Source organism: Miscanthus floridulus, chromosome 6 (genome assembly GCF_019320115.1).
Source record: "Miscanthus floridulus cultivar M001 chromosome 6, ASM1932011v1, whole genome shotgun sequence".
NCBI classification, from domain to species: Eukaryota; Viridiplantae; Streptophyta; class Magnoliopsida; order Poales; family Poaceae; genus Miscanthus; species Miscanthus floridulus.
The window spans coordinates 138,232,526-138,304,092 of NC_089585.1; the positions used below are offsets into that span (position 1 = coordinate 138,232,526).

Below are 71,567 nucleotides of genomic sequence, written 5' to 3' on the forward strand. Positions count from 1 at the left end.
CAGTGTAATGGTAATCGAGCACGCATCAATCTCATGATCTCTAATTCAAAATGAAGGCACATTAAAATTGCATGGCATACGACTATCTACTCATTGAATCCAGACCTACATTGCAATGGAAAACAATCTTCTACACCTATGCTCATACATACAACATACAAACGAATCAACGCCTAACGCTCTCTGCGGTAGTGGTAAGGAACGAAACTGGATGCTGTCTTTACAAAGAAAGAAAGAAAGAAAGAAGAAGAAAGAAAGAAAGAAACTAACTTGAGACTGAAACGCCGCTGCATCAGCCTGAAGATCTGATGAGCAGATGAGACACAGAAAACTAGCAAGGGCTAGCCGTGTCTGGAGCATACATCCAAGCAAGATATGGCAGGAAACGGGAGCGTTGGCACGTGCTCCCGGCCCCCGACGTGCCAGAAACAGCCGGCGCAGCTGTGACCTCATGTGCCGCGGCGCGCGCGCGGACAAGGCGCCTCCCCGTATATTAATGCCGCGCGGCAGGCGCGCCATGTTGCCATGTCGTCACGGATCGAGATCGTGATCCAGGGACAGGGAGCGAGCAAGCACTTCACTTCCATTAGCCGTTAGTCTCGGGTCGCGCTGAGAAGCAAAAGAAAAAATATCACCCATCGTGAGCGGGAGGAGATCGAGCGCGCACCGGCACCGCCGCGCCGGGGCAACTAGCAAACGGATGGCGCACGTCGACCGGCCAATGAGCCGCGCCGTGCTCGCGGTCGCCGTCGCCACCGTGGCGCTCCTCCTTGTCGCCGCGGGCGCCCCGCGGGTGGCCGGCCAGACGACGACGACGACGGTGGTGGATCCGGACAGCTGGGCCGATCACGGCGCGGCGTGCGCGGGCACGGTGGAGGAGTGCGTCGACGGCGGTGGCGGTGGCATGGCCAGGAGGGAGCTGGGTTACGGTGGGTACATCAGCTACGACGCCATGAGCCGCGGGCGCGTGCCGTGCTCGTACCGCGGCGCGTCCTACTACAACTGCCGGCCGGGCGCGCCGGCTAACCCTTACTCCCGGGGCTGCTCCGCCATCACCCGCTGCAGAGGCTAGGGCAGCGAGCGATGACACGGCCGGCCATGCATATGCATTGGTCTCGTCCGTCGTTTCAGTTCCTGCTGTGGCGCAGCTTGTAAGGCGAATCCTGTTTTGTTTTCTTCTCCTTTTGATTGATTCTTTCTTCAATCTTTTTGGTGTTTTTGTGTTCTGTAGCTGGTTAGCTATTAGCTGGGCTTTGAGAGATTGATTATTGATCTGTTGGCATAGAGCAAGCTGCTTCTTGCTCCATGATTTTGTAATTGGCGATAGAAAAAGGCGGCATGTATTGATCAAGAACTCCTCCTGGTTCATTATATTCGTGTGCATGCATACAACGTTTGTTCATGCTAATTGGGGTTGCGAACGAAATTGTGAAATCATCTGTACATAAGGAAAATAAGTGAAAAAAATGTTGTAACTTGTAGGGGACAAGTAAGAAGAGTGGTTTGGTTCATTCAGATGGAACCTGATGAATAAGTGAGTGGTCCTGATCTTGTCCTGTTTTATTTTGCCGGAATCCAATCAGTTTGCGCCTTTTCCCAGTTCAGATCAGACATCAGAGAGTGGAGACCGGAGACAGATTGAAATAGTTGCCGAGGCGGCAGCAGCAGCATCGCATTGCACTGCAGAGTAAATAAACTTGGAGAAGCAGCGATAGCTGTGTTGACGGGCTCCAGAAAAATCAAATTTTGGTGAAACAGATGAAAATTCACGGTTTAAAGTCAGAAACTCAGAATGCGATCGGTTATGTATGGGCCTTGAAGCGCCGATTGATCGAGCACCTCTGCAGGCCCACATGGAGCGTACTGGGCCTAGTCAGGTGAGGTCTTTGTTGAGTATTGGGCTGAAGGGGGGGCCAAACCAAGCCGTTTCTTACCTGTATGACCCTGGAAAAAATGGCTCTTCCTTGTATGGTCTTTTTTTTAACTTATTTGTATGGCCCTGAAACGAACTTTTATTCCTTCTATGGCCTTCTGTCAAGTCTGTTAGCGAACTCTGTTAGTTTGTCCACTGGTGGATACGTGAAAAGACGAAATTGCCCTTCTGTATTTCTGAAGGGGCCGCACGGAGCCGAGCGAGTTAGACCGACGTCGCGTATCGAAAAAAAAAGAAGATCGAGTGTCCGCCCGGTACTGCGACTCGCGAGGGAGATGGGGGAGTGTGCGCCGCCGGCCGTCTAGGTGCCTCGGCCGGGATCTCCGGCCCCGGATCCAGCTCCGCCCGACCCCGCTCCCGTCCTTCCTCGCCGTGGGGGAGGCACCGTCGCCCGCCTCGTGCACCGCGTGTGGCCGGGGCTGGTCCAGCGCGGCTAGCCCGACGGCTCCTCGTCGAGCGGACAGCCCGGTGGCCCCTCCAACAGCGGCCAGGCCAGACGGCTCCTCGTCGAGCGGCCAGCCCGGCGGCCCCTCCTCCAACGGCCATCCCGACAGCCAGCCTAGCGGCCCATCGTCCAGCGAGCAGCCCGACGCGGCCTCTCCAGCGAGCAGCAGCCCCGCGCGGCCGGCCCATCCTATAGCAAGCGCGCAGAAACGGTGGATGGCGTCAACTCTGATCAAGAAGATTGGCTACAAGGGTGAGTCCACAATTTTTCTGCTCCTAGAAGAAGTTACAGATGTACCGAAACCCTAAACCCTATTTTGATTTTGAATAACAACATGGATCCAAATTCCAGTTTCAAGCTGAAAGTTAAATTGTTGGGCAACCATAAAAAGTGTAGACAAGATATGAAATGTTTTTGCTTTGACATATGGTTGTTGATTCAAACAAAATAAATTATGAGGACCTTGTTGAATCAGTGGTAGAGAAGTACCCGCCTGGTTATTTTGAAGTAGCTCATATTCAGTATTACGATGAAGGTCTAAAATCTTTCCCAAAAGTAAAAACCGACCAAGAGTTGATGTCTATGTTTGATAAACATTTAAAGAGAAAGGTTGTCATCATGTTTGTTGTATATCGAGGTCATTCTGATCCATATGAGCCTGTCATAGAGTGGGATTTTGGTGTGGATACCCAACCTAGGACAACATAGACAATGACAACATAGACAATGATGATGCAGATGAGGATGATTACCTTAGGAATCCTGAACCACAGAATGAACATATAGGTGTTGATGAGGAAACTATGTACTATGATATTGTTGCACCCAATGCTCTACAGGTGGTTCATAGCCCTATTCAAAAAGACCCATCCTATGTTGTTGATGATAACGAGGATGATAGTGAAGGTGGAGATGAGTCACAGGATGAGGAAGATATACCATGCAATGAGCAAAACTATGCTCCAAATGTAGGAATATGATCTAGAAGATCCACCAATGGTAAGTAGGCTCCACTTATGCTAATATGTATACATTCAAATTGGTAATTTCTCAGCATGCAATCAAAAATCAGTTTGAGTTCAATACTTCAAAGAGTGCACCAAATAGGTTCAGGGCATATTGTTCAAGGAGAGACAAAGACAACTGTCCATGGTGGATATTTGCTTCTACCACTAAGGATAACTGCATTGTTATGGTAAGGCTTGTCTTTGTCCTTACGTTAATTGAGATTGCATATTATTTAGATCTTTATTATTTTTCTTTCTAACTAATTGTTTCTCATCTTATAGGTGAAAAGGAACCCTTGTGCTCATGCTTGCTCCAGTACAAGGAGGAAAAAGAGGGTCAAGAATGCAACCAAGTTTTGGATATGTGAAAAGGTGAAGGACTTTCTCATAGTGGATGCAACTTTGGGTGCAGCGGCATTGGTGAACAAATTGAAAGAACACCATAAAGTAAATATCAACTACAAGAGAGTGTATGATGGTAAGGAGATAGCATTGAAACATTTTTATGGTGACTTGGATTCCAGCTTTGATAACCTGTTCAAGTTTAAAGCATAAGTTGAGAGTTGTTGCCCTGGTAGCTTAGTCATTATTGACCATCACATAGTAGATGACAAGATCAGATTTAGAAGATTCTTTTTTGCATTAAAACCATGCATAGATGGGTTCCTTGCTGGTTGTCGACCATACCTTGCAATAGAAAGCACATTCTCGACAGGCAAGTACAAAGGGCAATTGGCCAGTGCATGTGCTATTGATGGGCATAAGTGGTTGTATCATGTTTGCTTTGGAGTTTTTGATTTAGAAACTACTGAGAACTGGATTTGGTTCATGAGTCACCTTAGAGAGGCTATAGGATCACTAAGGGGCTTAACCATATGTGCTGATGCAAGACAGGCTGTGATGGCAGGGGTGGGTGCATGTTTCATTTAGTGACCAACTTCAAGAAAAGGTATCATGGTAAGGTGTTTGATGACCACCTATGGGTAGCAGCTTACTCATGGAACCCATATTTGTTTGAAAAATATTGGCTTGCTATGGAGAATTCAAAGCCAGTTGCAACAAATTGGCTAAGGAAAACCCACAAAAAGTTATGGACAACGAGCCAATTCAAAACCATTTGCAAGGTAGACTATGTGACTAACAACCTTGCAGAAAGCTTCAACAACTGGATTAAGCCTCACAAGTCTATGAACTTGGATGATTTCATGGACAAGCTCAGGCAAATGCTCATGTCCAAGTGGAACAAAAGAAGAACCAAAGAAGAGGGCAAGGAACACCAAATCAGCCCAAAGTTCCATTGTGCCTTTAGAGGAAGATGCACCAGCGGCATCCATGTATTTTCCTCCAAGGTTTGGTATTTCTTCCTTGCTCACATGGTTATTTCGCACTTCTGATGGATTCTAAGTACGAACTAATTTATCACCGTAGTCAAAACTTGGAAACATCTTCTAAAAAGAGAAAAAAGTGATGATTGTACACCTAAAGCCTCTAAAAGGTAATTTATATATTGCTGAAATCTCTCTATATCATCACATCTTGCTTTGAAAACTTCATTATTTGACTACCATAACAGCCATAGCTTGGAGGTTTCAAGTAAAAAAAGGGAAACCGCACTAACTCCAACTCTGGACGTTCAAAATTGTACGTTTTTTTAATTCTGAATTTTAGTTACATGAATCCAATTCTTTTTCTCTTATCTAAACCATTGTCAATGTATAACATTTGTAGGTCAAGAAGTGGGTCAAATCAGCCCAAAACACTTTCTATTGCTTCACGCGAAGATCGACCTGCTCAAGTTAAAAGAAAGCGAACACCCATCAAGAAGAAGCTAGGCCTTCCAAAGAAAAATGTCGTAGATATTCCAAAGGTGCCACTTGATAGCCCATCGATGGGTACAAGAAGCAAGGCAGTACTTCCTAGCAGCCCTGCCATGAGCACGCGAAGCAAAAGAAGGCTCAGTCTTTGATTTGTGATATGCCTATTGAATTTGCTAGTTGTATATGAGACCAATGTATGTTTGAATTCGCACTCTTGTGTGACCTTATTTATGTGAGACCTTATTTACGTGTGACTGAAACTATGGTGAGACCTTATTTATGTGAGACTTGGTTACTTGCAATGCATGTGTGAAATTTTTTAGAGCACATAATGTACTGTTATGTGCCCTATTTGCTTAATATTACTCCAAATATGTACTGTTATGTGTATTACATACTCCAAATATGCCCTATTGTAACGTGTGAATTTATTTGCTTAATATTACTCAAAATATACAACAAACAAACAAAACTCTGCAATTTATTTTTTTACGCCAGGGGCAAAACAATCTTTTTACCCTTGACTTAACACCGTCAAGTGACAAAAACGGACACAAGGCCATAGAAGGAATGAAAGTTCATTTTAGGGCCATACAAGTAAGTTTAAAAAAAAGTCATATAAGGAAGAGCCATTTTTTTCAAGGCATACAGGTAAAAAGCTCTTTTTCATTCCCTTTGTACTTAGAACCAGCCCAACCCACGTCTAGTTAAAGTAGCATTTTCAACCCGAACCATGTCTTCCACAAAATGGGCTGAAATCATAGTCGTGGACGTGGGTTGGGCTGGTGGCAATGCCACGTTGTTGCTGTTGTTGTTTTGAATTTGAAAGGGATGCCACGTTGTTAAGTACCGAGGGTTCCGCTAAAGGCGGCAGCTAAGCACGACCGAGTCAACCAAACAAGCCAGGTTCTTCACTCGAGATTCCAGCCAAGCAAAATAAGTCAATGTACATTGTACAGCGCAACGAGGCAGATCCAAAACTGCAAGGGTCGGGTTTTTTTAAAAGAATTACACGGTACAACGAAGGCACACACAACACGCACGTACACTCATTCCTATAAACACACATACGTAAACCCTACCCCTATGAGCACCTCCGAAGAACTGAACTGGCAGATCTCAAAATTCACGAATTCACCATAGGCGCCTTGCTATCGACGGGGATGACGCCTACCACTAAAAGCATAGCGCCGTTAAATCCTAAAATAAATCCAAAAAAATAGCTTACACGTATACACAATACGTATCTACGATGCATGTTACCCTACTACCGACCTTGCATGAATCTCGTGCGCCATTATTCCTTGTGTAGAGAAAGTGTGATCTACGGCACCATGCAGTAAATAAAGAACAGAAGGCCTAGCGTCCGGACGTTCGAATGGGATGTCGTGTCCGGACTCAGCTCCGCGTCCGCTTAACGCCCTGCATTTCGCACAGCACCCGCGCTCACGTCTGTTCACAAGATCCGCGCACACCCCGCACTCGCATGAGGAAGCCCACGGGGGTTGACCCATGGCTACGCCCAGCAGCTGCGGCGGGCCGCTGTCTCGTGACGGGCGACATGCAACATAGGTCTAAAGACAGGGAGATGCAGATGCAACACCCGATCTATTTTTTAAACCTCCAGATGCAACACTTGCACCATAGGTATGAAGACAAATGAAACATTTGAAATATGCATCTGAAACACTTACGAAAACACCTCAAAACCATTATAAAAACATATGCAACATTCAAATAAAACACTTGCAACAGATGTGTGAAACATGTGCAACATCCAAAAATAAACACAGTTGCAACATATATCGAAAAAAGCATATGAAACATTGGGAACAGAAGGTTGCAACATACGTGTACAACAATTGCAACATATGCAACATCCTGATCTAGTTTTGCAACATGTATATGAAACATTTGCAACATACCTATGAAACATCTAAAACACCTAAAACATAGGATTGCAACATGCATTTTTTGCCTTTCTTTCGACGAGCTCTCGCCAGGCGGGGGCAGGAAGAAGGGTCCGGACATGGGACAAGAAGAAGGGGCTGGCGGTAGGTGCAGCGACTGGTGGCATGGGAAAGCGCCGTGGGGAGAGGGCCGAGCTTGTTGGAGAAGCGTCGCTACCGACGCACTGGGCGAGCTTGTTGGAGAAGCGTCGCTACCGCCGCACTGGCCGAGGCTGCCCCATTGGCATCGTCGCGTTGGCTTGTGCCATAGCCGTGTCCTGGTGGCTGGCGCTGCGCCACCGTCGCTGTCACCTCCTCGCGCACCTCGGACGAGGACGTGACTTGCCACTCATCAACACGCAAAAGGTCGTGCCCCACCTCTGTGGGCGTCTGACGGCAATGAGATGCGTTGCACGTCAGATGGGAGGGAGTCGCTGCTTCTTCGCGCGTCAGAGAGGAGGAAGGGGGTGGCGGCGACGCGAGAGGGGCGTGGAGGAAGCGGAGATCTAGGAGTGCGTTGTGGGAATGGCGAGGGTCGGAGGAAGCGACTCGATGCAGGCCTTCTTTTCTTTGGCATGATCGTTCTATTGGGCCACAGGCCTAGGCGCGCGATGTCTGGACAGGACGGATGCCCACGTCCTATCATTATCGAATAAAGAAACATGGTGCATCATATCGATCGGTCGTGCACCACATCAAAACGAATTGGTGGCTGGGGCCCAAAAGGAAAATTGGCTCTTTAGTACCATGCATTATAAGTCCAAGTTGTTGGAGCCATCTTAGATTCTATTTGGATCTATTAGCTAGTAATGGTTAGCTAACTGATAGTTTATATCAAATATTAGTTGTTATTATTATTAACAAATATTAGCTATTATTAACTAGTTTAGTCCATCAAATATCAGCTGTTATTAATAAATACTAGCTGTTATTAACAAATATTAGCTGTTATTAACTAGTTTAGTCCAACAAATATTAGTTGTTATTAACAAATATTAGCTATTATTAACTAGTTTAGTTCAACTAACAATTAGCTAAACTATTGGCTAGACCTGTTTGGATCCAAAAAGCTAACTATTAGCAAGAGCATCTCCAAGAGTTTCCAAAACTCACTCCCAATCTTAATTTTTTAGCAAAATTGTAACAAAAATTGCTCTTCAACAATTCTCTATCTCTGTCGGGTATCGATTTAAGGATACCCGAAGCAAGGAAGTTAGCGCTCACGCTGACCTCCTCGGATGGCCCGAGACGTATTAAAAGGTCTCGCCCGACCCCAAGGTCGCAGGCTCCGTCTCACCCGACCTCAAGGCCACGGGCTCCATCTCGCTCGATCCCTTGGGTGCGAGCTCCGTCTCGCCCGACCCAAAGGACACGGGTTCCGTCTCGCCCAAGGCCGCAGGCTCCGTCTCGCCCGACCTCGAGGCCGCGGGCTCCGTCTTGCCCGACTTTGAGGCCGCGGGCTCCGCCTCGCCCGACCCCAAGGACGCGGGTTTCATCTCGTCCGACCTTAAGGCCACGGGCTCTGTCTCGCCTGACCCCTTGGCTGCGGGCTTCGTCTTGCCCGACCCCAAGGACGCGGTTTCCATCTCGCCCGACCTCAAGGACGCGGGCTCTGTCTCGCCCGACCCTAAGGACGCGGGTTCCATCTCGCCCGACCCCTTGAGTTCGAGCTCTGTCTCATCCAAGGTCGTGGGCTTCGACTCGCCCGACCTCAAGGACACAGGTTCCATCTCGTCTGACGAGGACCCATACCGTTGCCAACCACTTCAGGTCCAAGCGTATGGGCCTGGGTCAAAACTCTGACGCCAGGGAAGAGGCTGACACTTCTCTATGTAACCCGTGGCCATGACGGGCCATACCTAAGGATTCACATCAAGAACAGTGTCGGACGTGCCGGAACTATTATGCCTAATCCTAGTACGGACGCTGACAGGCACGTCAGTTCACCACGATGTCCGCCGGAACAGAGTGGAACGCCATGACCGACAGATGACGCATGCGCATGGTGTCAGTAATGAACAGGGCCGTGACATGGAGCCGTCCCTATTGACATCTACAGGATCGGCGGGATCCGTATGAAGGAGAAGGACTCGGCAACCCTGGAAGCCTTCTTCTTTCTCGTTCTTCTCATTTTCCTCCTCTGTAACCCGCGCTTTCCCTTCGCCTATAAAAGGAAAAGCAGGACGCCCCTACCGGGGGATCAAAACAAAAGACCACGACACGAGCACACGGCTGAGCGACAAGCGAGCTCTCAGCACTCGTTCACTCCATCCACCAAGGACTTGGGATCCTCTCCCTCTCTCGCCTGTTTGTAACCTCTACTGCAAACCAAATGCCGGTAACATGAGCAACAGCGAACTGGACGTAGGGACGTTCCGCCCGAATCAGTATAAACCCTTGTGTCCTCCGAGCACATCATCCGAGCCAGACGCGCTAATACAAATTTACTCTTCGGTGGTCCGAAAACACCGACAATCTGAACCCTCAATCTTTTCGTACTTAGGAGAATCGACCCAATCGTGCCAATCTGGAGGTGGAAGGACGTGGGGGAAGAATATAAGTAGGACATGATTTTTTTATGCAAATGTACAAGAGAAAAAGAATGTATAAAAATGGTTAGGATGATTTCAAAATAGTACGGGTGTTCCTGATGCAAAATTCTCTTCTATATTTTAGGAGTGGGATTCTGAAAACTATTAGAGTAACCCAACATATATCCTCCCTTAGCCACTTAAAAAACTCATAGATTTACCAATTGTCTTTTTGGAAACTATTAGAGATGCTCTAACTATTAGCTCCATGATCCAAACCAGACCTTATTCACCTTTAAAGCGTCATGCTACGCTATGGGTATTGGTTCAGAGAAACCTAGCTTTTTCACTAAGCACCTCCTTTAAGCATCACATTATCATGCTCACCAGGGGATCTAGAAGGTGTAATGTATATAAAAACTTATAAATGTTTAACATTGATTACGAATTTCCACACGCGTCACCTTATTATTTAAAATCCAATCCTCTCGGGGTTTTTTTAAACTGACTAAACTGTCCTCGAATCTTTAAAGTTGGTAGCTCTGGCACTGGTAACGTGGTACCCCAGGACACAAAACAAGAACAAACACAGGAAGCGCAGGAACACTACTGACTGCAGCCCTGCAGGAGAGCATTCTACCGCGCAGGTCTGCAGCATAAAGCGGCCAGCCGGACGCGCGCCATGCTGCCGCCGCCGCCACGGCGCCGCGCGGCGCTCGCGGCGCTTGTTGTGTCCGCCGTGCTCCTCGCCGTCGCAGGCAACAACGCGCAGCGGAGCGCCGCCGCCGCGTCGGCACCGGTGTACCGCCACGACGATGACTGGGCGGCGGACGCGGACTACGGTTGCGGCGGCGTGGCCTGCGCGGGCACGGCGGTGGGGGCGGAGTGCGCGGTGACGGCCAGGAGGGAGCTGGGCGGCGGCGGCGACATCGGCTACGGCGCGCTGCAGAAGGACCAGACGCCGTGCTCGTACCGCGGCGCGTCCTACTACAACTGCCGCCCCGGCGGCGCCGCCAACCCCTACACCCGGGGCTGCTCCGCCATCACCCAGTGCAGAGGCTAGCCAGTGAGCGAGCTGTGGTCATTGCGGCGGCATGGGGGGCATGGTGGAGCTCCACCACTTGTTCAGTTCTTGCACCTTGCATTGTTTGTAGTAAGAGTAAGACAAAGCCTCCCATTTCATCTTCTTCCATTTTCTTGTTTTCGGTGATTGCGTTCCCCAGTTGCCTCGAGATCCCTGCTCGGTTGAGTTGACACAGAGAAAGATTCCTGTTCCTTGAGCATGTATAATCGGCATTGTTAGGGGAAAACATGTCCTGATTGGTTCCTCGCAGAAAAAACAAAAAAAAATCCTGATTGCCTCGTGCAGTGCTGAGTCAGGGCTCTCATCACATGACTATATATACTCTGAGTCTCTGACTAGAACCTATCATTTTATTTTGAAATGCAGTATAGACGTTCTTTTTGTTTGAATTTCTGATGACGAACTCACAGAGGTGGACGCTCTGCTCTTCGCTATTTAGGCTCTGTTTGATCCTCGTAGATAATAGTTATCTGCTAATAATTATCTATTTTGGATTCAAACATGTATAAATAATAGACTAGCTAATTGTTAACTGGACCTCTAAATAGTAACTATCTCACTAGTTGGACCAAATTAGATAATAACATCTAATAGGTGGAGAAATAACAGAAACTTAGTTCAATTCTACATCCAAAAAACTGGAAAGGCATTCATTCATACTTTGACATACTCTGTTTGCGAACGTTAGAATGCTCATGCATCATGTGCAAATGCAGTTGCATGTTTTGTCACCTTGTGATTACATTACATGAAAAGAGAAGTTGAAGGTAATTAAAGCGCCGCCACCAGGTTAAGCACCGACGTTTCCGCTAAACACAGTAATTAAGCACGATTTCCAGGTAATAGGTCAACTACAATAAGCCTATGAAAACTTCCTCCTGCTTCGACGAGGTTGTAGGCCACAATAGTCAACAAGGGCCATGTGTGGGATTTGCAATTCGGCATGTTACTACCGACACGTTACATGGACCTCGTGAAAAATTTGCTTATGTACAAAAGAAGTGGCCTAATAATCATTTCACGTTCTCATAAAAAAACATTTTTCATGTTAGGGATACATCGGCCAGGAACTTCTTGTTTTGCGAGGGGAGATGAATTATACTAATACGTACTATGATAGGCTGGCATAGTGCATCCCAACAAATACAATATTCTTCCAATTCTTTTCGTAGTCATTCTCCCCAGTGGGCAGTGTCAAGGTAGGTAATGCTTTAGATAAATGAACCTCTTGAACACCAAAACCACAATGCAATCTTCATATCCAATCCCTCGATCAACTCTAGCCTAAAACATTGGACATGCCTCAAGATCTACTAATGCTCTAGAAGACCGAAATGCATATGACGAAGCTGTGAAATAACACTGACGGTTGCATCATCGAGTACATCATAGTGAGGAAATACAATACCTCCAACCCTTGACGTATGATTTTCTATCCTCGGCTTTCGGCGGCTAGGTCGTCCACTCGAAATTACTACCCCTATTGGAGACTGTCGAGGAGCACCCATCCCTTCGCAGATAGAGACCAACAAGTCACCTCCCGCCGATAAAAATGATGCTTACAACTATTACTTTGTTGTGGTGTCTTTGCTGAAGTCATCATGGGTAACAAGCTCTAAACTAAACATCGTTCCAGAAAAGAGTGAAAGACATGACCTTGCGGAGTGCAGACCGTAAAATCTGCACCAACTTTCCGTGATCCGCCTGTTGCCACTGCATGTTGTTTTGGCTCACTCCTTTGAGGATTTTGGATCACAGCACCCAACGTCACTACCTGTCGACGAAATATGGTCGGCAGTCCACCGAGGGGGTGCCCGTGGTGGTAGATTATCGGTAGGATGCGTGTGATCTAGAACCAGATGGTGACACAAGGCGCAGAGACAGCGATTTAGACAGGTTCGGGCCGTCTGATCGACGTAATACCCTACGTCCTGTGTCTTTGGTGTATTGTATTGAGATGTATACTATCTGATCTGTCCCTGAGGGGGACCCCTGCCTCTCCTTATATACTCTGGAGGAGGAGGGTTACAAGTAAAGTATCCTATTTGGTACTATTACAATATCTAGTACAACTTGTAATCTTGCCATGCACGCCTTGATCTCACGGGCCGGGCCACCTCGGATGGTGCGGCCCATGTACCATCTTGTGGTACCCGGGGGTATATCCCCCACAGCTAGTCCCCGAGCGCCATGTATTCTGATGCGACACGCCGTTTCAACCTTCTCCGAACAGTGAGGCTTGAGTTCTTGACATCTCTGACCACCGTTGTCGCCGGAGAAGGAGGTTGTCCGAAGAATGTATGGTGCTCTTAAGAAGAAAGAAAAAGATTTCCGTCCTGAGAAGTGTGCCCACTTGTATTTCTGAAAAGAAATGTAAGTGCGTCCTGAAGCGTAGCGTCCTTGATCATCAGAGGCATAGGGGTCGAAAAACAAACACATTCACCGCAAGGTGAAGTGTGCCCACTTAGTCCCCGAGCCTGGTAGTAGGTGACGTAGGCACGTGGTGCCAGGGTCTAAAAAGAATTCCCAGTTAAGTTGAGAATCCAATCATCGTACAGGCGATACGAGATGCACCGGCAGGTGCATCGTACCGATGTAGTCCCCGAGCTTGCTGGAATGCGAGGTATGAGCCTTGTAGCAAGGTCTAAATGAGAAAGAATATCCCCAACTGTATGCGAGTTGCCTGTCGCATGTAGTCGAGACGCAAAGTCCCCGAGCCGTGGTCGGAGAGTGGTCGAGGCAGTCCCCGAGCATAGGTCGAGGAGCGAGCGACGAAGTCCCCGAGCCGCGGTCGAGGCAGTCCCTGAGCACAGGTCGAGGAGCGAGCGACGAAGTCCCTGAGCACAGGTCGAGGAGCGAGCGACGAAGTCCCTGAGCTGTGGTCGGAGAGTGATCAAGGCAGTCCCCGAGCACAGGTCGAGGAGCGACCGACGAAGTCCCCGAGCCGTGGTCGGAGAGTGATCGAGGCAATCCCCGAGCACGGAGTGCTCTGGCCAGAAGTCCTAGAGCATGGAGTGGTCTGGCGAGTCCCCGAGGATCCCAGAGCACGGAGTGGTCTGGCGAGTCCCCGAGCACAAGGGTGGTCTGGCGAGTCCCCGAGCACAAGCGTGGCCTGGCCAGAGTCCCCGAGCACGAGCGTGGTCTGGCCAGAGTCCTCGAGCACCGTAGTGGTCTTGGCGAACCCTGAAGCATGAGCTCGCTGACCGAACTGTGTTCCTGAAAAATAAACACGGAGAGCGGTAGTACATGATGATGTACGAAATATATTGACCTCTCTATAGGAGGTGAAGTAAACACTTGGTGTTCGGTTGGCGATGAATTATACTTGGTGTAATATTCGAAAAATAACATTAGCTGTTTTTAGCCCTTTTGTTATGTAGAGGCGTAGCGCGATGTATTAACCTGTCCTGAAGAATGCGCCAGCCCTGGGCTGACCAACATCTCGTAGCGCGAGATACGGAACGCTGCCGCGCGTAGAGTGCCAGTGTTACCAGGGAGCGACTGCCGACTACCCGTAGCGCAGAGGGCGGACTCTCATGCACGCGTGGGGTGGAGCCGGAGACAGTGCCGGCTCTGGGATTGTCAAGCAGGAAGGAAAATGTATCGGCGAACCGCTGTAAAAACTTATACATGTTTTGGATTGTATGTATGGAGAAAATTCGACACGGAGCGCACTCTTAGGGTGGTCGGCGGAGGTGTACGATGATCGAAGAAATTTTCAATTAAAAATAATACTTAGCTTTATTGACGACCGGTGGGTGTAGTCGGCGTGTTGCGATGTTCGAGAGATGGCTTGACGTGTCGTTGGCGATGAAGTTGTCCGGTTCTCGAGCTTTTCGACCTGTCGTCATGACTGTGGTCGTGATTGTCGTAGCGCCGTTCTTCGCGACGATCATCATTGCGACGTAGTCTTGTGGTCGAGGTGGTCGAAGCTCGGCGGAGCTGCTCGGGACGTGGTCGACGTGGTCGGAGCTCGGCGGAGCTGCTCGGGACGTGGTCGACGTGGTCCGTGGTCGACGTGGTCGCGGTCGACGTGGTCGCGGTCGACGTGGTTGGAGCTCGGCGTGGCTCGCTCAGCGGCTCGCTCCGCGGCTCAGCGTGGCTCGCTCAGCGGCACGCTCCGCGGCTCGGCGTGGCTTGCTTGATGGCTCGCTGCAGTCGGACGGGTGCATGGAGCCATGGTCGGACGAGCGCACGGATAGGTGCCCGGAGTCGTAGTCGGACGAGGGCGCCGAGTCACAGTTGGACGAGCGCGCGGAGTCCTGGACGGAGTCAATCCGCGTGGGGAGCGAAGCTCTCGGGCGTGTCCGACCAAGACGAGGCGTCGTCCGAGACCTTCCTTGCTTCTAACGGACCGGTACACCAACGTTCCACTCGAACTCGGATTCTTGTGCAGGAGCCGCTTAACGCTGCCGTTGACGTCTGCGTACGTGTATCTTCGAATTGATGTACGTAGTTCCCAATAGCAAGCTTGCTTGTGTCGTGGTGCTTTATTTATTTGCTGATGGAAGCACGTAACCGATTCGTGTGCTGTTTGGTTGACTCCTTGATGCAGTCCGGAATAAGTGAAACTTCCGATCTGGCTCGCATCTATTGGTTTGGACATTCCGATCTCGACACGTGTGGTTGCGGGGGAGACACGGCAAGGTGAATTTGTCCTCCGTCTTCACGAGGGCGCTCCTGGTCTTGCTTTTGATGGAAGTACAGGGAGCCAGAGCTTTGATTCATCGTCGCCGCCAAGGGACGTCTTCCCATCATTTAGGCTGGTGGTAGATGCCATCACGAGGAACCTTAGTTACCACGAACGGCGCTGCCGTGAACACGGCGAATTGTCGAGATGACGTTGAGGGAGGCCATCGCAGCAAGATGGGTTGCCATAAACGACGTTGGTCTTGAGGTATGCCATCTGGTTCGCCATGGGTCAGCGCGCACGACCCCTAAAGGGGTCCCCTACCTGGCGCGCCACTGTCGACGAAATATGGTCGGCAGTCCACCGAGGGGGTGCCCGTGGTGGTAGATTATCGGTAGGATGCGTGTGATCTAGAACCAGATGGTGACACAAGGCGCAGAGACTGCGATTTAGACAGGTTCGGGCCGTCTGATCGACGTAATACCCTACGTCCTGTGTCTTTGGTGTATTGTATTGAGATGTATGCTGTCTGATCTGTCCCTGAGGGGGACCCCTGCCTCTCCTTATATACTCTGGAGGAGGAGGGTTACAAGTAAAGTATCCTATTTGGTACTATTACAATATCTAGTACAACTTGTAATCTTGCCATGTACGCCTTGATCTCACGGGCCGGGCCACCTCGGATGGTGCGGCCCATGTACCATCTTGTGGTACCCGGGGGTATATCCCCCACACTACCCACTCAAGAGCCGGGAACAGATTTGAGAACTGGTCTAAGAAAAGGATGAAAATGAACAGAAATAGGCAGAAAAACCCTTCTCCCGTTTCCGTTTCTATATCTTTTTTGGGTGGAAACATAACCTGGTTCGAAAAAGCTAAGATCGAAAACGGAATCGGGATATGCTGACATATGGAAACAGACAAGTATGGACGGAAAAAGGCGAAAAATTAAGTTAGAAATATGTATGTATAAAGTCACACAATAATATACAGGTATGAACATTAGTATAAAGTCACACAATAATATACACATGAACATCGGAAACTATAGTCCTTTTTGAGTTTTTAAAACTCTATTCATGACCTTTTTTTTTTCTGAGCCATGGTTTTGCGTCTCTTTATTAGCTTACAAAACCACAATTTTGTGACACCATTTGTTTCCAAAAACTACGTCATCGAAAAAAAAATGTCACCCAAATAGGCCCTTAGTTTGGACCTAAAATCTATGGCCAGTAGCAGCCCATAGGCCATTTCAGGCCTTGTTTTTTTTAGACCGGCCGAGCCTAATCGAGCCACCCGCTGTCTAAAATATTTCAGGCACAGGTTTTGCTGTCCACGTCAATAACACACGCGGGCAGCCAAGCCCATCGGCCAGGCCACGCTGACAGGCCAGGCAAGAGTTGTGATTTTCTTTGGGCCAGAAGCCCACAAAGATGCAAGAGTCTTAACCCGGCCCTATAGGCCTATACATTGTTTCCAACAGCAATAAAAGAAATGAAGCTAGCTGTCAACAACTAGGCACATGAAGTCAGAACTGTCGGAACGTCAAAAAATTTCAGAACTGTCGGTGCCCTCGTTGAACAACCAAATAATTATTATCCAACAGAAAATGAAATCAGAACTACTACCTCTAAAATTTCATAGCGCGCAGGAAAGCCCTGATCCCATGTTCCATTTCATATTGCATATGATCTCCAGCCAGGGGGATATCAAGCTGGGCATATTTGCTATAATGGCACAAGTGAGCAAGGCATAAGTTCACAAAACAAGTGTGATGTTACAGTTTTATTCAAGCTGAGCTACGTTATTATGCTCTGAAGACCCAAAACGAGCATCGAACATTGTGTCGAGGGACGGCAGCAACAGAAGAAACCGAGCGCTTGCAAAAGGATGCTCCAGAATGTTTACACAGCCTCCACATTTGGCTCAACATCCCCATTATCCTCAACAGGCTCATCATCCTTCTGTTTCACAAAGCCGAAATATTCCTCCTCCGAATAATGCTCCTCTGCGCTTCTGCCAAAGATGAATGGTCTTCTACCCATTGTTGTAAAAGGCATTAACCCAAACGCAAGCGCGGTTTTTATCTCTCTTGCAATCTTACGCTGAGCTTTTGCACTTATACGGGTCTGTGAAGAAAATGAGTAGGTTAAAAACCATTTCAAACATATGTATTGACTATGATACAGAATTACAAATGCAAAAACGTAAGAAGATCCTGGCATAGCAGTGGCATCGGGATCTCTTTCCAGCTATTCTACCCAGATACGTCAGGGTAGGGACTACGGACGTATCCCGTATCGGATAAATATCCAATACTGCAATACACACACCTACTTCTTGCCAATACGTTGGGGTTGTTGGATACGCAGATCGATACGGCCCAGTCCACCAGTGGATTTGCTTGTAGTAACTCCTGCAGACCTCCATCTGCCGCATCCTTTCTCCCCATACACGGCCGCCACAACTCGCTCTATGCCCGTACGGCGAGATCTCGTACATGGCCACCAAGTGACCGCAGCGGTGAGGTCCTCAGGAATTACTGTGGCAGTGACGCCCCACGGTTGCGAGCTCCTGACTTCCTGATCTCCTCCAGGACGAGCGATGACGTGTTATGCTGCTCCAGAAGATGAGGCAGCAGCTGCACTCGCGCTAGGAGGCGATGGCACAGGGACGGTAGCAGAGCGTGACTGCCCATGGTGTGGTTGCTGCCACACGAGGCGGCCATGGCGATGCCTTTGCGTTTGCCAGCAACAGCCTCTCTGTCCACTTAGCTGTTCTGCTCCAAGAAAAGGGAGGTAAGGGCAAAGGCCCCCAGAATGATGTGTGTTGGTTGCTGATCGGCAGTTACGCTGCCTGAGTTCCACTTTTGCTATTCTCCTCCGACAATTATTTGTTTAATTTCTCTCCGGATATTGATATTTTTTCCCACCAAAAAATGATAAGTTTCTCAGAGGTAAGCTCCTCCCACCTGACATTGAGGTCTAACTTATCACAATAGTTTTTAGTATGGTTCAGGCATGCTCTTTAGGTCTAGCGGCATTAAAGAAATTTGGAATTCGTGGAATGCCTAACAAGATTGTGTCCGCATACCTAGCATAGTACACCTTCAAAGGCTGTTCTCCCTCTTGGGAGAAACCACCTCTTTTAAGATCTTGTCAAGCTGGTGAAGATAACCAGCCTGTTCGCTTGTTGGTTTCAGCCAGCCCAAACCAGCCAGCCAACAGTATTTTCCTCTCACAAAAAACCAGCACCAACCAGCCCAAACCAGCACCAGCCCCAACCAGCGAACAGGCCGAACATTGCATTAGAACTTGTGAGATACATACAGATAGGTTCGCATTTTGATATGCTTGAGTAGTGAGTCCTCCCTCAAGTTTCTACTTCTGCACTAAAGCGTTTATACAAGGATGAGAATAACACCGTAATTGCAAGAATGCATGGTAACTTCTTGGGCAACTTATCAAGTGCAAACCAACATCTCCGTATAAACCGTGCAAACCAACCGCGGGGGAGAGGTGGGAGGGGGATTTTGCAAAAGTGTGATTAGGAGCGGGCGTAATTACACTTTTGCAAATCCCCCCTCCCACCTCTCTCCCGCAGTTGGTTTGCACGGTTTGCACAGAGAGGTTGGTTTGCACTAGATATGTTCCCAACTTCTTGCTAGGCTGCTACTGCTTGTAGAATTTTCATATGCCTAATTGTTTATTTATTTAAAATATCAATGCATATCATTTTTTTCTAAAAATGCCATATCCGTATCCATTGGATATTGATACACGTATCCGTGTCCGTCGGATATTGATACATGTATCCATATCCATGCTGCATAGCTATCCAGGATGGAGTAATGCATTCAGGATTGCTGCTCCCAGTATTGCATGATAAACAACTATCTAACACGACAGGATCTAACAATTTCACTAAAAGGAAGGAATATCTTGCCCCAAAAAGCTCGTCGTCATATATAATGAGTACTTGAGTATCAGTGGTTACCTGGCTTCTCTTGATGATAATTCCAGCTTCTGTAAGAAATTTGGAGAGGAATCTAACGTTCTGCAAGAAACAGTTCCAAATCTGTTAAGGAGTGAAACTAGAATGTACATGTAGACAAACATGAATTCATCAACCAGACCAAAGCAAAAGATATAATCTTTGGAGAAACATTACATGTTTCTTCATTGCAAAGAGGCGCCTAACAGTAATATTTATTGACATAGTTTTCCACAGTGAACTGATTTTCTTTGCAAATTGATCCGATCAGTCAAAATATATGTATTTCATACACGTTGAAACTTGGAACATTAAACACATGGCTCACATTCGAATACTTGCTTCGATGCTTGTCGCAGTCAAATGTTTGCAAACCAAAACCATTCCAATATGTATATAAGCTTCTTTTATGCACTAGTAAATTAAAGCAGGTGGCATAGTGATTAACATGTACTTCATTGCAATGAACTACCTTGAATTTGCTAAATTCAAACAGAACAAGTAGAAAAATCAGAAGAAAATGTCAGAGTAACATAGATTTAGTGTTAACAGTGATTATTAGTTCCACCCCTGGTGTCCACCTCTTGTTCTAAGTATTAGTTCCAGAATAACCCATAGTAGTCCACCTCCTTTCATCTCCACAACTCATAGAAAATCATTAGTTCTAGATTCCTATCACTCCTTGTTCCCTGTGGATTCGATACCATGATCCTCCCAACACTTCTAGAGTCAATCTCCACCCTTGGATCCCGAGGTTCTCTTCTCTTATTGGCTAAAAGGGAGAGCACACGGATTTATGGGCCCACAAGGAAGCATCCAACATGACACAAGTATCCAACCTTCACTATGACACATGGGGACACTGTAACAAAACCGACCAATTATACGAAATTAAGTAAGAAAATCATCCGCCAGAGCAGACGATTTAGCAAACTTAAGCCCGTATAACCCGGTAGTCCGTGAAATCACGAAGGATTTCAAACCAACTTACATACCAGCCAAGATCGTAATAAGTTTAGCGGTCACCATCACATATTACATAAAAGTTTGCATCTCAGATACATCAGAGTTTAAACATAGTTATTACAAAACGAGTTCAAATAGAAGTAACGGAAGCCATTTGTTCAAAACCACACGCACTCACACGGAGTTCAAATACAGTGCCAGCTAATGATCATCTCCAACAAAAGCATCAGACGAGACGTAAGGAATGACCATGCCCATGGTCCTAAGCATCACCCATCGCAGGATAAAGGCAGTTGATACAATAGCCGTAATACATCTGCACATCTGCAACAAGTGGGAATAAAACCCTGAGTACGAGAAGGTACTAAGCTAGACTTATCCGACATAACCGAAAATAAGTGACACCAAGGATTATGAAGGCTTTATAGTAGGGTAGCTGACTCATTTGCAAAAAGAAACATTTTTAGCAATTCAAGAACATTTCCAAAAGCATTATTGTCAAGTTAATTATTATTAACCTGTCGACTAGATTTGCACCTATACTAGAGCAAACATGTGATTAAGCCAATAATGATAACCAATGATCATTAACAACTTCCATATTGTCATATTCATTATAACTGTCCAAGTGTTCCATTAACATTACTACGATGAAGTAACTCAAGTCAAGTGCTCACTATCCAGGAGCGATGACGATTCGAATCGATTCCTAACCAGCTAGTGATTTATTCCTTACACAAACATCACTCACCCGCTAAAGTGAGATATTGATCACCGAGTCAACTATCCAGGAATCTCGAGTTTGCCAGGAACCACATGTACCCGGGGGCCGACCGACTGCACTTTGGTCTTATCATCTCGCCCCCGTGTCCTACCACACCTGCTCCGGCACAGTGCGCTGCGGGCAATCTACTCGGCCCGAATAATCTCCCAGCTTCGCGGTCGGAAGGTACTTTATCCGGCCAGCTAAATGTAAGGCATGCGTTCAACATGACTCGAGGCCCAACAACGGTCGGTCCTTAATCGACACAGACGGAAAGCACTACAGTCCAAAACTCTATAAGTCTCCGTCCGATCTCAACTTCATTTAACACTTAGTTATACCATGACTACATAGTTATCCAAACAGATCCAGGTAACCACCTATAGCTCGCAGGTGATAGGAAATCACCCGACTTCTACCGGTCTAAGCCAGCTAAGCATTGACTCGACTGCGGATACTAGGGTAACAAGGATATAGTATAACAAAGGTAGACAAGGTATAATGCAGCAACGGTTGCAAACAACTCCTGAACGTAATGCATCAATTAAAGTAAAGCATTTAATTAATAATTGCAAACCGGGGAGAAAATGCTCCGGGGCTTGCCTCTCTCGAAGGAGCTCGGGCAGTGATCGGGGCACTCCGGAAGTTCCTCAACGTCCTCCTCGTCGGCTTCGAGCACTTCCTGCGGCTGCACCTCGAGCTGCTCCTCGGGCTCCTCGGGTATGACGACTGGGTTCTCGGTTTGCGATCCTGTATGATGCAATGTGCATAAGTGCTTATGCAATCGGTGCATCGGATGAGATGAATACAATGGATATGCTTGAATGCAAGGTAGTCAACATCATCCCAGAACATATACTACAAGCACATGTCATCTACTGCATTCTCTTCTACTACTAATATGCTAAGTCAACACATCTTATTAAATGCTTCAAAGATACACCAAAGCTTCACTAATTTCTTAATCACACATAAAGCAACACTTAATTAAACCCTAATTAATAATAGGTTTGAATAGCAACATCTATTTTTATTGCTTAGAAAAATCTTAAAAAATTACCATAGCACAGTACTACCCTAAGTAGTCTACCATCAGATTTTCATGGTATTTGAATGAGTGGATTAGCCTACACAAAAATAACAAGCTATGGCATGATTATGAACATGAAAATACTTTGTATTGTGAAAAGTGTCAAACAACAGAGGAAATATTTTTCCTATGTTCTACACAGCAAATAATCATTGCACAAAAATTATCACATGCATGTTTTATACAAATTTTGCTCACTAGCAAAAATAACAAAAATCAGCCATTAAAGGCACTTGAACTACACCTCAAAATTTTTCTACAGCACATGCATGACACATATTTTTCCTAGGAAGTACATTACATAAGAAGATTAACAAACTTGGAATCATATTTTTCTGAAGCCTATAGGTTTTTCTACACATTTTTCAAGTTATCAGCAATATCAAGGATTAAATAAAGCTCTACAGAAAAGTATCTCAAAAATGACATGCAATATTTTTATCATGTAGATCTGGTGACAAGGAACCTAGCAAAATTTGTTTCAACATATTTGGAGCAAAGTTGAGTATACAAACATTTCCAAATTATTTCTCTTTGCAAATAATAAAAGAAAACTGAAAACGAAATCTTCCTATTACTACTGGGCCGGCCCGTGGAAACCAACTGGCCCACGGCCACACTCGGCCTGCTCCGACCGAGCGAAGGGGAGGGCGGCGGCCTGGCTCAGGGCTTCGGCCCAAGCCAGCCTGGCCCAGCTCGGCCGAGGCAAGGAGCCACGCCGACGTCGAGACGCCACGGCGACGCGGACTCTGCCAGCGGGCTGGCGGTCGTTGCCGGCTGGCGGCGAATTTGACCGGCGGTGGCGCTCGGTGGTGAGAGAGCAGAGCGCGTGCGGGCGGAGTAGAGAGACAGCGCGGGAGAATGGAGTGGCGAGCGCAGCGGCTTCAGTAGATGAAGGCGAGCGCGTGGGAGCGGAGGCAGGCCGTGGCTGCCGCGCGGCGAGCGTCGCCGACGCATGGCCGCCACGCGGCGGTCGCGCCCTGGCGCGGTCGGGACGCGACGCGCGGGAACGGTCGCGGCGCAGCGCTGGGGCAGGCCGGACGCGACGCTGGTCTAGGCCGAACGCGGGGCGCGCGAGCAGCTGTCGCTGCTGCAGGCCAGGCCGGCTTCGGCCGTGGGTCGAGAAGCGAGGCGGCGGCCCGTGAAAGAAGAAAAGCATTTTTCAATTTTTGATTTTCAAGGAATTTCAACTAGCAGTTTTCAAATACCCTTTTGAGCGAGAAAATGACTTCTTTTGAAAATGGCCCAAAAATAAAAGTTGCTTAGAATTTAATCCTCTACAACTTTGCTTTTATGACCAAAGTCCAATTCTAGCTAGATTTTGAATTATAAAATTAAAGTCAATTTTAACTCAAAACCCTAATTTTGGATAATTATTTTTAAAGCAAAATTTGGCAATAATTTGAATACAAACTTTGCTCCAAAAATTGTGCTAAATAATTCTAGATGATTTACAATGATAGCAAAACATGTTTTACTAACCTAGCAAGCATAATTAGGGCAAAAACAACTCTAAACAAGTGTATGCAACATTCATGTTTCACGAGCATGTTTCGTATGTTTCGAAGCAGGGTTTCAGTTATTATTTACATGATTAGGCATGTATGATTAGGATGCTTGATGATGCATGATTTGCAGTGCCTAAATGCTGGCATAACACCGGGGTGTTACAACCCTCCCCCTTATAAAAATCTCGTCCCGAGATTTGGGTTACGAACCATTTGTTATAAAAATCTTCATAAGCTTTTTGTAGATATTCTCCTGTTTCCCAAGTTGCATCTCCCTCATCATGATGATTCCACTATATCTTGTATGTTTTCACCACACTATTCCGAGTAGCACGTTCTTTATTGTCTAACACACGGACTGGTTGCTCATGATACACCAAGTCTGATTTGAGTTGGATGCCTCGAGGTTCTATTCTTTCCTCCGGAACACGCAAACACTTCTTGAGATGTGATACATGGAAAATTGGGAAGACAGTACTCATTGTCTTAGGTAACTCTAACTTATAAGCTACTGGACCTCTTTTTTCCAAGATCTTGTATGGTCCTACGAATCTAGCGGCAAGTTTTCTCTAGACTCCAAACCTTTTCTTCTTCATTGGCGTGACCTTCAGATAAACATAGTCACCAATTTCAAACACAAGGGGTCTCCTTCTATCTGCATAACTTTTCTGACGCGATTGGGCCGCCTTCATATTTTGCTGAATAATATGAACTTTCTTCTCGGCTTCTTCCACAAAGTCAATGCCATAATACCTTCTATCTCCTGGCTCGACCCAATTTAATGGTGTTCTACATTTTCTGCCATACAAAGCTTCGAATGGAGCCATCTTGATGCTTTCTTGATAACTATTATTGTAAGAAAACTCAGCTAATGGTAACCATGACTCCCATGATCCCTTAGAAGACAATACGTAGGCTCTTAACATATCCTCCAAAACAGCATTCACTCGTTCAGTCTGACCATCTGTCTGAGGATGATAAGCGGTACTACAAATCAAACTAGTTCCTAAGCCTTTGTGTAAATGTTCCCAAAAATGAGCCGTGAACTGTGATCCTCTATCAGATACTATAGTCTTTGGTATACCATGCAACCTCACAATTTCTACGATATACTTCTCGGCATATTGAGGTGGTCGATATTCTATCTTGACAGACAAGAAATGAGCGGTCTTAGTAAGACGATCCACAATTACCCAAATCGAATCATGTCCCTTTTGAGTAGTGGGCAAACCCGAGATAAAATCCATACTTATATCATCCCACTTCCAACTAGGTATGGACAAAGGTTGCAACAAACCGGCAGGTTTCATATGAATAGCTTTCACTCTACAACACGTGTCACATCTGGCAACATATGCTGTAACTTCTTTCTTCATTTTGGTCCACCAATAACGAGGTCTTAGTTCTTGATACATCTTACTACTTCCCGGATGGATAGCTAGCTTAGAAAGGTGAGCTTCATCCATGAGTTTCTTCCTAAGCTCTCGATCCTTGGGAACTACAAGACGGTCGTCAAACCACAACATGCCCTGTTCATCCACTTTAAAGTGCTGAGACGGCTTTTCTTTTATTTTCTCTTTGATGTAGAATATTCCCTTATTGGTTTTTTGGCCTTCTATTATCTTACTCTCCAAAGAGCAACTAATCTGAATACTATATAACACAGCAGGATGCATCAGATCGAACCCATCTTCAAGTAATGACTGCACATTCAAGTAATATGACTTTCTGCTCAAAGCATCTGCCACTACATTGGCCTTTCCAGGATGATATTGCACATTCAAGTTGTAATCCTTGATCAATTCCAACCATCTGCGATGTCTCATGTTCAGCTCTGGTTGGGTAAAGATGTACTTGAGACTCTTGTGATCTGTGAAAATGTTGCACACATTACCAAGTAGATAATGTCTCCAAATTTTTAGGGCATGCACAACTGCAGCAAGTTCTAGATCATGTGTTGGATAGTTAACCTCGTGCTTTCTCAATTGACGTGAGGCATAAGCAATGACTCTCCTTTCTTGCATAAGAACACAGCCCAATCCAGTTTTCGATGCGTCGCAAAACACATCAAATGGTTTCTCGATATCTGGTTGTGCTAGAACAGGAGCAGTGGTCAACAGTTTCCGCAAAGTGTGAAAGCTGCTTCACACTCCTCTGTCCACACAAACTTATGATCCTTCTGTAGTAGACTTGTCATCGGTTTGGTAATCTTCGAGAAGTCTGGTATAAAGCGACGGTAGTAACTGGCTAGTCCTAAAAAACTTCTAATCTCAGGAACTGTGGTCGGTGCCTTCCAATCTATAACCTCTTGCACCTTACTTGGATCGACTGAAACTCCATTTTCTGATAGAATGTGACCAAGGAAAGGAACTTTCTTCAACTAGAATTCACATTTGCTAAACTTAGCATACAGTTGATGATCTCTAAGTCTAGCCAAGACAATTCTCAGATGCTCTTCATGATCCTTCTTGTTCTCGGAGTACACCAGAATGTCATCGATGAACACGACCACGAACTTATCCAATTCTGGCATGAAAACTGTATTCATCAAAAACATAAAGTATGCAGGAGCATTTGTCAAGCCAAAGGACATGACAAGATACTCATACAACCCATATCTGGTGGAAAATGCAGTTTTCGGTATATCTTGTGGCCTAATCTTGATCTGATGATAACCGGATCTCAAATCTACTTTTGAGAACACCTTAGCCTTGGCTAACTGGTCAAACAGAACATCAATATGAGGCAAGGGATACTTATTCTTGATGGTTATAGCGTTAAGTGGCCTGTAATCTATGCACATTCTCAATGTGCCCTCTTTCTTCTTCACAAACAAGGCGGGACATCCCCATTCAGACTTGCTTGGCCAGATAAACCCCTTTTTCAATAAATCTTCTAGTTGCTTCTTCAGCTCAGCTAATTCATCTGGAGGCATCCGATAGGGTCTCCTTGAAATCAAAGCTGTTCCGGGGATTAACTCAATTCCAAACTCAATATCCCTATCCGGCAGAAGACCAAGTAGCTCATCCGGGAATACATCTAGAAATTCACACACTACCGAAATCTGATGAATAGAAATGACTGCCGTAGCACATGTCACACTTATAAGGTCTGTTCTCCGAGGCAATGGTACTTGGAAAGTACCCTCACCCAGGGGATCCTTAAGGGTAAGTACTCGACTTCCGGTATCTATGACTGCTCCCCAGTCGTTCATCCAATTCATCCCTATAATGACATCCAAAACTAGTCCAGGCATAACTATCAAGTTCACTCGGAACTTCCTGCTACCTAATTCAAGGGTTGCCCCTCAAACCATCTGATTGGTCAAAACATCAGCCCCTACTGAACTTATACGGTAACCATAACCCAATTCTGTGCATAGTTGTTCATGTTTCTGTGCAAATGCTTGACTCATAAAAGAATACGACGATCCAGAATCAAATAGAACAACTGCAGGGTTTTCATTGACAGGAAACTTACTAGTGGTTACGGGCTCTCCCTCAGGAATTTCATCCACAGTCGTACTATGCACCCTAGCATTATAAGTCTGCTGCTTCTTCTTGGGCGGATAAGGACAAAACCTCGAGAAGTGGTCGGGTTGATCACAATTATAGCAGGGTCCCCTCACTGTCCCAGCAGATCCCATAGCTCCCTTGGAACTACCTTGTACCGCAGTTGCGGCTGCCTTGTTGGGCTGTACTGCCATCTTGTAAGGCTTCTAGGGTCCACAGAAATTCTGACTTCTCTGCTGAGGTGGCCTGAACCTAGCGCCAGGTGCCGATGGGCGATATGGAGGACGACCTCCCGCAGGTGCTCTTGCTTGGGATGGACCACCCTCTAGTGCTCTCTTGCGAGTCTTGGCTGCAGTGCTGACGTTGTTGTTCTTTTCCTGCTTTAGACAGTCGCTGATGAAGTCATTGAATCTAACGCGGTTGTTGGTACCCACATGCTTCGTCATCTTTGGATTGAGTCCCCTCTTGAAACTGGCGATTCTCTTAGCATCGGTGTCAACCATGTCAGGAGCATAACGACACAAGTTGTTGAAGGCATGCAAATATTGCGTCACGGTCTTGGTGCCCTGATTCAACGCCAAGAACTCTCCCAACTTTATCTCGGTCAGCCAGGTGGAATATAAACTCCACGGAAGGTCTCAACAAACTCTCTCCATGAAATCTGAGCATTTGGAGGGAAGGTGGTGCAATGGTGCTTCCACCACATTCCCGCTGGTCCTTGCAACTGATGTGCAGCATACTCCGTTTTCAATACCTTAGTCATCCTCAACACACGGAATTTATCTTCCATAGTGTTGATCCATTCCTCAGCATCAAGTGGCTCTGTTGCTTCCTTGAATATTGGTGGCCTGGTGTCCATAAAATCTTTGAAGCTACTATATTGGTTCACCCTAATGCCACCACCCTGATTGTTACCGCGCTGAACGTTGTTGGCGATGGTACGTAGAAAATCCTCCATGTTCTTCTGGGATTGTTCCGCGTTGCGCTGACTCCCGAGCAACTGTGCGAGGAACATCTCGGGGGTAAACGAGGGAGGAGGTGGCAAATGCGGTTCATGGGGAGGCTCATTGTTGTTGCCGTGGTTTCCACCATCCACCACCGGTCCCCGCACTGCTAGCACCGGTCTTAGCGGCCTCATACGTGGTACGGCGAGTGTTTGTCATCTGCATATTTCAGCAACAAGTAATGATTGAGTGAAGCTGTAATAATTGCGAGTGAAGAAAAAATTATGCCGTACTGAATTTACTGGAGAGAATAAATTCATACAATAAAATAGAGGCACAACAATCGCATCCCAATTAAAACAACATTACTTAATCAAATTACTTCAATAGCAAACATCGCGTCCATACAACCAAATTGCCAGCATACTATACACTGGACTTTTATGCGTTCAGATATCGCATTCTTAATCAAGTTCCAACAACATGCCAAGTCTCATGAGTTCGAAGCAAAATACATTAGGTTACATGCCAACAAAAGAAAGGTCATCGCGACAGGACCTAGATACTAGCGCAAGGCAACTAGCCTACTCCTCGGGTCCATCGTCGGGATCGGAGACGTCACCATCGCCCCTAGGTGAAACTATAGGCTCATCCTCGTTGTCGTCGTCGATGTCCATGCTAGCGGCGTCTGGAGGAGCATATGGGCCAACCCCATTGTAGAGCACGTGAAACTCCTCGTGCAGGTTGCCGTTGTACTCCTTCTAGCTCATCGACCCTCTGCAGCAGAAGGTCCCTCTCATCCCAGGCTTCATTCCTTTCCTGAACCAACTGTCCAATCATGCGGTCTGCATTGTTGTTGGCTTGAGTCAACATATGCACCCGCTGCATAGCTCTATCACCTCTCTCAACCGCTTGGTTCCGCTGTAAGTTCATATCAGCCAACTGCTCCTGCAAACTAGCTATAGCACGTGCCTGTCTCTTCTTATGCTTTCTCCCCTTGAGCTTATCCTGACCACGTAAGCCAGTCAAAGTCCAGTAGGTACTCTCGAGGCCCTCATACGCTCTGATGACGGCGAACATAGCACTCATAGCATGATTGTCGCTAGCCTGTCCCTCAGCTGGACCTCTGACCAAGGCACTTCCCTGAGGCTAAACCCAAATAGCATCACTAAGGATCATCCCTAGGAAAGGTGCCAGCTAGAGCTGCTGCAAGCTCACTGGAGAATCTGCTCATGATATCCCTGATGACACGGAAGGCTGCTCCCTCTGCACCCTCGGCAGGAGTGCGACCCTCAGACTCCAAGTGCCAACCATCCCAATCTGGAGCATCACCAAGAGCAGGAACCGTGATCTCTACCACTACAAGTCCATCCTCTGCTAACTGGCTCTCATTCCAAGAGTACACCGGCTCTTGACCCTCTGGGTACCCCACATCATGGAGCACTCTCCAAAGCAAGGTCGGCATGCCAAACTCGCTTCAAGAAGGTGTCCGTGGTGCGGTGCTCCCTCAGGGCCAACGGACGTCGAGGTGCTCTTCCTCCGGTGGACTTACGGGCGGTCTGCTTCGTGTGGGCCATCTGTAGCAAAAGTTCTTTTATTACCCCGGGGAAACATATTTTAGGTGATACAACTTTTATCAAAATGAGATAATCAATTTATAAGGGGAGAATGCATGATATGAATGAAATGCACAAGTAATATGATGTATGTACGTGTCCGTACGTTCTCACAAACTTATGAAATAAATAATTTCTAGCGACGAATTCGGTGGCATACAACGATCTCTCAATTACGTAGCTAATACGTTCTACACGATAACGTTGTTATGTACCTGCAGAAGATTCATTTCAACCCAATTCCCAATGAATGCATAAAAGCAGTAAATTTTTATCCATACGCTCTACACGAATCCCCAGATACGTGTACAACGGTAGTAACTACCCAGACCATCGTCCTATTGACGGCACCGCCTCAACAGATAGAATACCCACACATGAGATACCTTTGTAAAACATGCGTAGAACATGTAATAACTCCAGCATCATATAAGCATTCACCCTAGATCGGCGGTGTATCTGATCATGCTCTCACAACTCACACTTACCGAGACGTAGAGGCAATTGATCCATACACTACCACTCAAACAAGTGGCACTCATACAATAGCACGTCGTATGAGCGACGAAAGAGAAATATGATGCAAGAACCCCAAGTCAGTACTTAATTAAGCCACCTAGAGTCCTTAACTGGGCATAAAGGATATGACCACTGGCACACTTTTTAGTTTGGAAATCATGTTTTTCAAATGCCTTTTTGTTTTAAATACACTTGTGAACAGTAACACGCTAAACCATGCTCTGATACCAGCTGTAACAGAACTGACCAATTATACGAAATTAAGTAAGAAAATCATCCGCCAGAGCAGACGATTTAGCAAACTTAAGCCCGTATAACCCGGTAGTCATTGAAATCACGAAGGATTTCAAACCAACTTACATACCAGCTAAGATCGTAATAAGTTTAGCGGTCACCATCACATATTACATAAAAGTTTGCATCTTAGATACATCAGAGTTTAAACATAGTTATTACAAAACGAGTTCAAATAGAAGTAGCGAAAGCCATTTGTTCAAAACCACACGCACTCACACGGAGTTCAAATACAGTGCCAGCTAATGATCATCGTCCAACAAAAGCATCAGACGAAGACGTAAGGAATGACCATGCCCATGGTCCTAAGCATCACCCATCGCAGGATAAAGGCAGTTGATATAGTAGCCGTAATACATCTGCCCATCTGCAACAAGTGGGAATAAAACCCTGAGTACGAGAAGGTACTCAGCTAGACTTATCCGACATAACCGAAAATAAGTGACACCAAGGATTATGAAGGCTTTATAGTAGGGTAGCTGACTCATTTGCAAAAAGAAGCATTTTTAGCATTTCAAGAACCTTTCCAAAAGCATTATTGTCAAGTTAATTATTATTAACCTGTCGACTAGATTTGCACCTATACTAGAGCAAACATGTGATTAAGCCAATAATGATAACCAATGATCATTAACAACTTCCATATTGTCATATTCATTATAACTGTCCAAGTGTTCCATTAACATTACTACGATGAAGTAACTCAAGTCAAGTGCTCACTATCCTAGGAGCGATGGCGATTCGAATCGATTCCTAACCAGCTGGTGATTTATTCCTTACACAAACCTCACTCACCCGCTAAAGTGAGGTATTGATCACCGAGTCAACTATCCAGGAATCTTGAGTTTGCCAGGAACCACATGTACCCGGGGGCCGACCGACTGCACTTTGGTCTTATCATCTCGCCCCCGTGTCCTACCACACCTGCTCCGGCACAGTGCGCTGCGGGCAATCTACTCGGCCTGAATAATCTCCTAGCTTCACGGTCGGAAGGTACTTTATCCGGCCAGCTAAATGTAAGGCATGCGTTCAACATGACTTGAGGCCCAACAACGGTCGATCCTTAATCGACACAAACGGAAAGCACTACAGTCCAAAACTCTGTAAGTCTCCGTCCGGTCTCAACTTCATTTAACACTTAGTTATACCATGACTACATAGTTATCCAATAGATCCAGGTAACCACCTATAGCTCGCAGGTGATAGGAAATCACCCGACTTCTACCGGTCTAAGCCAGCTAAGCATTGACTCGACTGCGGATACCAGGGTAACAAGGATATAGTATAACAAAGGTAGACAAGGTATAATGCAGCAACGGTTGCAAACAACTCCTTGAATGTAATGCATCAATTAAAGTAAAGCATTTAATTAATAATTGCAAACCGGGGAGAAAATGCTTCGGGGCTTGCCTCTCTCGAAGGAGCTCGGGCGGTGATCGGGGCACTTCGGAAGTTCCTCAACGTCCTCCTCGTCGGCTTCGGGCACTTCCTGCGGCTGCACCTCGAGCTGCTCCTCGGGCTCCTCGGGTATGATGACTGGGTTCTCGGTTTGTGATCCTGTATGATGCAATGTGCGTAAGTGCTTATGCAATCGGTGCATCGGATGAGATGAATACAATGGATATGCTTGAATGCAAGGTAGTCAACATCATCCAAGAACATATACTACAAGCACATGTCATCTACTGCATTCTCTTCTACTACTAATATGCTAAGTCAACACATCTTATTAAATGCTTCAAAGATACACCAAAGCTTCACTAATTTCTTAATCACACATAAAGCAACACTTAATTAAACCCTAATTAATAATAGGTTTGAATAGCAACATCTATTTTTATTGCTTAGAAAAATCTTAGAAAATTACCATAGCACAGTACTACCCTAAGTAGTCTACCATCAGATTTTCATGGTATTTGAATGAGTGGATTAGCCTACACAAAAATAACAAGCTATGGCATGATTATGAACATGAAAATACTTTGTACTGTGAAAAGTGTCAAACAATAGAGGAAATATTTTTCCTATGTTCTACACAGCAAATAATCACTGCACAAAAATTATCACATGCATGTTTTATACAAATTTTGCTCTCTAGCAAAAATAACAAAAATCAGCCATTAAAGGCACTTGAACTACACCTCATAATTTTTCTACAGCACAGTGCATGACACATATTTTTTCCTAGGAAGTACATTACATAAGAAGATTAACAAACTTGGAATCATATTTTTCTGAAAGCCTATAGGTTTTTCTACACATTTTTCAAGTTATCAGCAATATCAAGGATTAAATAAAGCTCTACAGAAAAGTATCTCAAAAATGACATGCAATATTTTTATCATGTAGATCTGGTGATAAGGAACCTAGCAAAATTTGTTTCAACATATTTGGAGCAAATTTGAGTATACAAACATTTTCCAAATCATTTCTCTTTCCAAATAATAAAAGAAAACTGAAAACGAAATCTTCCTATTACTACTGGGCCGGCCCGTGGAAACCAACTGGCCCACGGCCACACTCAGCCTGCTCAGACCGAGCGAAGGGGAGGGCGGCGGCCTGGCTCGGGGCTTCGGCCCAAGCCAGCCTGGCCCAGCTCGGCCGAGGTAAGGAGCCACTCCGGTGTCGAGACGCCACGGCGACGCGGACTCTGCCAGCGGGCCGGCGGCCGTTGCTGGCCGGGTCAGGGCAAACGGGCGAGCGCGTGGGGTTCGCAAGGAGATGACGAACCCGAGCAGGCAACTAGGAAGGGTGGAGGAGGGAAGGAGGACGCATTCCACGGCGGCCGAGCACGGCGGCGCCATGACTGGCGGCGGCGAAGCGCGAAAAATGCTCTACCTTGGCTCAAAAGGCGTCACAGCCGCGAGCACCAGGTGCCGGAGAACGAGGCGGAGCTAGGTGCGCTTGATCGCTGGCCGTGGTGGAGCGCTGGCGGCGAATTTGACCGGCGGGGGCTGCGGTGGCGCTCGGTGGCGAGAGAGCAGAGCGCGTGCGGGCGGAGCAGAGAGACAGCGTGGGAGAATGGAGTGGCGAGCGCAGCGGCTTCAGCAGATGAAGGCGAGCGCGTGGGAGCGGAGGCAGGCCGTGGCTGCCGCGCGGCGAGCGTCGCCGACGCATGGCCGCCACGCGGCGGTCGTGCCCTGGCGCGGTCGGGACGCGACGCGCGGGAACGGTCGCGGCGCAGCGCTGGGGCAGGCCGGACGTGGCGCTGGGCTGGGCCGAACGCGGCGCGCGCGAGCGGCTGGCGCTGCTGCAGGCCGGGCCGGCTTCGGCCGTGGGCCGAGAAGCGAGGCGGCGGCCCGTGAAAGAAGAAAAGCATTTTTCAATTTTTGATTTTCAAGGAATTTCAACTAGCAGTTTTCAAATACCCTTTTGAGCAAGAAAATGACTTCTTTTGAAAATGGCCCGATAATAAAAGTTGCTTAGAATTTAATCCTCTACAACTTTGCTTTTATGACCAAAGTCCAATTCTAGCTAGATTTTGAATTATAAAATTAAAGTCAATTTTAACTCAAAACCCTAATTTTGGATAATTATTTTTAAAGCAAAATTTGGCAATAATTTGAATACAAACTTTGCTCCAAAAATTGTGCTAAATAATTCTAGATGATTTACAATGATAGCAAAACATGTTTTACTAACCTAGCAAGCATAATTAGGGCAAAAACAACTCTAAACAAGTGTATGCAACATTCATGTTTCACGAGCATGTTTCGTATGTTTCGAAGCAGGGTTTCAGTTATTATTTACATGATTAGGCATGTATGATTAGGATGCTTGATGATGCATGATTTGCAGTGGCTAAATGCTGGCATAACACCGGGGTGTTACAGACACCTTCTAGAAGGTGGTGGCATGGCCCACCTGCCATAGGGAAAAAGAGGACAGCATAGACTCTTTGTGTTCCTGAGCTTTGTGTTACCTAGCAGCCCTAGAATTTACAAAGCCGTAGAGCACAGCAAAATACACATTTCAATATAAAATAGAAACTGTAGTCAATTTCCTTGTGTTGTCAGGCAGATATGCTCACCCTAAAATTAGCCTTCTTCAAAACCTCCGCTGTAGTTGTTTCAAACTGTGGTCTAGGAGGGTTCTTTGCAGCTGCAGGTCTTCTAAGGTCAAGGTCCTACACTTATCAGAATTGAATGAAACAAGGCATTAGAATAGCAACCACGCACGGGCAGATCACCTAATAAACTAATAAATGAAGAAAGAAAGTTGTAAAGTACACATGGTATATTGGTATTATAAAGAGTAAATCTGGGTATTGGAAATGAAATTCCCATTTTGTTGACGAACATCAGCTAGTAAAACACACGATTTTACTGTGACTTCAGGATAGCAGACATTTCTAGCCCACACACTTACCCACTAATTCCTGAATGCTTACACAGGATAACAAAATCATATAGGCTGCAAAAGATTTTAGATGACTCCAATAATTCTGGCTATGTACTGACAAACCAAACTACTGCTTACCCGAACAGAATATGTCGAACCTCGCTTATACGGCACATCAGACCTGAACTCAAAATCATCTTCCCAGTCGCCGTCGCCGTCGCCATCGTCCTCCTCCTCCTCCTCCATTTGGAAGTTGCGTGCCACATTAGCAAGCTTATCACTTAAGCCATCGTGCAAAGAATCAAAACCACCCATCAACCCAGAGCTGCTCCTGTCGCCAGATGCAGCAAACCCAGGGAAACTAGAGCTGTTCCTGTCACCGAACCCAGGGAAACCACCCATGGACGACCCAGATCTGCTCCTGTCACTGAACCCAGTGAAACCACCCATCCCAGAGCCCATATTGTATCTCCTACCAGCGTTCTCAGCCCTATCAAGCTTCGCGTAGAGTGATCCTTCATCTGTGCCCTTCCTCCCAAACAGCCGTTCTTCGAATTCGTCCATAGTCTCGCCATCCCCTGCACAGAAACAGTCGAACAAGATAGCCATATCAACATCAGCCTGATTGAGACCATTCAAGAGTCAATTCTTCATTCTTAAAGTATTATTACACCAGAAGTATAAGTAAATAATGGTTTTTAGCTTGAGAAAGCTAGACAAAGAATTCACATCAGACCTAGATCTCCAAGGCCATTCGATTCAACTTACTGTTATAACTGACTTTGGGGAAATGTATGCAAGTATAACAACTATGAGTGTTATCTTTTGTTTCATACAGCACGAGGACCTCCCATGAGTGTTATCTTTTGTTTCAAGAGATACCACTCATGGGAGGCCAGGGAGAAGCAGGGATCGGAGGAGGGCTGGAGGGGTGGATGCTCACTGGACTGGAATGAGCGACGGAAGGCGCTGGCAGCGGCGGGCGGCAGGTGGGGAGGAAAGGCATGATGGAGAGAGGCACGGGACAGGAGACACCGCCTCAGTGCATTTTTACCCTATCAGGACATGGGTATGGGTCAATTTGTCTACCCGTAGGTTTGTTAATGGACAAAAAGCCAGACCCAGTGGGTTTGTGGGCATGGGTCTAGGGATATAGTACCCAAACCCTCATAACCCATGGGTTTTTTATACCCGCATTTTCATAGAATAGAACATGGTTTTTTTATAATTATCATGAAATATAGAACTGCAAAAAGAGAAAAATAAAATGGCTAGACCATGTCCTCACGTGCACATGCACACTGTTGTAGGCATTTTTCTTTCCAAAAGATAAGGCCTGGGAAACAACTTGCTAGTGGTAGGGTGGTAGCATTATGGGCTGGCCGCTGGCCCAATGAGCATAGCAATACAGGACATGGCGGCATGGCACCTGCGTCCTAGTGCTACTCGGTTTGCTTCCTGTGTAGGAAATAGTTGCACCTCACTTGGACAATAGGAAGACAGAGGCTAGAATGTTATATAAACCATGGATGCTTCACTCATCGACCTGCACAGGACTCTACATTGTTGTAGGCATTGCAATTGCAATAATATGGTTTCCTATTGGGAATTTGCCGCAAGAAAATGAAAGCCGAAGAAATTGTCAGAAAAAACTTTCTTCCATTCGCTCAGTGTTGGTGACACGGTGTGCCTGTTTTCCGGGCATGGTCACCCCGCTGGGCACCCGTCACCCGAGTTGTCGTGGGTTTGGGCACCCGTCACCGAGTTGTCATGGGTTTGGGCACAAAATTATATCCGTCATGGTTTATGGCATCGAAAAGTTCAGTGGACTTTTCAGCGTTACTGTTTCAACTTTTCAGTGTTACCGTTTCAATTTTTTTTTATCCTCTATGCCACTGCTTTAGATTGGGCTTTAATGGTGTTAAACTGTAAGTGTGAAAAGTTGAAAATACTTTTAAGTCTAAATATGTCGTTAATTTTTTTGAGCATCTTAACGACTTCAAATGAAAAAACTCATAACTAGAAAGTTGTAGATCTCGTCGAGATCTATATTTTTTATATAAAAATTATCTTCTTTTTAATACCGTAAAAAAATATGATTTTTCTAAGATATATTAATCATATCAAATCATTACGGAATTAAATGAAGATAATTTTTATATGAAAATTATAGATCTCGACGAGATCTACAACTTTCTAGTCTTGAGTTTTTTATTTGAAGTCGTTAAGATGCTCAAAAAAATTAATGACATATCTAGACTTAAGGGTATTTTCGACTTTTCACACCTGCAGTTTGACACCGTTAGAGCCCAATCTGACGGCAGTGGTATGGAGGGTAAAAAAAGTTAGAGCAGTGACGCTGAAGTCCGCTGAACTTTTTTAGTGACTCATAGGTGATTGTGATCTTTTTTAATGGCTCAAAAGGAATTCCCCTTTTTTAATGGGTAGATTTTATGTTTATGGGCATGGGTGTTTGGGTTGGCAAAACCGAGCGGGTTGTGCCTGTTGCCATCTTTACTGCCGACCCGAGGGAAGGCGACGGCGTGGCGCATCGCGTGGGGAGGCGACGGTGACCGCTTCCCATCCATGGCCCATGCTCTCCGATGCCTTCTCGTCGGTAAAGCATCGCCCTCGTCTTCCTTGCCCTCTTCTCTCCCAGCGCTAGGGTTCTTGCTTCCTACGCTCGGTCGCTTGATCCTCGCTAGATCCATCACTCGTCGCCGGCGAAGCAGCACCGCTTCCTTGGGGTTGGCCGTCGGGTGGGCCAACGAGTAGGACTCCACCAGCACCGACGTCCGCAAGGACTGGCCGACATGCAGGTAGTCCCGAGGAAGGTTAGCTCGCGCCGGACGGTGATCAGCTAGTGCGGTGGCCGGTTGCTAAGATCGAATCCCTCCCTGCGCGTTGGGGAACAGTACTTCCATTTGATGGCTCTGAATCTCTGGTCTGTGATCTCACCTACTGCTACTGCTGTTCTTGACTGTACTGCACTGCGGCTGCTGCTGCATTGAGGCAGAAAATACACATGTTGATATACATTTGACAGTGAGTCGGGATGGCCAATCTGTTTCCCACCATTTACTAGTCATGGATAAGCACTTGTGTTGTGCGCATGTAAATTGCGGCCACAAGATTTGAAGCCAGATGAGTGCCTTTAGCAACACACTAAAAACTTAAAGTACTTACAGGAAAGTAGCAGTGCGTGGTTCACTAGTTCTATAGATGTTTGCACTTAAGATTTTGCCCAAACAAGATGGCTGATGGCACAATCAATTTTTTTCAATAAAGGAAGCATTACAACAACAACAAAGCCTCTCAGTCCCAAACAAGTTGAGGTAGGCTAGAGTTGAAACCCACCAAGAGCCCTTAGTCACGGTTCAGGCACATCAATAGTTGCTTTTCAAGCACTCCTATTCAAACATAGATCTCTACGTATATCCCAAGCTTTCAAATCTCTTTTTATGGTCTCCCCTATGTCAATTTCGGTCTACCTCTACCTCTCCTCACAATAAAGGAAGCATTGCTATGTTGAAAACTTTCCGTTCACTGGTTCTGTGTGTTCTCCAATAAATAGAGGAACACATTTTAGCGAATTTGTTCTTTTTTAATGTTTATATAGCTAAGCTTTCTGAGCACTCAGAAAAGATTGATGCTCTGCAATACTGACTTTAAAGTCATGATGTGCTGTTACTTAGCTGATCTATCTATTCCATGAAATGGCATTGGCCATGTCTAGATGTTCTGCAATCTGCATAGTGCATATGTAGCAGTGTTCAGCAGACCTTAACAATCTTACTAGTTAAGGCTTGCAGTGACAGAGTCAGTTTGCCTGATCATGTGTCTAAAAGAAGGGTAGTCACATCAGACCTTACCAATCTTTTTTTTTGGAACAATGGTGCATCTTTATTTGGTGGAACTTATATGTACTTTGTAAAATATTTTCATGTGTTGCTGCCACTCTGATGGTGTCACAGCAATAGCAGTACCCAGCTGCATGCCTGTGCACTTGTGCTAATTCATGAAGATGCTAGTCTCCTGTTTGATCCTTGAAGTTTATTTTGTTTAAAACATATAGATGTAGGACTTTTGTAAGCAATGACTTGTGGTTTTTTTGCTTAACAGATACCTTTTCTTGTTACCTGTAGATCCCTCCAGAACCATTTAGAGTTGGGGAAGGTGAACCTCCGCCTTCCTGGGATCAGGTACCAACTCCAGAAGGTACACCCCAGAAGCTTCTATATGATTATAAATTTATATACTTTTACATTGAGTTCTCTAGGCTAACCTTAGGTACCATATTAGATAATTCCCCACAATAATACAAAATACATCCTTGCATTTGCATTCTCAAATGAGATGCTGACTATAATATAGGAACGGCTATTAGAAGAACACAATGATCTTGGTGTCAGTTAAATAATATACGGTGGCAGTTAGAAAAACAAAATTAGTCGTTTTTTTGTGACGATGCCCATGTTCCATGGAGAAATGTTTAGAAACCTGAAAGAAGACTTTCTAGTTCTGTGCAACCCTTAGAGATGAGAACATTTTGACAACTGACGCTGCGTTCGCTGGTATTATCAGACCAGCCAGCCGGCTGATCCCCCCTCTCAATGTACTCTTCATCAAACCAGCCAAACAGTGTTTTTCTCTCACAACAAACCAGCCGGAACAGTGTTTCCAGCCAAGTTTTAGCCAGCCGAACGGGGCCTGAGTTGCTAGTAAGAGGATTTCCCGTTAGGGCTGTGTTTGTTGTTAGCCGATTCTGCTGTCCTTTTACAGTGAGGTTGAAAGCTGAGATCTGCTCCTATCATTTAGCTTGAAAATTGTTGTCCTTTTACAGTGATCTTGATGCTTGGCTTTCTGAAAGGAAACAGTGACGTGTCGAGAAGCCACTGCAAGAGATAGGGATAGAGCCTGTGAAGGAACCTATTAGTTTCATAACTAATCAAGGCTTTTAAACTGACATATTGATTCAATTATGCTTTGATTGACTACATTGTGAGTCATTTTCGTTCAATTATTCAGTAATTTGTAAAAAAACTTGCTGTCATTTTCAGGGAGGCAAATGAGTCAATGATCAAGAAACATTGGATTGGACAAAGTGCCTGGTCACTTGAGTAGGCTTAAACGAGTTATCTACTGGTTTAAATTATGCTTTGGATTTGTGCACTTTGTGATGGTTTGTGTGAGAAAAGATTGTAATTTCATGAGTGGATCATGACAGCCTTGGTGCACCTTTTGTCACTTTTGGCAGAAGCTAGCATGTCCTTTATTTGTGGTACTCTACTATTGTTGCTGCCCATTATCTCTACATGTATGGGAGCATGATGAGAGACTTGAAGATCAAGAACCCCAAAACATGGGATTTATTTATGACAAGCACTTATATTTGTTTATCAGGTTGTGAAATTTCTGCTGGGTTTGCTTTGCATGGTAATTTGAATTGTTCCAAGCTTGATCATTTTTTGCTGTGTTAGTTAAATGCTTGGATATGTATGTGTACATGCTGTCAGCAGCCTTGGATGGATCCCTAGCCAAACCGAACAGCAAATTGGAGCCTCCTGGATTGGTTCTGCTGAGGAATTAAACCCAGGCCTCGAATGAGTGCCAGCAAGTGGATCAACTAATTCCTAGCCTGGATTGAATAATTTCCTGGATTGGATTCCAAGCTGCCGAACGAGGCCTTAGTGAGAGAAAGGAAAACCGGAGAGGGAGGGAGGGAACCGCGTGACACACGCCGGCCTATAGGAAGAAAAAAAATCGGAGAACACCGCGACGCCGGGCGAGGGGTTACGTGGCGGGGATCACAGGGCTAGGCAAAGGGACGACCCCAACAATTGTCGTACCATTCCGTTGTGTTAGTTTTATTCTTTTTAGTTGTAGGAGATTCTTTATTACTTCCTACCAAAACAAGTGCCATTATCGCTTGCCGAAGAGTTAAATACTTTTAACTTTGATCAAATATATATAACAAAATATTAAAATTTATAGTACATAACTATTATCGTTTAATATTGTTGAATCTATTTTTATAATAAACTTATTTGAAGATATAAATGTTATTAATAATATTTTCTACGAAATTAGACAAACTTAAAAAAACTTTGACCGGCATGAACATCATAGACACTTATTTTGGGATGGAGAAAGTGCTTCGGTACTTTTTATAAAACTAGATACATGCCCGTGCGTTATACCGGCATCAGTTTTTTTGTGCTGAATCTCACTATTCGGACGTGGATGCGGAAGCGTGAGCTTTGAAAACTTTGTATCGGACCCGGACACGTGGATCCGTTATTCGTAGTGTATGACGTAGACATGTGAGCTCCGAGTAGAGGATGATTCATATCGAATGCATACATGTAAACAGGGATCCACCGCTTGTGAAGGTGCTCATAGAGGTAGAATGTGTGTGCTTGCATTCATAGGAGATGAGTGTACGAACATGTATGAGCACATGTGTTGTACCGTGATTCTAAAAAAACAAGATATTTCTTCTCCACGTAGTATATTTGAAAAAAAACATAACTGTGGGGGTATGGCCTCCGGTATCCACAAGACAAGACATGAGCCACACCATCAGAGGTGCCCCAGCCCACAAGATCAAGACATGCACGGCGCTGCTCGGCGTGCACCGCAAGCTATTGTATAGTACCAAATAGGATACTTTTCTTGTAACCCTACCCCTCCAGAGTATATAAGGAGAGGCAGGGGTCCCCTAGTAGACAGATCGGTACATCTCATATTCAATACAATACATCAAAGACACAGGACGTAGGGTATTACGTCGATCAGACGACCCAAACCTGCCTAAATCGCTGTCTCTGCGCCTTATGTCATCATCCGGTCCCTGATTACGCGCACCCCCACCGATCAATCTACCATCGCGGGATACCCATCGGTGGACTGCCGAGCATCTTTTGTCGACAGTTGACGCGTCAGGTAAGGGTGTGCGTGCTGTTTCCTTGTCGAACAAGATGGCTTTTTCCACATGCTCTTCGTCCCTCCCGCAGCCCGGCCAGATCTTCACGGTTGGATCCATCTCGTGGATCATCAACGCCGACGGAGTCGGAGAGCTCCTCGAGCCGGTGTAGATCAATTCTGCGCCGATCACCCCCGCACCTACGACTGTAGATCTGATCTCGAAACCGCCTCTGAGGTCGCCTTCATCGACGACTCGCCGTCCGCTTCCTCGCTACCAGAGGAGGTAGATCAACAACGACGATCTGATTGCATCAATCGATCAGGTTGGTCTGAAGCTCGCCGATTGCCTCTCCATCACCGAATTGGCTCTAGGCACTCTAGTTCAGCGTCGACAACCCTCCGATCCAGATCTATCGGAGGCTATTCTGGAAACCCCAGGAGCTACGGCCCTACCCTTTGGGTTCACCAACGTCGCTGCCGCTTACCAACTTCGCCGACCAGGCTAGAGCTGTCCATCCTCTCGCCGACCAGATAACGCCATACGCCATCGACCAGACTTTCTGTCTAAAGCTAAGTCACGCTATAATATTTTTCTAAATATTCTCTAATCTCCGTATATCGCCATAATATTTCTTCGAGTTGTTTTCTCCATATTTGCTCTCTAAACGATTTTCCGAACCTCCGAACAGTCATGTTGATGCTCGGACGCCCCCAGAGACGGCCCTGTCTCCGGCTCCTCCCTACACGTGCTACGGGCTCCGTGCTCTACATTATGGGTGGTCGGCTGCGGTTCCTTGGTCACGCTTGTTCCTCCTACACATGCACGGGCTCCGCGCTCGACGTTATGGTTAACAGGCTAGCTAGGGCTGGAGACTCAACTACACACTAACTATTCGGACGATTTATATTAAATATAAATACATTTTCACACCAACTGATCGCCGAGCTGCATATGCTATTTCATCGTCATTGCTGATTTTTCTCCATAGTTCATATATTTTTACATCATGTACTACCCGTTCTACATATTTGTATTGCAGGATCATCGTCCAGGTGATCGGACCACCTGGTGCTCGGACTTCTCCACCGATCAACTGGTCAGACCGCTAGGTTCATCGACTTTGTCGCCGACCAGTTGATCGGACTGTTCGTCGGTCGTTCCTACTCAATGCTCGATTCGCCACCGATCAGTTGACCGGACTGTTCGGCACTCGGAGAATCCTCAGTGCTCGGACATCGCCAGCGACGCCAGGGACTCCTCGGCACTCGGGTTCTTCGTGCTCGAGGACTAAGTGGGCACACTTCACCTTGCGGACATCGCCAGCTACGTCGGGGACTCCTCGGTGCTCGGACATCGCCCGCTACGCCGGGGACTCCTCGGTGCTTGGACGTCGCTCCTCGGTGCTCGAACGTCGCCAGCGACGCCGGGGACTCCTCGGTGCTCGGACATCGCCAGCTACGTCGAGGACTCCTCGGTGCGCGGACATCGCCAGCGACGCCGGGGACTCCTCGGTGCCCGGACATCGCCAGCGACACCGGGGACTCCTCGGTGCTCGGACATCGCCAGCGATGCAGGGGACTCCTCGGTGCTCGAACATCGCCAGCGACGCCGGGGACTCCTCGGTGGTCGGATCTTGCAACGCCTCATCGGTGTGCTATTAAGTTGCTCCATGCTGTTCGGATCAAGGTGCTGATCTTGGGCAGCACGTCTGGGGTCTTGATACGCGCATGTCAGACGACGTCAGCAAGCTTTCAGACTTCTTCTTTTTTTTGACCCTGCTACAAGATTCATTCTTCATCTTCCAGCAAGCTCGAGGACTAAGTGGGCACACTTCACCTTGCGGTGAATGTGTTTTTTCTCACTTCGAGACTACGCCCGAGGACTAGCTGCCTGCTCAGCTGGTCTTCTACCTTTCTTCTACTTTCTGACCTTGACACCACATGACCACGTCACATACTGTCAGGCTCGGGGACTAGCTGTGGGGGTATGGCCCTCGATATCCACAAGACAAGACATGTGCAGTACCATCAGAGGTGGCCCACCCCACAAGATCAAGGCATGCACGACGCTGCTCGGCGTGCACCGCAAGCTATTGTATAGTACCAAATAGGATATTTTCCTTGTAATCCTACCCCTCCATAGTATATAAGGAGAGGTATGGGTCCCCTAGTGGACATATCGGTACATCTCATATTCAATACAATACACCAAAAACACAGGACGTAGGGTATTACGTCGATCAGACGCCCGAACCTGTCTAAATCGCTGTCTCTGCGCCTTGTGTCACCATCATGTTCCTGATTACGCGCACCCCATCGATCAATCTACCATCGCGGAATACTTCTCGGTGGACTGCTGAACATCTTTTGTCGACAATAACTTTTTGACTTTATATGAAATTGTAAAGATCGATGAGATTTGCAGCCTTATAGCTGTTACTTTTTTAAAACCATTTTCATACTGGAACAATTGATACCCTCATTTTTTTATTGGGCCAAGTCTTCCTAATTTGGCAATGAATTTTAATTAGTTATTTTATCGTTGTATTGTAATATATAGACAGATATTGGAGATCGTATTGAGCCTAGCTGCTAGCCTGGTGAATATCGATTCGGATTTTGTTTCGGTCCAGCTTTTTTTATCGAAGTTTTTTTTCCCGCCCCAGTCTTCCGGTCCTGATCCTGTCCGATTGCATTTTTTTACCAGAGTATTTTGCCGGATAGTATACGTATTTGGTAAGTTTTTTTTTGTAGTCTTTGCGCGAAGGCGTGCGAACTTTGGATTTCTGGTGCAGAGGAACGTGGCCGGATAGTGTACGTATTTGGTTGGATTTCTGGTAAGGAGGAACTTGGCCGGATAGTGTACGTATTTGATAAGATAGTTTTTTTTTAAGTCTTTGTGACCGGATAGTATATGTTTTTTGTATCACCAAGTAGATGATTACTTTAGAGTTTTTTTTAGGTGTAGAGATTTTGTTGTTAAATATTTTCAAAGTCGATTTGGCTCTTATATTCTTGCAATTTGAATTCTATTTGCATCTATTCAAGTGGGTTTATTGTAAAATTAAAATGTTTGATACCACCGTAGGAAATTATGAAGCTCAGTTGTTGGTCGATGCGGCCATGCGGCGTGCACACCCGTGGCTGAGTAGCTTCTCACGAAGTCGAAACTAGAAAGGGAGACACGCACATACGGACAACTCGGTGACCAGAACCATCATGCAGCACGATCAGAATTCAGAACCTTGAAACAAAGAGTATGTGTGCCACGGTCGTCAGTGCAAGATTTTAAGAGAAAAAATACTGTATACTGGGCCTAGCTTGTGGCCCTGCAGCAGATGCTCATGGCAAATTAAATATACCACTGCCAGTTTATTTTGTTCATCATCCCCATGCAAATTATCTTTGGTGCATGCAATTGTTGCTTACAACAACATGACTACATGTGTTCTTCTCTTATTATTCCATCGATGGACCGCATATATGCAACACTCAATTGGATACTTCGGCCCTAGCCGTGTCCAATGGCGGCTCGTCCCCTGCTCGTGCTGGCATCGTTTCTCCCCCACATTCAAAGGTACATTTGCATATTCTTCCAAAGGGGCCACGCTTCCAGGCGGAGGAGCAGTACCCACCGCTGCCCACGTCGTCATGGATGCACGAGTCCGCGCAATTCTTGTTGCTCATGCACGGGCCATGGTAATACCCGTTCCTTACCGTGCACACGTGCGCCTCTGCGCCTACGCGTATACAATTATAGATTGCGAGGTGGCTAATTAGGCACATATATACACAAAATTTAAAATAAGGGACAGAGATTAGCAGTAGTCGCTGCATGATGCTTTGAATAGGATGATGATGCAGGAGGTATGTATGTTAGGCTGCCAAGTTTCCAATTTAAGGTGCTAGTTTTTCTTTAGTGTTTTCTTGAACATTATAAACAACAAGGATTGTTTTACTTACAATGGGCCACCAGGAGCAAGGCCAGGGCAAAGACACTGAGCACCACTACTTTCTTGTTGGATGCCATGGCTATTTAATTTGGTGCGAGAAAAAGAGCATACACAAGTTCAATATTTATAGTGGTTGCTTGATCTGGCTCACGTAGGTAAGCATTTCTAGAAGCATTCGAAATTTGCCTACAAATGTAATCATTTATAGCATAATCTACCCCCTCTATCCCGGCCCTCATCATTAATAATTAGTTTCCTTATCTGTGTCAACATAATTTGGTATTTAGAAAACAATTAGTTTATGACATTTCTATGATCTCTGTAAGGGCAAGTGTTAATTGAATCTATGCTACAATCATTTTCATTTTCTTAATCTATTCTAAAATCATAGAAATGTTTATATTTCTAGATGGAGTAGTTTTTTCATTGGCTGCTTGGAATAAATGCAAGTGCATCCAACATATAGATAAAAAACACAACATATAAATGAATCTAGTAAAACGGACCAGGATTTTCAACAAAAATCTTGACCTCTTAGCACCTATGCTAGCATAGTTCTAGGTCTCACTAGTTATCACGTGAATCCATTGTACAATGTAAGAAACTTGAACTCTAGCAAGGGTTTAGCAATTTTGGTGGTTGAATGACAACATCATCAAGAGCATTAACAATGTTTGCTAGTATACATGGTATTTTAGTCCTAAGTATGCAAGGCTAGACTTGAACTAGGCTAAGGTGGAGATAGATCAAGCAATCAACACCTCAAAAGAAGATCAAAGGAAAGCATTGAAGACCCTAGAACATAAGTATGAAGCTCATCAAGACATCAATCAATTGAAGCCCGAACAAAAGGACATGAAGATTTGCATATTAGAGAGCACCAAAGTTATCCAATGGAGCGAGTCCGAGGCAGTGAAGAAGATGTGACATCATACTTTCGGTGTGGCCATTGGAGAGATGTAACGATTGCACGGTGGAGGAACCAGATAGAGCACTGGAGCTCTCTAGTGTTTGCAACAGATGCAACATCTGAGTTTAGGTGCTGACACATTGCACTAGAATTCTATGGTGAGTAGAGCATAGGGATACTAGAGCGTCACTTCAAAGAAGGTTGCACATGCATTGTGGACCAGATTTATCCTGTGGTGCACCGAACAAACAACCAGAGAGATGGACTTCAATAGTGTGCAACAACTAGTGCGTGTAGCAAGGGCACCAAATTTCTCTGGTGTGGTCACTAAAGACCTTTGCAAGTAGAGTAAACAATGCTAGTTCAAACCTTCAAGTACCAAGATAAGATGTTATCACAACAGGGCTTGTAATATCATTTTTTAGACGAAAGAAGAATTATATTAAATTATAGCTGAGCACATCATCACGTTACAAGCACTCTGAAATACACTATGTATATCTAGAAATTGATCTTTATCTATATTGTACTCATGCTTTAGGTCCAAATCTCAAATCCAAAACCTGTATGACAATTTGTATGGATTATCGCACAGACAAATACTCGGCGAAAGGCCTGAACAGATGCCCAACGAATGACAGCCAACATTCCTGCAGGCAGAGTTGAGAAACTTTTTCTTTCTTCTTCTTTCTGCCACTGAAGAATAAGGAAGACTGATCTAAAACTTATTCTCCATAGTCCTTTATCATGGTTAGATCTAACCACAACAAAACGGAGAAGAGACATGAGTTAAACATGGTTAAATGAGTTAAATGGCCATTCAATTCACCATTTACTTAATAAGAGGATTACAACTACCACATTTGGCACCAACTAATTAACATAGTAATTATATGAGGTGGTGTGAGATTTAATTTTCTTCCAAAAAATTTATTTGATATAATACATATATTTTACATGCACAAATATGTATACTTTTGTGGCAGAATCGTCCGAAATAACACGCTTACGGAGGTGCTCGCCTTCCACCAGACACTAAGCACCCCGGAAGCAAGCTACAGTGGGCGGTATCCGTCGGGCACACCCCAACGGAGAACCCAAAAGATCCACATTTTTCCCAAGGATCCAATAATGAGAACGAGTTACAATACAGGTCCATCTCATACATCCGAGTTTCTTAAAAATTATATTATTACATTACCAAATGTCAGAGTACGAAGTGATAAACAGCGGAATTTAAAATAAACATCTAGCGATAAGAACGAGGATCCGTGTGAGTCCACCAGAGGAATCCTCTACACAAAGGTACTTCTCATGCATCACCTGCAACAGGGGTAAATAAACTCTGAGTACACAATGTACTCGCAAGACTTATCCGACTAGTGGGCATAATTTTCCGACTCCAACGAATATGAGAAGCTTTATGGTTTTATAGTTTATTTTAGCAGAAAGCAATACTAATAGTGAGTCTTTATTTATGTTATTATTATCGGCCATATTAAGTTATTATCTATCCAGTCTATATAAGCACAAGTTCTACTTTCAAGCAAGAGTTGAGCAACCAGTTCCATTTCTTCTCCTTCCATCTTTCAGTTCTTACTACGGTGCTAGACCAAAAAAACAAGCCGTACCGGATCGCCCGGCGATTCGCGAATCAATGCTCCTAGCTAGGTGCCCCAAAAACACACGCCCCACTTGTACCCTAGGCATAAGCAGGACTAACCCATCACCCTCCTGTCCTAGGTGTCCAGGTCTCCGTCCAAACTTGGACTCCAAGCCCCCACTCCTGAGTCCCGGACTTAGTGCGGTGCAAGGACCTCCACCATCTCCACCTCCAATCAGTCGGTCCGGAAAGAGCCGGATCCACGACAGGAGAGCAACGAGTCTTCCCTACGCCCATACACAAGTATGCGCTCAGGATAATAGATCTATGACTTGCCTCAAGACTTATGCAACGACCGGTCCTTAATTGACACAGACAGAGAAAAAGTATGACCGAGCTATGCCCTGTTGGCCGCAGGACACAACCCTTTACACCCACCAGAACCCAACCATATCCCTGCCCGGTCACTATTTTCCTTTCCATCATTTTATCAGGAGTGATCATATTTATCGCCTATTTATGAGCAACGACAGGTTACCCACGCTACCGACATCCTGAGCATAATAGCTACTCGACCTATACTAGTAGGACTCATAGGTGGATATATTTATGCACGTAGTTTCCATAAAATATCTGTAACTTAAATGCACATCATATATATATATATATATATATAGTGATAAAAAATAGGGGTTATGCACCGGGGTTTGCCTTGGACAGGAGGGGTGTCAGCAAAGTCAGCAACTGATGGCTCCAGGACTCCCTCCTGCATGAGAACCTCCTCCTCGATCACCTCCTCGTACTCCTACTCGCCCGCAGTCATGAACTTTACCAACTCGTTACCTACATACATGAAATGATGACGCAACGCTTAGTAATACGGCAACAGCAACTCTTAAAATAAGAATACATCTACCAAGCTACTAAGCTAACTCTAATGACTAATACGCAAAGTTACCTATTATTCCCACTAAACAGGTATGAAACATTTCATGTATTATCTTAGCAACTAAAGGCATCCTTATTGTTTATATCAATTTACTATGTATATGATAAAACAAGGTGCACTAGTTACCATATTTATCAATCTATTCTAAGGCTACAAAAATTATAGAGAGCATCTAATATTATCATGAGTCTACTGTAAAATTTTCAGGGCTAGCATTTCTACCAATGCATCATAAAAAGTCATTCCCTAAATAACCATAATAATAACAAGCAACCTAGAAATAATAAGTAACCCTAAAACATCGTAGAACCATACGAACAAAATACACCAACAGATAGATCATAAATTTAGGAATCTAACAAAATTTATTTCACAATAAATAAATAAATTCAAATAAGCTCTAGAGTGAAGAAAATAATATTATTGGAGGAGGCTAATCATGCTATTGGACTTGTTGACCAGCACATGACTGTGAGTCTAGAAATAATAGAGAAGGAGAATGAAGGAATCCTTGCATGTTACCTACCTTAGTCGATTAGAGCTCGGAGAGGGAGATTGACAGGACGAGCTGGAGCTCGGAGAGAGAGAGAGACTGGAGAGGCGAGAGGAGCGAGCAGCGGCGCAGGACGGCGGCGAGCTCGGTGTCGCCCTTTTATAGGCAGGAGAAGCGAATGCGAAACAACGACGCGTCGTAAGGTTAGTGGCTAACTAGCTTGCTTAAAGGTAATAAAGCGCTGCTTGTGCACGACGTGCTGCTCGGATGAACAGTGTTTCCTGCGGTGGGCAGTGTTTCTTGCGGTGAACAGTATTTTCTTCGTGCTGCAGTAATTCTGCGTTGCTGCGGTGCTGTCGCGTGGAAAGGTGTCTGAGCAGCGTGCGCAGCAGGCAGAGCTTGTGATTGAGATTAATGTGTAGCGTGTGCGATGCTGCTGTCGGTCGGTCATGTGCTGCCAACTTGACTTGCTTGACACGACAAAGTAAAAGCACTGCGTCTTGCCAAAGAATGTACTGAAGCGTGCTTCGCGGGCTTGCGAGTGCCGAGTGCGTGCATGGGAAATTAAGGAGGAGAAGAATAATGAGAGCTGGAGTTGGATCAGGATGAATGAAAGTGATTTGGGTCGCGGGAGAATACTTGGACAAGGAATAAATTAGAGCTCAATTTGAGAATTAGTGCAACAAAATTTTATTTCTCATTTTGCCACATGCAAAAAAAATACATAAATATAGGCAGGAGAAGCGAATGCGAAACAACGACGCGTCGTAAGGTCAGTGAGAGAGGGAGAGAGTTGAGTGGGGTGGACTGTGAATGACATGTGGGGTCTGCTCATAGGTATTTGCCAAAAGCCACAGCTATTTCACCAAACTGCTTTCAACTTTCCCACAATAGCTTTTTCAAAGCAACTTTTCACAGCCCACAGCTCACAACAACTTTTCCAAAAGCCACAGCTAAACTAAACACACCCTGAGTAGCCTCTCACGAAGTGGAAACTCAAAATGGAGACACACACATAGGGACAGACAGTTACCAAAACCAGTATGCTACCAACACGATCAGATTGAAACCAAGAATGAGTAATGTTGATTTTACTTCCTAAGGACATATGTCCCATGTGCTTGAACTGTAAGATGCACATGAGGAGTGTGCAGCAAGAGTTAGATTTCTCACCCTTGTTGCACATGCATTTCCATCAACATGCAAATGATGCACATGAGGACATGTGCCTTTATGGGTAAAATTTCTACGTTCACACATAGTGTGCCACGGTCATTAGTGGAAGAGTTAAAGAGATATACTGGGCCTTATGTCTCTGCAGGAGATGCTCACGACAAAAATAATACTGCTAGTTTTGTTCATCAACTCTAAATTATCTTCGCGCAATTAAGTATTACAACAACATGACTACATGTGTTCCTCTCTTATTCAATTCCCTCGATCAACTGCATATAGATATATATGTAACACTCAGTTGGATACTTCCGTCCTAGGCATGTCCAAGGGCGCCGGCTCGTCCTCGCCTTGTGTCGGCTCAATCCCGGCTAGCGTCGTTTTTCTCCAACAATGAAGGGTACATCTGCATGTTTTTCTCCAGTAGGAGCAGTACCCACCGTGGCCAATGCCGTTTTGGATGCACAAGGCCGCGCAATTCCTGTTGCTCATGCACGGGCCATGGAAAAACTTGTTCCTCATCGTGCATACGTGCACCGCCTCCGCGCCTACGCATATGATTATAGATTGCCAGGTTTTTGGTTAGGCGCATATATACACAAAATTTAAAATAGAAGGACATAGATTAGCGGTACTCGCTCCAAGATGATATGGGATGATGCAAGATGCAGGAGGCATGTTGCCAAGTTCCCAATTTGAGGTGGTGGATTTTCTTTACTATTTTCTTGAACATTATAAACAGCAAGGATTGATTTACTTACAATGGGCCACAAGGAACAAGGCCAGGGCAAAGAGACCGAGCACCACTACTTTCTTGTTGGATGCCATGGCTATTTAATTTGGTGCGAGAAAAAGAGCATACACAAGTTCAATATTTATAGTGGTTGCTCTGGCCTCCATTGTTGACTATCCAAACCCAAATAGCCACCGACGGTGAGTCACGCTGGGCTCCCGCCTCAGCCGCGGCGACTGACGGGAGGGGCCCGCGCGCCAGTGAGAGAAACAGGGGAGCGGAGGAAGACGACGGCGTGACTCACCGTCGGTGGCTTCTCCGGCGAGACCAACGGTGCTACAGTGTTCGTCTCACTCATGCGCATCTAGTGGTACCCTAAATGGAAGCTATTGGCACGGCTATCAGGGCTGGCGACGAGCACGGCGGCGTACGGCCGCGGCACGGCCAGCTCCGACGACGCTATGGCGTCGTAGACCAATAGGGCGACCCTACGAGCTACGGCAGCATTCCTAGACCCTAGCGCGAGACAGAGGCGGGATGGCAAGGACACGAGGAGAGCTGGCCGCGTGGAACGCTCACTCCGGCGAGGTCCGATAAGACGGTGGTGGGGAAAACGGCGATTTCATCCTTACCAAGGCAAAATTGGCACGACGGTGGGGTGGAGAAGGTAGAGGGAAACACGGCGAGGCTCTGGGTGAGCTGGGCGACGCGTTTTTGCCAGGACGCGGGAGCTAGGCGAGGGCGAAGGTCCGGCTGGCAATGGCGGACGGCTTCGGTGCTGCGTGCTGTGGGAGGTGAAGAAATGCGAACTGGGGTGGGCGAGTGCGTCGGGCAGGCGTGGGGTGGCTTCAAGACGCGGCTGGCCGTGCCAGGGCGTCCACGGCGCGTGGCCTACGTGCTCAGGCGAGCGACGACGGGTGGCGCCACGCGGCACCGTCTTTCTGAACTGGTCGGCCATGTTCACTGAACGTTTTCTAAAAACGCGATTCAGTGTTGATGACCATGCCTGACAGCGCCATTTCATCACGTCAACACGGCTCAACCAATGATCCTTTGCAAAAACGGTGTTCATGAAAAATGTAGAGGTACCATCCAGCTACATTTTCTTTTTAAGGATCATGTTCAAATTCGCCAAGGATAAGCAGTTACATGAAGCCAAAGTGAGCTGGATGCAACTGACAATGCAGTTTATGACTTAGACAAAATTTTTAGTGAAATCAGCTTGGACATCTGACTTGTGGGCCTTGTTTGAACATGTTCTAGCCATTTACATGAGATGGTCATATTGAGACTTTTGTTCCTTAATAAATTAGCTACAACTTTGGTAAAGAGTGCACAGCCATGCAAAGTTTCTAAGTTGGTCTTTTGAATCAGTCAAACTGTGAGACTCTGGGGTCAATTCCAGTCAAACCTCCACTTGAGGGCATTTTGGTCATTTTGATCTTCATGAACAATGTTCCAACAAGTAACCTAAGTGTAGTTAAGGTGTAATTGACCATGATCAACCACTTTACAAAATTGTTATACCACTTCTAAAGATCACATGTGATAAAGCAATTAAAACAAGCAATTCATTCATATGTTTCAATTCCATGTTTCACACGTTTCATGACCTGGTGGTTATTTTATACTTGTCATATTACTACCATGTTGCCATGTTTCAAGGTATGAGAAACTCGGGTTGCATTCACATGTTACACCATTACTATTCACAACACTCAAGTATGAAACATACACAATTGGAAAATGTTGCATATGCATGTTTTAGTAACAAAGGCATGATGAGATAGATGATGCACATGTTTATGAAATGAAATGCAATTAGTAGAAGCCAAACACCTAGGGTGTTACAGCAAGTGTTTCATCCGGATTTTGCATATGTTTCACACATATGTTGCAAGTGTTTTATTTAGATGTTGCATACGTTTTGCAAAGGCTACACACGTGTTTCAGATGTATGTTGCAAGTGTTTCAACTATTTTTGAACGTATGTTGCAAATGTTTCCTCTAGATGTTGCAAAAGTAGATCTGTTGTTCCACATGTTGCAGCGGACCCCATCTGCAGCAGCTGCTGGGCCCACCTGCATGCGCATGGGTGTGGAGGAGGCATGAGCGGTAGACGCGAGAAACCATGCGAGCGCAGCTCGAGACGAAGCGGCACGGGACGGAGCGGGTGCGGGACACAGAGCGGCGCAGGACACGGAGTGACGCGGGCCCCCACGTAAAGCAGGCGCGGCGTCCGGACGCTAGCCCCATCCGAATGTCCGAGCGCTAGCCTTTACATTAGAGTGAACTCAATCTAATGTATGTATTATGGTCAAGTTATAATGCGCAGTCCTATTTCATTGTTCATGACCCAACAACTGCTATAAGAGCATCTCCAGCAGTTGCCCGATAACCCTACTCATCCCATAAACATGTCATATTGGGGGAGTTGGTGTAGTTTCATTGCTCTAGCAGCTCCCCTTTAACGCCTTTTTTTTTTTGCCAAAAAAACATCTCATCTCCCCTCAAATAGAGGGAGACTTCCCCCAATACAGTGGAACCCACCCCAACTGTCAATAGCCGGCACCTTTCTCGCACATGTCCGTCGCACCCACCGGCCCACCGCACCGGTGCCTCCCTATCGCGCACGTCCGTCGCCGGAGACCTCGTCGCCGTCGTGAGGGGAGAAGATGACGCGCCGATGAAGATCTCGTCACTAGGCGTTGCAGCCTGGCCTGGACGTCGCGGCGGTGGCCGCGGCCGGGGCTGGGCACGACGGTGGCCGCGGACAGGGCCAGGCGTCGCGGTGGCCGCGATCGAGGCTGGGCGCGGCGGGCACCGTAGTCGGAGCTGGGCGCGACGGTGGCCACGGCCAAGGCCAGGCGTCGCGGCTGGCGTCGTAGTCGGAGCTGGGCGCGACGGTGGCCGCGGCCATGGCCAGGCGTCGCGGCGGGCGCCATAGCTAGATCTGGGCGCGGTGCTGTCGACGGCCAGAGCTAGGCGTCGCGGTAGCCGGGGTCGGGGTAGGCGCAGCGGGGGCCGCGGCCGGAGTTGGGTTCAACGCTGTCCGGCTTCATGGGCACGGGCGCCGGGGCCTGGGCTTCCCCGCGCCGCAGGGGCCGGAGAACGCCGCCATGAGCTTGTGCGGCGGGAGGCCGTGCGGCGTCGTCGCTGGGACGCCCTTGCGGACGACCGGCGGGGAGGACTGCTGCACGGGGAAGCAGAACGGGTTTAGCTTCGTGGCGGCGGTCATGGTGGCTGCGGGTGTGCGGTTGAGCGCGACGGAGGAGAAGATGCGACGGAGAAAACGGAAGGAAAAAATAATAAATCCTGATCAGACATGTGGGTCCCATATATTTGGGAGGATTATTGGTCATTTGCTGAAGCATCTCCCTCAATGATCTCACATATTGATAAGCTGCTAGAGGCTCTAAGTCCAGATGGGCCCAAATCCAGAGCTGAAGGTCCACCTATATATTATTTTTATATATCAAACAGCGAACCACTATACAGTATACACAATTTCAGAGCACGAGTACATGACGGATTGAGTTCTTGCAGGTATCAAACTATCAACTACATAAACTGCTATGGTATCACCATCCTTGCAAGCAGTTGTTTTCTGCAACTGTTGTTTAGACGAGCTGGACCACTGCAGCAATTCGCAGGGCACCACCCTGGAGAAGATCTGCAAGCTCATCAAACAGTACAGCAGTGCGCCAACCCCAGCCCTTCGGGGCTTTTGGTAGCAGCGTCCCAGCCTGCTTCAGGCTTCCAAATATCATGACCTCTCTCTTCGATGGACAGATGAGCTAAGAGCAGCAAGCAAATTGGCAAATTAGGCCACACACAGTACCCTCAGTGAAACGATTAGTAGATGAAAAACAGATAGTACCTGATACCGAGCAGTCACCTTTTCCCGGGGGTCGACGTACAAATTAGCCTGAGGAATACAAGTTTTATTATCACTTGAGTTGAACATAATGTTCTCTGAGGAATACAAGTTTTATTATCACTTGAGTTGAACATAATGTTCTCTGACAAGTGACAAGTGAATTCAGCAGATCACTCACCTTCCTCAAGGGATCTAACAACTCAACCTTGCGTCGGTGGAGAAAAAGTCCTGCATTGCCAGTTAAATTGGTACATGGCATATCATTATATTAGGATAGTCATCACAGCAAGAGGGAAGCATATGAGAACATGGCAAAGAAGAAAAGAATACCAAGGGTGCGTCGCCCATGAGGATCCTCATCGTTGAATGCCTGGACACTCACCTTGACATGTGTATACCAATTACTTTACTGGATTTTGACCATTATAAGGATGGATACATGTAGGACAACAATACTAACCTTCCATAGAGAGCCTGCATAAAACACTTCAGTCGAATGTTTCACCTGACCATCAGCAAGCCTGTGCACATCCTCGAACTCAACCCTGTGAGCAAAAATAAGCTGGTCAAGCCATGTCAGAAACAAGGAACCAATGTGCACAACCAATTCTAAATCATTACTACCTACATATGACAGAACAAACAGCAGAACATGTCTTGGTTAGCTAGCCTCATATTTTTGTGAGAAATTTTATTTTATTTTTCTTATTTCTGCCATGGCAGGTTATCAACAAGGCAACAGCCCCAATTGGTATTCTAGAAGTAAACTGTCCTCAAACTTTCAAATGATTCGTGAGATAACTGGGACATTCTAGGAAATGGAAGAAATAACAAGTCAGATTTTCCCCGGACACCGTCCAATGTAGTTAATCATTGATGACAGAATCGCAGAAACAGAAAAATAAGTAATCGTACCCAAAGCGGAAAGGAGGAAAATGGCTAAGAGGTGTTTTCATGTCTAATGATATAGTTGCATCCTCTGCAGTTTCCCAATCTGGTCCAAGTTCATGCTCCTTTGACTCCTGCATCTGGACAGAAGAACCACCTGGAGTGGAAACAGATGCAACACTGCAATATCTTGTCTGCATCCCTGTCTCAAATAGGCTCTCAGCCTGCAGGTGAGCAGCATTGTTTTCTTGGCTAAGGTTAACCAATGCAGTCAGACCATCTGCTGAAATATCTCCATTGCGGTCAATTCTAGGTTCTGATTCATCATTGGCAAATTGCTGGCCATTTCTTGAACCGAGCCCATAAGGGACACGGGAGAAGACATAACGTGTAGGAGCCCAAGCTGCACCAGGCACATTTGAGTTCCCTCTCCCAATACCAGCAAGTCCATCGACTGCTCCTCTTACGTTAACACGGACAGGCCCAAGTACACCATTCCCATCGCCCTGGGCATCCGCAAGGTAGACATTACCTATGCTGCCGGAAGCACTGCTCCGGTCATGCTCCTGCCTGTAGTGTGTATGCGAGCTCACATATGCTTGCTTGCAAGCACAAGAATTATTCGTAAGGCAACAGTTCCTGCAAGTATCAGCAACTATCGTTTGCACCCTGTGACACAGAAGCATCTACAATAACAAAGTATCAAGGTTTTATATACAGTCTTAAAAGGAACAGAGTACCACAAGGCAGGGAGTAGATTAAATACCTGTAGCCATAGACCATCATTGACAGCTTTGCAAGGGAATCCAAATTCTTCGAGTTGCTTTCGAACACTTAGCAATGCATCAAAGGACATATTGCAGTAGAGAAGAGAACCCCTCTCAAATATATTCATAAAAGCATTATATTCATCAGTAGATAGACAAGAGCTTCCTCTAATGCATCTAACTTGCCGCCGTCCAACGACCCTACCACCCCAAAGTTGTGCATTGGGCCTTCCCCACTCAGTAGGAACAACACCACTACTGGAAGTTCTTGAGAAATAATTGTTTGCAGTTTGCTCACTAGAAAGCCAGTTATTCTCATTAAATTGATATGAAGTGCTTTCTCCTGATGGTCCTCCGGTAGAACAATCATTCTCCATTCTCTTGGGAGCTTCACTGTTCTAAATTTCAGAAAAACAGTACAGTCTTAATGTAGTTGTCATGCTTCATGTTAAAAATAGTTATTTCATAAGACCAGGAAATATATAGCATATTGAAAAGTAGAGATTGAGCATCATTTCAGCTGTGCAGATACAATATTCCATCAAATTACCATATCTGAAATAGCAATAATGTTATGGGGAATTTCATTCCCCAAGTTATCATGCAACTTTAAGTTCTGCAATTCAGAGTCCATTAGCAGTTCCTCCCCAGATCCATTCATTGGAGTCTTCCCCTTCCTCATGGATCGATCAGCACTTGTTAAGTTTGATTCATTCCCACTAACTTGTATCTCACACATAGCAACCTTTGCAAGTAGAGTAAACACTGCTAGTTCAAACCTTCAAGTACCAAGATAAGATGTTGTCACAAAAGGGCCTGTGGTATCATTGAGCAGACAAATAAACACAAAGTGACATAACTAACCTTTTCTCCTCGTTAGGTACCCACAATTCGTCAGATGTAAGGAGAGCATGCAAAGTTTGTGAAGAAAGCTTTGGTAGCACCTTTCAAGAACAAAATAAAAAATAATAATAACCAAAAGCCCCAGCATGTTCACATATAACATAGAATGTATATTAAACAACAAATCCCAGCTAAGAACAACCTCACGTGTAAGTACTTATGTTGATGAAAAGAAAAAAAACTAAACATATTCATGTAACTAAACATAGAATAGTTTCTCAACATTTTTCGTACACCTAACAGCCATACTACCCCCATTCACAATAATAGTCACCATGCACTTGATTTAATAAATACTGAAACAAATAGTCAATTAATTCATGCAGAGAAAGATATTGCTGAAATTAAGGCATGGATGACAATGTCTATCGATAAATGAGCTCTATCAATATCTAATATTCAATACAAAAGGCAACCTCTCAATTCATATGCAATCATAAATAAGCGATGTAAAATTACTTGAGTGAGCATACTTAAAGTGGTGGTAACAAATCAATAAAAATATCTCAGGATAGATTGCAGGCATTTCAACCAACACAACTACACCATTTAATCAGATAAAGTCCTATAAATCATATGTACCTCTCGTAATTCCAGTGTGGCACTTTGACAAAGATAACCCCAGCAAGCATTTCTAACACGCTCTCCATGGCTCCCATAATCTTGACTCTCAGCAAACAACTATTAGTAATGACAAAAAACTAAGACCATGAATGATCAAGGAGAAGAAAGTGAACATTTTAGTGCTCAAGAAATCTGATCTGACCCAACAATAATCTATATAATAGTGATGAACCTACCTGATATTGTAAAAAGTTTGATGTCCAAAGCTCAGAAATAATAAAATCTGTACATATTGTACATAAGTCCTACAGTTGACCACATCATAGGTGAGACAAAATAACACAGCACAATGAAGCACAAAGGAAAATTATAAAATAAATGAGTTAGACCTGAAGATCCAGAAATGATGCAGCTGCAAGCACCCGGAATGCATTGTTATCATTAAGCTTGGGGGGTTGCCCATAAAGATATGCGAGTGCAATTGCAATTGCCTCTGAATCAACATTGGCATCATCTATGTGCAAAACCACTGTGGGTGCTCCCGCCTCTCTCCAAGGACCATGTAGCATATTCCTTCCAGTCAATATCAAACAGAAGTTGTTAAGAATTTTACTTATTTTAAATTACATGAACATTCTATGTGCTAGTAGGGAAATAATGTAAGAAAACAGCAAAAGGTAAAAGTTTGGCTGCAGAAAGAGAGTGACTTCTGTGCTGACAGACAAACACACAGAGTACGGCTATAGGCAATGAAACTTAATCAATGTTGCATAGTTCTATCATAATTCTATATAAGTTTATACATTTTGTTTTGCTAAGTGATAAGCAAGCAATGCATATCCATGGTAACTACAACCTACAAGAGCAGAGCACCAAAGTCCCATTCAAGTACCAAGCAAAGATGCAGGGGCCATAACCATTATGATTTCATTTTTCATGTGCCACGCTATTGGTTGATGGCTATACCTCCATCCACAATTCTGACCTTGGAATCTCAACAGAAAAACTATCTAGCGAGTAGTTCCTGACTTTTATTAAATCAATTTTAGCTTCAGTCATGATTCGTGGCATAGATGGAAATCTGAAAGTCATAGAGCAAACTAAACATTGAAGGATGCACTATGATATACAGAGTAAATGAGGATCTAACATATTCTGTATAAGAGTGTACGATTTTAATTGGCATGCTATTTGCAGGCTGTAATTTTTTTTCTGAAAAAAAAATCCTAATCACTTGATAAGGTCATATTCTTAGATTAAACATTTTAATAGGGATCAAAGCACATGGAAATTTCACAGGAAATGGATGGAGACATCCCAACCAAGACAAAAATGTCCACATAGAAATCCAATTAAGTACTCCGAGCAGTTGCAGACAATCAGATCGCAACAGGGACTTCAATCCCCAAGTAATCGAAGGCGGCAGGAGCGCCAATGATCAGCATTCTAGAACCTACCTGAAGTAGGCGCTGCGGGAGAGGATGAGGCGATGGAGGCGGTAGGTGGCGCCCATGGCCTCCACGACGAGGTCGGAGAACGCCCCGGAGCCGAACCCCTCCGCCTGGACGTGGTCACAGAGCGCGGCGAGGTTGCAGTCCACCGGCCGGAGCTCCGCCGCCGCGACCGCCACGTCGTACGGCCGTGGACCCAGCGCGGCGGCGGGCAGGGGAGCCGCCGGCGCGGCCCCCTCCTCCGCTGCCGGTGGGTGCGGCTGCGGCGGGGCGGCCATCGGGCCTGGGTGGGGCTAGGGTTTTAGCGGAGGCGCGCGACACGCCGCGTGTCGGTGGGATGGGGAGTGATGAGGCGGGGCAGGGTCGGGGAGAGGCCAGCGAGTCGGGAGGTAGAAGAAAGGCGAAAAGCGATCGCTCAGGCTCGGGAAATGTACTGCGTTCTACGGTAGTACGGTTGGCCAATTTTCTTGGAGTGCCGAACAAGCGACATCTTCTCCTTCTTATGGTTAAAAAATGAAAATATCTTTTATATAATTAAAAAAACATTTATAAATTCGAATACTCATTGCTCCTCCGGTCAAAATGGATCCAGTTTGGATTGTGTGCAAGTCAACCATCTTAGACTTTGCTAAGAGATTATAGTGTGAATTTTGAATATTTAAAAATGTATGAGTAGATTTATCTTAAACATAGTTTCCATAATAGTGTTCCTTTGGCTATACTTTATAAAATACAATAAAAAACCATTAACCGAAGTTTTTAAGGTGTCTAAATCAACGGAGGCACTGCCCCCCGGGCATCCGGCCCCAGCAGTGCATCCGGACGCAGCTCCCACACCCACGTCCGACGCAAGCAACTCCCTTCATCCGCGCCAAATCCCGCTCCGGAGACCGCGTTCGTCCGTCTGGAGCTCTGCGCTTGCACCCGATGCCAGCACGCATCGCATCCCATGCCCGCTCGTATCACGCGCCAGCACCTGGAACCGCACCCCCGTGCCCGCATAAAACCACGGCGGTGCCTCGGCAGCAGCACCAGGCCTGCCGCGCCCATCCCACGCTCGCACGTGAACTATGGCGGCGCCCCCCACATCAGCACTAGGCGGCTGCGGCAGGCCGCTGTCCACCAGCCACCAGCGCGCATTGCAATATGTGCAACACCCGATCTACTTTGAAACGTAAAGATAAAACACTTGTAACATACAACTGAAACAGATGAAACATTTGAAACATGCATGCATAGCCATAGCAACATATGCAATATCTAGATCCACTTTTGCAACATAAGTCCAAAACATCTGAAACACATGAAAACGAGCACTTGAAACATGCGTGTATAGCCATAGCAACATATGCAACATCCAGATGAAGACATTTGAAACATACGTCTGAAACACTTTGAACATAGGCTTGAAACATGCGTATTACTGTCGGACTATAACCGTCGGTTCGTGACTTTAACCGGTAGAGATAGTCTATCGCTATCGCTGAAGCCACAAACTGTCAATGGTAGCTTGTTTTGCACAAAAAAAACTTTTTTGTAGGAGGTGGTCGGATTAAGATAAACTTTATATCAAAGTTGTAGAGTTCAAAGAGATCTAAAACTATACAATTATCAATTTTTTTTAATTTGAGATGATTTACATGTCCAAATATTCAATACAAGTTGTTGGATCGGATTTGAGATTGTTAACAATGTCGAATAAAGTTAAAGTGAACATCAGAGTTGTAGTACTCGATAAGATTTATAACTTTGCAACTAATATTTTTTTCATTTAAGATTATTAGAGTGTCAATATATAATATAAGTTCAAAATTATCACACAATAAAAGAGCGAGTTTTTTGAGGGGCTCTCCCTCTATAATAACCGTTCGATCTATACGCCGTGCTATATGAGCCATTCGTCATACGTGATCTTACTCTTCCTCTATAACAACCGTTCGATCTACACGTCGTGCTATATGAGCCATCCGTCATCCGTAATCTTACCTGTAAGATGTAAGACTCCTATTTAATCTCAAATACGTCTCAGGATACGTCTAAAATCCCTCCGCCATAAATCATGTTTATTCTAGGTACATGAGTAAGTACAACTTCTATCCTTGACGTGCATCATCTTTTTTTTAACGTTTATGTTAGGTATACATGAGTCAAGTACGACTTCTCCCTTGATCTACTCCATCTTTTTTGAGAGAATTCCTTATTTGACACTGGGAAAATGAGTCGTTCCTTTCTTGGTCCTGAAATTTTCTTCGTTCCCTATTTGACACTCACTTCAACTTTCGTTCCTAATTTGACACTGCCGTCAAATCCGTTAGCTAACGGTGTTAACTGGCCGTTAAAAAGACGTTTTTGCCCCTAGAAAAAAAAGCGGCGAAGCAAATTTGAGAGGAAAAAAAAACCTGCGCCTTTTTTTTAGCTGGGCACATGCATCAGAGGCGGGCGCAGGTTTTTTTCTCTCTCAAATTTGCTTCGCCGTTTTTTTCTAGGGGCAAAAACGTCTTTTTAACGGCCAGTTAACACCGTTAGCTAACGGATTTGACGGCAGTGTCAAATTAGGAACGAAAGTTGAAGTGAGTGTCAAATAGGGAACGAAGAAAATTTCAGGGCCAAGAAAGGAACAACTCATTTTCCCGGTGTCAAATAAGGAATTCTCCCATCTTTTTTTTTCTGGGACTCCTAGCGCGTCCGTGACTGAACTTGCACGCAGCCATGTACGAAGCAAGGTCGCACTATTATGCGATGCGCTAAAGTTCGCTTAGGCCTCGTTCACTTTGAAAAAAAAGTGAATCCGATGAATAGTACCACTTTCGTCTTATTTGGCAAATATTGTCCAATCGTAGACCAACTAGGCTCAAAAGATTCATCTTGTGATTTCCAACTAAACTGTGTAATTAGTTATTTTTTTTACCTATATTTAATACTCCATACAAGCGGCTAAAAATTGATGTGATAAAGAAAGAGTAAAAAAACTTGAAATTTAGATGGCATCTAAACAAGGCCTTAGTTAAAGCCCAGATATGACGACGTCGCGCATCATACACTGTCGGGTTGCATGCGGCCCTATAAATACCCATCACCCCGTACTCCTTTGTTCCATGAACCGGCAAGGCAGCCAAGTGTGACATAGTATCAGTTTGCCATCGCGAACGAGTGACAATAATAACCGATCGAAGATCGAACATGGTTGAGTTTCAACGACGTGGCGTGGGCACGTTCACGCTGTCCGAGCTGGAGGACGAGAACCGCTTCCTCACCGCTATTCCGCGCTGCTCCCCGGCCGGGAACTCGCCCTACGAGTTGGACATGCGCGAGCACGCCGCCAATCCAGGAGACAAGAAGCAGAGGCAGCATTGGGTGAAAGACACTGGTGCTACCAACCGGTTCAGCAACGGAGGCTTATTTGCAATCCGGCTACAGGGTACGGAGTACTACCTGAGTCTGCCCAACCCCCAGGGCGACTTCAACATGGTACGCACGCACGTACGTTACATAGGCTTATCTATATTTGGTTTGTTCGATTTTTTTTTAGCTAGAACAGTATTTTTCTCTCACAATAATTTAGTCAGAACAGCGTTTTCAGTCAGTTTTAGCTAAAATTCTGCCAAGCCGAACGGAGCCTATATATATTTTTAGCTGGTTGTTAGTTTATTACGTATATTTTGGTGTACATACATGTACTCCTTCCGTCCTAAATTAACTGTCGTTTTAGGTTTCCATGCCATAAATTTAACTAGATTTATAGAAAATACGTAACATTTGTATCTCCAAAAAAATTTATTATGAAAATAAATTTAAGGATCTATCTAATGATATTAATTGTGTACCATAAATATTAATATTTTTTATATAAAATTAGTCAAAGTCATTTCTCGGAAAGCGAGAACGACAGTTATTTTGGGACGGAGAGGTATATGTTGTTTCCGTTAGTTCTCGCATGGAAACACGTGCGTGTCGCACATGCATATTTGCTAGTGTACTTAAAAGAACAACATTCACTACGTGAAAAATAATTTGTAGCAACGAGAATATTTTTTAGGGGCGGCTGACATTGGAGCCGCTCCTACAGTGATGTGCTCGGGCTCTACCATAACAGCCGCCCCTACAAATGGCACAGTAGGGGCGGCTGGTAATACGAGCCACCCCTACAAATGCGTGGCTGCTGGACGAGCACTGACTCGAAAAAATTATCTAATCCGGTGAAATTGAAGAGGTCAAGTCCGCACTTATCCAAGCCCGTCGTCACTTCCCCTTGATTGACATGGAAGATCAATGTTGAGTGAGTATAATGTGAGTCAATCTTTTTGGGCCAAAGCTATCAACACGGCTTGCTATTATAGCAACCGCTTATATTGTCACCCCTTAAAAGAGAAGACATCATATGAGCTCTTAAATGGTAGAAAGTCCAACATTACATATTTTTTGGTCTTTGGTTGCAAATGCTATATCTTGAAGAAAGGCACTAGATTGAGCAAGTTTGACAAGAAATGTGATGAAGGATTCTTACTTGGATACTCCACTACAAGCAAAGCATATAGAGTTTGGAATTTGGCAAGTGGTACTCTTGAGGAAGTTTATGATATTGAATTTGATAAAACCAAGGGTCCCAAGGAAGATGTTAGAGGCATTCAACTTTCAAATGCTATGAAGAACATGGATGTTGGTGAATTGAGGACTAGACAAGTGATTGATAAAGAAGATGATCAAGTACAAGTGCTCTCTAACTCAAATATGCAAGTTGACACTAATCAAGCAAGTTCAAGTGGCTCTCATGACAATGTGTAAGATCAACAAGTGGCTAGTACATCATCTCCACCTAATAATCAAGCAAGTACAAGCAATGTTTCAATATTCCAACCAACTCATATTGCAAGAGATCATCAATTGGACACTATAATTGGAGATATTTCTAGAGGTGTACAAACAAGATAAAGATTAGCATTATTCTGTGAACACTTCTCATTTATGTCATCCATTGAACCAAAGAAGATAGATGAAGTATTGAAGGATGTTGATTGGGTGAATGCAATGCATGAAGAATTGAACAACTTCACAAGAAATCAAGTATGTGAATTAGTGAAGAGACTAAAGGGACACAATGTGATTGAAACCAAATGGGTCTATAGAAACAAGCAAGATCAAGATAGGATAGTAGTAAGGAACAAAGCAAGATTAGTAGCACAAGGTTACACTCAAGTTGAAGGTCACTTTAGAGAAACATATGTCCCAGTTGCTAGATTGAAAGCAATTATAATCTTGCTAGCCTATGCTTGTGCCCACAACATCAAGCTCTATCAAGGGATATCAAGAGTGCATTTCTCAATGGCTACATCAATGAAGAAGTTTATGTTGAGCAACCTCCCGGTTTTGAAGATGACAAGAAGCCCAACCATGTGTACAAACTAAAGAAGGCATTGTATGTGAGCTTAGCCAAAGCCCTGCCACTCATCTCCATCATTAATTCATCATCTTTGTGAGATTGGGAGTGAATCCAAGTGCATTGCTTAAGTGATAGCATCTAGAGGCACTTTGTGTTCGTGTTTCGCTACGGGATTCGCTTGTTACTCTTGGTGGTTGTCGCCACCTAGAGGGCTTGGAGAAGTGAGGATCGTTGAGCAGAGGAAGGTGCTCGTCTCCGACTCCGATCGCGGTGATTGTGAGGGGTTCTTGACCTTTCCTCGATGGAGAGATAAAAGGTACTCTAGTGGATTGCTCGTGGCTTATGTGATCCTTATCTTGTGTTGGTTGTGCACCACCCGGTTGCGGGTTTGGCGTGTGATGTCAATTAGCGCGTGAACCTCTAAGTGAGTGAATCGCCACAATGAAGACTAGCTTATCGACAAGCAAGTAAACCTTGGTAAAAAATCATGTGTCATCATTGTCCGGGGATTTCATTGATTGTGATTGATTAGCTCCATCTTGTGATTGGCACACTCCTCGACATATCGGTATAAACATCATCACCTCTCTTGTATTACATTCTTAGTGTAGCTAAGCTCTTTAGAGTAATTAGTTTTGAGAGCTAGCTTGTGTTAGGTCTAGTGATTAGTGAGGCTCTTTAGTTAGTCTTTGAGAGCTCACTAACTTAGTGTAGTGACATAGCCATTGTGTGGATAGAGACTATAGATACTAGAATTATGATAGGTGGCTTGTATTTTTAGTAGGCTAGAACAACATTCGCTTCGCCTCATATTTGTCTAACATCTTTGTCAAGTGTTGTTGTAGAAAATTTCAATAAGCTATTCACCCCCCCCCCCTCTAGCCATTAGGACCTTTCAGATGTCATCATTGTTGCTTTTAACTTGATGATGCTGGTCATCAGTGAGGGACTTGAGATCAACGATTTGTTTCATCATAAACCGTAGATCTTCAAGTTCCACACTCATGGCAAGTTTCATTCATTCATTTTGACTAAGGCTAAACCACTCTTTCCTTTCACAGAAATGGGCACTTGCTATGTGATTTTCAAGGGGAAGAATCATGGGGTTCACCTCACTTGGCATGAGTGCAGTAAACAAGTTCTTGGGTTCAAAAATGCTATATACAAGAAGTAGAATAGCTATGAGCAAACTGTTGTAGATTTTCATGCATCAGTGAGAGATTTCAATGCATTTCTGGGAGCAGCAGCTCCCCTCCCTCCTAATCTGCCCCAAGATGCTTGTTCTCAAGGCATTTCACCAGCTGATGGTAAGGCTGGTTATTGCAAGAATGTGTTAATCATCTCACTTGTTATTTTGGTGTTTGGACTATGGATGGAGGTGAGCAAAACTGGGTAGCACAGCTGCCCCACTTTGGTGCTGCTATTTGATCTTTTGTTGAAGCTGTGGCAATGTAACTGATGGTATTAGGCCGATGATGACAACCTTGTAAGGTTAATTAGCTAGCTCCATGTGTTGTCCTTTTTTCTAATCCATTCCTAAAATCTGTTTATTTCCTTTGCAAACTTCAGATGGTGGTTTCTGTTCTCTGTTCCTACTTTCGTTTTTTGCTTCTAATTACTTGGAGCTAGCAGTGGTTCTAACTGATGTAGTAATGAGGTCTGAGGCCTATTAGTGACATACTTATTTTATCTTAACTGTTGTTATTGTATTGGAACTCAATTACATATACAAATGAAGCTCTGCTCATTGCTGTGATCTATTTGGATTCTTCTTCCTTGCTTTGGTCCGGGCTGACACTGCCCCACGCCAAACACAATCTGAGTTTGGCAGTTGGTGGTAGTTGGTCTTTAGCTGGCTTTCAACTGTAAACCAAACACCATCTCTATTTTGGCATGTTCGCATTGGTACAGAAAACCAAACAAGGGGTTTGCTCCCCTTGACCGGGCCTTGGCTGGCCTGGGACAGGCCTCAGGGCCAAGCCGGCCACATACACTCTTCCAAACACGTCCAAGGTGACTCTCTCTAAAAAAAACACTTTAGCCTTCAGCTGCTGGAAAAAAAACTGTTTTCTAAATCTTGTAACATAAAGGAGCTGTAAAAGCTGCTCTTTTTTTTTGACATGAAAAACTGCTCTTCTTGAGTAAACACTGCAGCTGCAAGCCTGCAAGCAGTGCAAAAATGTTCAGTTCAGAAGACGACCGTCAAATTCAGATGCTGCGGCTGAGGAGGCCGCAGACGACCACAAGCCCGACAAGCAGCAGGCGATCTGTGTCTGCTGCAGGGCCCACTGTCAGGCTCAGGACGTCTTCTCCCAGCACCACCCCCAACTCCGTCTGCTTCCTCTTCGTCTCCGCCACGACCTCGCCGTCGGGGCCGCTGATCCTGTACTCCGATTTGCGCGGCACGCCGTCGATCCTGTAAACCTCCCCGCCGACGCAGACCGTCGCCACAGCTCTGCCACTGTCCTGCGGCCCTCCCTTCTTCAGGATCCGACGGGCCTTGCGAACACTGAACCATGGCTTGGAGCTCTCCTGCTCCATGCCTGCAGTGCTGGCACCGGCGGTGCGATAAGAGTAGCCCTTCCATGTCTCGAACGCCGCAAAATTCTGCAGGGAGAGAATCACACCCAAGTGTTAGCTACGCTAAGGTCTCATCAGAGATCAAGGACGGGATTACGGGAATACAGCAATGTCGTTGCATCGCATGCATTCACCTTCTTGAGCAGCTTGAGCAGCGTCCTGCCGTCGCCGTCCATGACGTACGCCTCGCGGCTGCGGCTGCAGGCATAGTTGTCGACGCGGTAGGCGACGCGGCCGTCCTCGCCGTAGACGGTGCACCCGTGGCCGCTCAGCACCAGCGACTTATTCCACACCGTGTACACCTGCTTCCCGGCCGCCGGATCATCATCAGTCGGAGTAGCGGCGCGTGGGTGGAGGTGAGCGGAGAGCGGCTGGATCTTAGTGATGGCCATTGATTTCTTCTGAACTTCTGATGAGGTAAGCGTCACTGCAATCATCTGCTGCATTGCCTGCATTCATTTATACATGGAGGCAATGCATGGCCGGCCACACCATGCCTGCATTTCGGATGTTACGAGTATTTTATTTGTTATCTTTAAGATAAGAATTATTAAGTGGGTTCTGTTCTCCCCCACAGTTTTCCTTTCAGAAAAAAGGTGGGTACGGTTCTGTTCTGCATGCAATGTTCACGAGGTCAATTTGAGCAAAACTTGTTTAGTCAGGGATCTGATACTGTACTATCTCTGTCTTTTGGAATTAAAGTGATGCTGCATGGACATTATACGCTTTGTACACCATGGTGTCTCCTGTATTTCCAAGTATTTTCTGACTCATTTTTCTCCACATCTTTCTGTTGGGGGGTGCTCAGTGCTCTGTTAAACGCGTGCGGTGTCACAACGCGGATGTATTTTATTTTCCTTCTTTCTTTAGCTTTGTAGCAGGAGAGCATCTGTAGTTCAGACCTTTCTAATCTGGAATGTGTGTGATTTCACTATGCTTAGTGGCTCAATACGCTCCTTTTTTTTCCAAGACCATAGCTTTAGTTTAGTACTACCTCTGCCCTAAAACTGCTGCCGTTTTAGTTTTTTGCTAAATTAAATTTCTCTAATTTTGACCAAGTTTATAGATATATTGACATCTACCAATTTGATAAAAAAAACATTTAATGTTATTGATAGATAGATATGTACGTTTTCTATTAATTTGGTCAAAGTTAGAGAAGATTTACTTACTATAAAACTTAAAAGACCTAATTTTGGATTTAAGAGAGTAGTATATGTAGCAGTAGCAGAAGTGTTGAGTGACTAGACTCTGAAACAGTTGGGTAAGCTATTTGCTTTGAAAAGATGTCGGTCATAGATTTTCATAATGCCTGCTCCCCCCCCCCCCCCCCCCCCCCCCGCCCCCCTACATTTCGGTTTCTTTTCCCTACTTTATATATGTGGAAAGAGGCGACGACTGGGGATCAATATCCGAAAAGTTACAACAATTTTACTTAAAAGCAATCCATACACATTTTCATTTCGTTATTGTCAAGCGCCTCAACGCCCAACGTCGCCGGACCGCGGCTACGTAACTCGTAGTCGCGCTCCAGGCCTTCACCGTGAGAAGATCTCACCGGCGGCTTGAGAGAGTTTGGGAGAGAGGAGCAACTTTAGGATAATTGATCTTGCTTAATTCTCTCCAAGTCTGATTACACGGCATATATGGCCAATGGCCCAACCAACTCTCCTATAATTAAGGCATGCAAAAGGAAACTAGATCCTATCTTTCTAAACTTAGCCACTGACGGTGGCACCTGCCTTGGCCGCGCGCTCCGCAGCCCTCCTGGTGTCACGACGGCGCCTATAGGTGCGCCCGTACATGACATCTCTCCCCCCCCTCGACGTTCAGCTCGTCCTCGAGCTGAAACTGGGGAAATTTGTCGCTGAAGTCGGCAACATCCTCCCAGGTCGCACCAGCAGTGGACTGCCCTTTCCAGCGGATGAGCACCTGCCGAACACCCTTTGCCAGCCGGTACCGAACAGCCTGCTCCGGTTCTGGAGTCACCGCCCCATGATGAATGGGTGGGAGGGGAGGTGGCGTAGCCGGTGGTGCGCCGACGAACTTCTTGAGAAGGCCGACGTGGAAGACATCGTGCAGCTTGGCGCGCGGGGGCAGCGCTAGACGAACAGCCACCTGGTTGATGCACTCGGTGACTTGGTAAGGCCCGACGAAGCGCGGCTTCAGCTTGCCCTTGGGCGCCTGGGGAAGAGAGGAAGCTGCCCGTTGGCGAAGGCGCAGCAGCACCCAGTCACCCACGGCATAGGAGACCGGTCGATGCAGGCGGTCGTAGAACTTCTTCTGGACAGCCTGGGCTTGTTCCAGGCGATAGCGGACATCCGCTAGGAGCTCCTCGCGTGCAGCCATTGTCTTGGCCACCGCCGCCACCCGGGTCTCTCCAGGCTCATAAGAGCGGATGGAGGGGGGGTCTCTACCGTAGACCACCTTGAATGGAGTGTCCTTGAGCGACGATTGATACGCCGTGTTGTAGACGTACTCCGCCCATGGCAGCCATCGCAGCCACTGCCGTGGCCGATCCCCAGTGAGACACCGGAGGTACATGACGATGACTTTGTTGGCCGCCTCCGTTTGGCCATCGGACTGCGGGTGGAAGGCGGACGTCATGTGCAGCTTGGGCCCGGTGAGTCGCATCAGCTCCCGCCAGAACGTCGAGGTGAACACGGAGTCCCGGTCCGACACCATGGACTGAGGGATCCCGTGGAGGCGAACGATCTCGCTGAAGAACGCCTGGGCGACGGACTCTGCACTGTAGGGGTGAGCCAGTGGAATAAAATGGCAGTATTTGCTAAACCGGTCGACCACTGTGAGGATCACCGATTTGCCCCCAACGCGAGGCAGCGCCTCGATGAAGTCCAAGCCGACGTCGGACCACACGGCCTGGGGAACGGGCAGGGGCAGCAGCAGGCCCGCCGGGTGTAGGTGTTCAGACTTGTTGCGCTGGCACGTTGCGCAGGCGCGGACGAAGTCCTGGACCACGCGGCGCATGGCGGGGAAGTAGAAGTCCCGGCGGAGGCGATGTAGAGTCCGCTGCACCCCTTCATGTCCGTCGTCGTGCGTAGCAGCCACCACTTCGAGCAGCAGGGGGGAGTCCGGCGGGATGTAGAGTCGGTCAGCATACGCCACCATGCCGTCCAGCAGCGACCACGGCGCTCCCCTAGTGCCGGCTGCTAGTTCATCCCTGAGGGCGACCAGGGCTGGTTCTTGTCGTTGAGCATGACGAAGACGGTCGACGAAGTCGAAGCGAGGCGCGGACAGCGCCAAGACCGAGCCCACCTCGGTGGTGTCGCGCCGGGACAGCGCGTCGGCGACGGTGTTCGTGGCACCCGGCTTGTATTCCACCGAGAAGTCGAAGCCGAGGAGCTTGCCCACCCAATGGTGCTGCGGGATCGTCGAGAGGCGCTGGTCGAGGAGGAATTTGAGGCTGTAGTGGTCGGTGCGGACGAGGAACGCGCGCCCCCACAGGTACGGCCT

At 45.9% G+C, this 71,567-nt stretch overlaps 5 protein-coding genes across 6 annotated transcripts; 2 read left to right on the plus strand and 3 right to left on the minus strand.

The window, feature by feature from the left end:
* Positions 1–700: 700 nt before the first annotated feature.
* LOC136459834 (rapid alkalinization factor-like) lies at positions 701–1,240 on the plus strand. The gene has a single exon (XM_066459666.1). The coding sequence runs from the start codon at positions 701–703 to the stop codon at positions 1,070–1,072; it is 372 nt and encodes a 123-aa protein (XP_066315763.1). The 3' UTR covers positions 1,073–1,240.
* Positions 1,241–10,360: 9,120 nt separating this feature from the next.
* On the plus strand, positions 10,361–10,997 carry LOC136459835 (rapid alkalinization factor-like). Its single transcript, XM_066459667.1, has one exon. It carries the CDS (start codon positions 10,365–10,367, stop codon positions 10,743–10,745), a length of 381 nt encoding a protein of 126 aa, XP_066315764.1. The 5' UTR covers positions 10,361–10,364; the 3' UTR covers positions 10,746–10,997.
* Positions 10,998–17,300: 6,303 nt separating this feature from the next.
* Positions 17,301–36,139, minus strand: LOC136461334 (uncharacterized). The gene is made up of 6 exons (XM_066460672.1): positions 36,134–36,139; positions 35,886–35,997; positions 35,081–35,520; positions 34,632–34,727; positions 19,393–19,452; positions 17,301–17,525 (listed from the first exon to the last, which is right to left on the minus strand). Exons 1-6 carry the CDS (start codon positions 36,137–36,139, stop codon positions 17,301–17,303), a joined length of 939 nt encoding a protein of 312 aa, XP_066316769.1.
* An 18,886-nt stretch (positions 36,140–55,025) lies between these two features.
* LOC136457105 (uncharacterized) lies at positions 55,026–60,582 on the minus strand. Of its 2 annotated transcripts, none has more exons than XM_066457147.1 (13): positions 60,143–60,582; positions 59,075–59,258; positions 58,922–58,990; positions 58,704–58,802; positions 58,083–58,162; positions 57,769–57,997; positions 57,218–57,616; positions 56,479–57,137; positions 56,024–56,108; positions 55,894–55,933; positions 55,742–55,791; positions 55,564–55,611; positions 55,026–55,480 (listed from the first exon to the last, which is right to left on the minus strand). In XM_066457147.1, exons 1-13 carry the CDS (start codon positions 60,412–60,414, stop codon positions 55,304–55,306), a joined length of 2,391 nt encoding a protein of 796 aa, XP_066313244.1. In that variant the 5' UTR covers positions 60,415–60,582; the 3' UTR covers positions 55,026–55,303. The 2 variants fall into 2 exon arrangements, with proteins under 2 accessions (XP_066313244.1, XP_066313243.1); XM_066457146.1 differs by having other exon boundaries at positions 55,028–55,480; positions 55,894–55,945; positions 60,143–60,581.
* A 7,139-nt stretch (positions 60,583–67,721) lies between these two features.
* On the minus strand, positions 67,722–68,485 carry LOC136459836 (protein LURP-one-related 11-like). Its single transcript, XM_066459668.1, has 2 exons — positions 68,228–68,485; positions 67,722–68,120 (listed from the first exon to the last, which is right to left on the minus strand). The coding sequence occupies exons 1-2, from the start codon at positions 68,483–68,485 to the stop codon at positions 67,722–67,724; spliced, it is 657 nt and encodes a 218-aa protein (XP_066315765.1).
* Between the last annotated feature and the right edge of the window lie 3,082 nt (positions 68,486–71,567).

Bases quoted from the DNA above. Each gene is read 5' to 3' on its own strand.
- LOC136457105 (XM_066457146.1), bottom strand. From the start codon at position 60,414: ATGGCCGCCCCGCCGCAGCCGCACCCACCGGCAGCGGAGGAGGGGGCC. The intron at 58,803-58,921 runs GTAGGTTCATCA...CATTACTAATAG, and splicing joins CAAACTTTTTACAATATCAG to TTGTTTGCTGAGAGTCAAGA. The intron at 55,481-55,563 runs GTACTATCTGTT...TGCTGCTCTTAG, and splicing joins AGGTGACTGCTCGGTATCAG to CTCATCTGTCCATCGAAGAG.
- LOC136459836 (XM_066459668.1), bottom strand. From the start codon at position 68,485: ATGGCCATCACTAAGATCCAGCCGCTCTCCGCTCACCTCCACCCACGC. The intron at 68,121-68,227 runs GTGAATGCATGC...CTCTCCCTGCAG, and splicing joins TGCTCAAGCTGCTCAAGAAG to AATTTTGCGGCGTTCGAGAC.
- LOC136459835 (XM_066459667.1), top strand. From the start codon at position 10,365: ATGCTGCCGCCGCCGCCACGGCGCCGCGCGGCGCTCGCGGCGCTTGTT.
- LOC136459834 (XM_066459666.1), top strand. From the start codon at position 701: ATGGCGCACGTCGACCGGCCAATGAGCCGCGCCGTGCTCGCGGTCGCC.
- LOC136461334 (XM_066460672.1), bottom strand. The intron at 34,728-35,080 runs GTAAGCAGTAGT...TGATAAGTGTAG, and splicing joins GTTCGACATATTCTGTTCGG to GACCTTGACCTTAGAAGACC. The intron at 19,453-34,631 runs GTGAGCATATCT...TGTTTCTTGCAG, and splicing joins TGAAGAAGGCTAATTTTAGG to AACGTTAGATTCCTCTCCAA.